This window comes from Malania oleifera, chromosome 10 (genome assembly GCF_029873635.1).
Source record: "Malania oleifera isolate guangnan ecotype guangnan chromosome 10, ASM2987363v1, whole genome shotgun sequence".
Lineage (NCBI taxonomy): Eukaryota > Viridiplantae > Streptophyta > Magnoliopsida > Santalales > Ximeniaceae > Malania > Malania oleifera.
This window is the reverse complement of record NC_080426.1, coordinates 23490402-23562490: the sequence shown is the minus strand read 5'-3', so window position 1 is coordinate 23562490 and position 72089 is coordinate 23490402.

Sequence of the window (72089 nt, the reverse complement as noted above, 5' to 3'; positions counted from 1 at the left end):
ATGATATATTTTTTCAGTTTTTATAAAAATAAATTAAAATATTAAGAGCTATTTTGTATGACTAGGTAGATCCACCATTAATTTTATTCTAGAAACAACTTTTTATTTTTGTTTGAAAATATTTTTCATCTAATCAAACATGTATTGAGCTTTAATTTATCAAAATGGTTAGTACCTCACAATTTTTATTTTTATTTTTAAAAAGGGCAGCCCAATGCACAAAACTCCCACGTATACAAGGTCCGAGAAATGGGTGAACCGTAATGGGTGTATAGTACGCTGTCTTACCTTACATTTTTGTAAGAGACTCTTAATACCTCACACACAATTAATAACTAAAAAAAGGAACATTATACCAAGAATCATTAATTGGCCAGTGTGAGTAATTTTTATTTTCTAATTAATCATCGATATCATTTTAAATTGTCAAGTAATTGATCGATTTGAATTTTATTTTATTTTTTCTTTTAGATGGTTTTGCCCTATTACATGCACTAGATGTTGTTTTTTTTTTTTTTGTCCCACATTGGTAGAATACTTCCACCTTAGTATAAAAGGTGGTTTTGAATTTTTTATATTATTTGTTCCACATTGGAGAGAAGTGTTTTTTAGACTTGAGGTTGAAGCTATATAAAGAGCTCAACTCTTCATTTGTAAAACACACCTCCAAGTTATACTTTGTCAAGAAGTAGTGGATTGATCATCGGCGCCCGAGGACGTAGGTAATTCTATACCGAACCTCGTAAATTTCTTGTCTTGTTCTTTTTATTGCTTTATTATTAGTTTCTGCATTACTTTAATTTCTTTTATATTCAATAGCAATAGTTGTAGTATTGGTGTTTGGCACAAGTGGGGTGCCCGGCACAACAATTGGTATCAGAGCTAGGTTAAATAGCGTTGATACGGAGGTGTTCCTCTGTTAGGATCCTTGATTCCACGTTTGATGCCTAAGAAAGATCTTGTCTAAGCGAGTGCTCAGAAACCATTGCGGCGCAGTCGCTCCCTGGAGGTCGGCTTGGTCAAAGTGGAATTTCATAGGTTAAAACAGAGTAGACACAGTTGGTACGTACTATTCATCCTAGGCCTTTTGCTTTGTTGGTTGCTATTGAATATATAGAAGATGGCAGAAACCAGTGCTGCAGTAGAAGAAACTCTGTCCACACGAACTCCAACCCCTTCGGCTTCAACATCATCATCGAAGACGATAGCTAATGCTCGGTTTGAGGTGGAGAAATTTGATGGTACTAATAATTTTGGTATGTGGTAATGTGAGGTGATGGACATCTTATATCAACAAGAACTAAATATTGCTTTGGATGATAAACCGGTAGATATGGGTAACAGAGATTGGGAAAAGATCAATCGTTAGGCATGTGGTACGATTCGTCTATGTCTCGCCAAAAATCAGAAATATTGTGTTATGAGGGAGACATCTGCAAAAAAATTGTGGAAGACATTGGAAGATACATTTATGACCAAGAGTCTGGAAAATCAGCTCTATTTGAAAAAGAAATTGTTTCGCTTCCAATATCAACCAGGTATTTCGATTAATGACCACATAAATGCTTTCAATAAAATTTTGGCCGATTTGTTAAATTTGGATGAAAAGGTGAAAGATGAGGATAAAGCCATATTGTTACTGAATTCTCTCCCTGATGAGTATGAACATCTAACCACCACTTTATTGTATGGGAAAGATAAAGTTACTTATGATGCTGTTTGTACTGCATTGATTAGTACTGAATGCAGAAAGAAGGATCAAAAGGTCCATAAGGAAACAACATAAGCACTAACAATAAGGGGACGTTCTCAGAGTCATATGCCTGGAAGGAAGAGTAAATCTCATGGGAGGAGTAAATCTCGTGGGAAACCTGCTAAAGATGAATGCGCCTTTTGTCGTGAGAGAGGGCATTGGAAGAAAGATTGCCCTAAATTACAGCAGAAGAATAAGGGCAAAGCACATTCTAATGTCAATATAGCCAATGAAGATGGAAGTGAGTCACATTTTTCTCTTGTTGGAACATCTTCGTCACATTATATTGGTGAGTGGATTTTGGATTCTGGTTGTTCCTATCACATGTGTCCCAATAGGGAATGGTTTTCAAATTTTGAAGAATTAGATGGTGGGGTTGTTTTTATGGGAAATGATAATACTTGTAAAACAACTGGAATAGGATCAATACAGTTGAAACGTCAAGATGAAACTATTAAGATCTTGACTGATGTTAGGTATGTTCCAAGCCTAAAGAAGAATCTGATTTCATTGGGTGCCTTAGAATTTAAAGGTCACTTTGAAAGATGGAACCTTAAAGATTAAATCAGGTGCGCTGGTGGTGATGAAAGGAATAAGGAAAAATAACTTGTATTATTTACAAGGTAGTACAGTTATTGGCTCAGCAGCTGTTGTTTTTGAGAAAGATGTAGGTTCAGATACAACCAAGTTATGGCATATTCGATTAGCACATGCAGGAGAAAAATCTTTGCAACAATTAGCTAAGCAAGGTTTGTTAAAAGGTGCAAAGGTGTGCAAACTTGAATTTTGTGAGCATTGCATTCTGGGAAAACAAACTAGAGTGAAATTTGGCACAGCAATCCACCAGACTGAAGGTATTTTAGACTACATCCATACAGATGTATGGGGGCCCACAAAAACAGCTTCGTTGGGTGGTATGCATTATTTTGTCACTTTTGTTGATGATTTTTCTAGAAGAGGTTGGGTGTATTCTATGAAACATAAAAATGAAGTGTGTGATATTTTCCTTAAGTGGAAAAAATTAGTTGAAACTCAAACTGGCAAAAAGATTAAACGGCTCAGATCAGATAATGGTGGTGAATACATGAGTGACCCATTTATAAAGATATGTTAGGATGAAGGTATTGCTCGATACTTTACAGTTTGAAATACACCACAGCAGAATGGGGTGGCAGAGCATATGAATCGGACTTTGCTGGAGAAAGTTCGATGTATGTTGTCTAATGTTGGGTTAGACAAAAGGTTTTGGGCTGAGGCTGTTAAATATGCGTGTCATCTCATTAATCGTCTACCATCATCTGCAATAGGGGGAAAAACACCCTATGAGGTATGGTCTGGAAAGCCTGCTAGTGATTATGATTCTTTACATGTATAAGAATCTAAGTTGGACCTAAGAGTCAAGAAAGCAATATTCTTGGGGATAAGTGCATGAGTCAAAGGATACCGTCTTTGGTGTCTAGAGATGAAAAAAATGATTTTAAGTAGAAATGTAACTTTTGATGAACTTGCGATGATGAAGAAAACAATACGCAAGGAGTCACGAGTTAAAGAGAAGACCAGTGGTACTCAACAACAGGTGGAGGTTGAGACAATTTTGGGAAACCCAGTGAGAAATGAGACTACACAAATTAACTCTCCAGTTACGGTGGGGAATAGTGTACAAGAAGAGGAGATTTCAATTCGAGAATCTTCACAGCAACAAGAATCAATTGTTTCTCAAAGGCCAAGACGAGAAATTCGAAAACCTGCTCGGTATACTGATATGGTGGCCTATGCACTTCCAGTTGTGGATGATAATGTTCCTTACACTTTCAAAGAAGCAATGAGGAACTCTGAATCAGACAAGTGGAAAAAAGCAATGAATGAAGAAATGCAGTCTCTTCATCAGAATCAGACTTGGGAGTTAGCCCAGCTACCTAAGGGTAAGAAAGCAATTTGTTGTAAATGGGTTTATGTAAAGAAAGAAGGATTTCCAGATGCAAATAATGTTCGCTTCAAAGCTAGATTGGTAGCTAAGGGTTACGCACAGAAGGAAGGCATTGATTATAATGAGGTATTTTCTCCAATTGTTAAACATTCTTCCATTCGAATTTTGTTGGTTTTGGTAGCACAATTTGATCTTGAACTAGTTCAACTCGATATAAAAACTGCATTTTTACATGGTGATTTGGAAGAGAAAATCTATATGACTCAGCCAGATGGATTTCAGGTTGTTCGAAAATAAAATTGGGTATGTAAACTGGGTAAATCGTTGTATGGTTTAAAACAGTCTCCAAGATAGTGGTACAAATGATTTCATCAATTTATGATGGGTCAGAAGTACATAAGAAATAAACATGATCATTGTGTTTATTTTCGCAGACTACAAAACGGATCTTTTATATATTTACTCTTGTATGTTGATGATATGTTGATAGCTTTAAAGAATAGGGAAGAAATCAACAAATTGAAAATTCAATTAAATCAAGAGTTTGAGATGAAAGATCTTGGTGAAGCAAAGAAGATACTTAGCATGGAGATTCGCAGAGACAGAATGAGAGGAAAAGTTAGTTTGTCTCAAAAACAGTATTTGAAGAAGGTAATACAGAGTTTTGGCATGTCTGAGCAGTCAAAACTAGTAAGCACTCCTCTTGCTCCTCATTTCAAACTTAGTGCTGCTTTATCTCCTAAATCAGATGAGGAACATAAGTATATGTCACAGGTTCCTTATGCAAGTGCTGTTGGTAGTCTGATGTATGCAATGGTTTGTACTAGACCTGATATTTCACAAGTTGTTAGTATGGTGAGCAAGTATATGCATGATCCGGGTAAAGGACATTGGTAAGCTGTGAAATGGATTTTGAGATATATTATGAATACGATTGATATTGGTATAGTATTTGAGAAAAATAATACTATTGAACAACATGTTGTTGGATATGTGGATTCGGATTTTGCAGGTGATTTGGATAAACGTCGATCAACTACTGGATATATTTTTACATTTGCTAATGGTCCAGTGAGTTGGAGGTCTACCTTACAGCCTACCATTGCCTTGTCTACAACAGAAGCAGAGTACATGACAGCTTCAGAGGCTGTTAAGGAAGTTATTTGGTTGCAGGGTTTACTTGAAAATTTGGGAGTTGTGCAGAAGCACATTATTGTGTTCTGTGATAGTCAAAGTGCTATTCATTTGGCAAAGAACCAAGTCTACCATGCACGAACGAAGCATATTGACGTTCGGTTTCATTTTATGCGGGATATTATTGATGGAGGCAAGATACTTCTTCAGAAGATTGCTATAACTGAAAATCCCGCAGATATGTTGATCAAGATTGTGACAACAATCAAGTTCAAACATTGTTTGGACTTGATCAATATCCTACAAATCTGAGTATTTTTGGAAGGCGCCGATGATGTGGAACTCCAGAAAATGTTGGTGACTGAAAATTTTGTTGAATTTATCGTCAAGGTGGATATTTGTTGTTTTTTTTTGTCCCACATTGGTGGAATACTTCCACCTTAGTATAAAAGGTGGTTTTGAATTTTTTATATTATTTGTCCCACATTGGAGAGAAGTGTTTTTTAGACTTGAGGTTGAAGTTATATAAAGAGCTCAACTCTTTATTTGTAAAACACACTTCGAAATTGTATTTTGTCAAGAAGTAGTGGATTGATCATCGGCCCCCGAGGACGTAGGTAATTCTATACCGAACCTCGTAAATTTTTGTCTTGTTCTTTTTATTGCTTTATTATTAGTTTCTGCATTGCTTTAATTTCTTTTATATTCAATAGTAATAGTTGTAGTATTGGTGTTTGGCACAAGTGGGGTGCCCGGCACAACACTAGACTACGAAAGCTTCCAATATAATGAACAAAAAAAAAAGAAAAAAAAAGAAGAGAAAAGGCCTTGAAGATACTTTTTTTTTTTGGGTGCAAAACCGTCAAAATCATTAAACTCACAATTTTTTTTAAAAAAAAAACAATAGATAAGGTACGCTAGACTATTAATTGATTGGTTATTTTATCAATTAGAATCAGACAGTTTTTCTTTATTTTATTGGAGACCCATTGTACATAGCACAATGGGAGATGTATTACTTTGTCATTCTTACACTCTCAACGTTCAAATTACAAAATTTTGAACATTATGCATCAAAATTCTTAAACCTAACCATTGATCAAATGTATTTTAACTTAAAAGATAAATTAAATATTGATTGCTACATCTAATTAAGTTAGATGTACGATCAACGAGAATAAACTCCCGTTAGTGATCATATCAAACCTCGCAAGTAATCAAACTAAGAATCTTAAGTTGAAGGCTCAACTCATCTAAAATATAAGTGCATGGGCACGTGAAGATGCAGGTTTCTCACACAATTTCTCTCTTATATCTTATCCTTAATTAATTCCTATTAGACTAATTTGCAAGTGGTGATGACAAGCTCAAAGTATACCGATTATACACCATAATTAATCAATTTTTTTTGAAAATGGTATCTCCGAGCATGTATGCACTCAAGCTGCTTTTCAGAAAGACAAGTAAATATTTTATTTTTAAGAGTAAACACAATAAGATGAATACAAGTTCAATTCATGAATATAAGAATTTTCCGAAAAAGAAGAAGAAGAAGCCAAGGTGGTCAACCAGCCTTGCATGGAAAACACGCAAGCTAGATAGCACATATCAACTGAAGCAATGCATGCTTATCCTGGAAACGGAAAATACATGGAGATCATTAAGTGAAAGTAATTCAAATTAAACCAGGTAGCTGACGATGATATATGGTAAAATGGGTCTCATCGTTCAGACATCGGGTCTTCGTGGTTGGTGAGTTAATTGGTGGGTGCGTGTGGCTGCGTCCACCCAGCCACTTAATTAATTAATTTAATTAAAGAACTTGCACAGTGATTGATGTATATGATAAGCCAGCAACAAGATCATATCCTCATCAATATATATATATATATATATATGGGGTTTTGGGGGAAGTGATAAGCCGTGGTCCAATTGAATATGTGCATTGGCCTCTCACTTTCTTCTTTCGTCTTTCTTCATTCGAAGACAAGTGGGACTTCCCCACTTTCCCCATATGTCAAACCTACCACTTTCTCCATTCTTTTAATTATATTATAAATTTTTAGCTACACTGGAAGAATGTGATCACCGCCGATGGTGATGACATGACAGCCCCCTCCATCAGCCAGCTTTTTTTGATTTTGATTTTCTTTTGGCCCAAAAAGTCATAGTAATCAATCCATATGAACACCCACATAGTCGCATACACTACATCCATGACCCATGCACGCACCCACATCCCTTCATTTGCTTTGCACGCCCTTGATTAATTTATCATGGCAGACCCCACGTGCATATATGCATACATGCAAATTCACATATCAAAAAAGGCCTATTGATGTAGGACAAGGTGCAAGATCTTGGGAAGATCTATACTGAAGATTACTTAAGAATTGGATTGATAGTGGTTTAATTAGTAGTTTATTATGTATTATTTATATAAAATAAGAGTATATTTGTAATGTAATATAGTTTTAGGGGTTTATATGTAATTTTATGTAAAGAGATTTTTTATAAATAGTATGTAAAAGTTATGTTGTAATTAGTGCTAGTAAATTAGTTGCTTTTACTTTAATTTAAAAAAAAATTAATTAATTGTATGATCGAGAAGTATTAATAATAATAAAAAAAGAAAATTAGCTCCTCCGAAAGGACCTGTGTGATCCTCCCATCAAATCCATCCTTCCACCTAATGAAATCATTCTAAACAATATAATCCATGAGAATACATGCAAGTCCTATTATGTGAGATCCAATATTTGAATAATTTTATCGGGCGATAGGACCTGATGGGAGGAACCTATAGACCTAATATTTTTCTCATATTAATTATTTGTGTTCCCTTTTATTTAATTGTTGGAGTTTAGGCATATTTTCTTTTTATACTACATTATTTTATTTAGATGCAAATAAGTGCAAGTAATGCTTGCCATTAGCTAGCTAGTTAGTTTTTAAAAAAATTTTTTTTTTTTTGGAGGGGATGGGGAATAGGAGGTATATTTCTAAGGCTATGCCAAAAAAAAGAAAAGGGAAAAGAAATCTATCTCCTACTTTATTTTTATTTTTTTTAACTTTTCAAAAAATTAAAATGTGAATTACCTTTAATATAAAGCAATCATACTTAAGGCTTTAGGGTGTTCATTCCCTAAAAAAAATAATAGTAGCAACTAACATATATAGCATGATTGAAAAAATGGTACACATAATTTGAAAAAAGAATTGATTGGAATAGATATTACCCCTCCAACATATTATAATTATATCTATTTATAGTTATATGAGGATAGCGATAGACTCGAAATCAAACTGCCAATTTACATATGTCACAATGGGATAATTAGCATGTGTCATATAGATAGGTAATGAGTAACATTTTAAGAAAATTTTACATTAATTTTAATTATTTTTAAGTAATATGAATAATATTAGGCAAACCATAAAGTGACACACAACTTTTTTAAAAATATAAATGACACAAAGATCAAAAAACCTCATATCACTTTATCAAAGTGAATCCCATTATCAATTCTTTTTGATAAATTTTTGTTTTATTTACTTTGTAGATAATTAAGTTTTGCATGTAAAATATTTTTTTTGTTTCCAAAAAAATTGTTTCCTTTTCTTTTTCAGGTCAACAACATATGTTTAGAAATATTTTTGAAAGTTGATAATATTTACATTATATATATATATATATATATAAAGTAAATTCAACCAAAATTATATAAAGCAATCAAATTTTGAATGCCTATATTTAAAGAATTATATAAGTTATTATTTCTACATTAAAGAAAAAATATTTGATTAAAAAAATAACTAATTAAGAGTATTTTACATTTCTATATCGTTGTCTATATTATCAATTAATAAAAATACAAATAGGGTAAATTATTTGTGAAAATACATCGTTATTATATTTTCAAATAAGATAATACATTCCTAACTAACACAATGCAAATTAAACCAAACTTTGACAAATTACATTTGTAAAATCTATTTCAAATAAGTTAAATGTTTAAGACTAAAAAAAATTTAAAGAAACTTTATTTCTATAGAATATAAAATAAAATAGCAGCGTATGCATATCTATACTAATATATTAAAATGGGTCATACTTGCCTCAAGAGTCTAAACCCCGAAAACTTAATTTCTTAAATTTTTGAATTTTTAAAATATAAATCTTCTTTCTAATTGGTGGACCATTGTGTAGGATCTCACCCATTCTGATTCTTTAGTATACTCTCATATTGTAAGGAAAGAATTATACTATTGATTTGCCATTTTGAGTTGAGTGAAGATATGAAATATTAATGCTTTCACAAGTAGTAGAAGGTACCATGAACTTCATATTTAGCTCTTGGATCTTTTCTCCCCCACATATTAGAGATTCAAAGTATTTGTTTAATTGAGATTATATCTTCAATGTTTGAAATTTATTTTTATCTCTTAAACACTAATAATTATGATTCTATCAATTAAACATTCTAAATTAAAGATTCTATGTTTTCATCATATTCAACAACAATGTTATTTATTAATCTATGTAGCGATGACAAGATCTTAATAAAGAGTAAGATAAGAAAGAAGCCTAATTTTAAATTAGTAATTATTTTAAATTTAATTCAAAACTTTATTTTTCAATTAGTTTTCAATTATAGACATTTTTCAATTGAATTTTCTAACGTCACCCTGCTGAAGAAAATTTAAATAATAATAAAAAATAAAAAATAATAATAATAAGCATTGTTACGTGTCGCCACTGATTGTTGACACGTGACCACTTTTCCACAACCAGGTCAAACTTGGTTTGACTCAGATCAACTTGAGTTGACCCGTTGACCCGGTTTAAACTAGTTGAAACGATGTGACTCTTCTGAACCGCCAGTTCATTTATATAGTTTTAAAATTAATTTTAAATTTTTTAAAAAATAGAAAAAATAGTAAAAAAAAAAAAACATTTATTTGAGTTGTTTTGACTCGGATAACAAAAAAAAAATGGAAAAATAAAAATATACAAAATGAAGGAAAAAAATCTTTAAAAATCCTAGAAACGATAGAAAAATGTTGAAAATTTTTTAAAAAATTCTAAACAATTTTGAAAAAATCTTGGAATGTTTTAAAGATTTAAATTTGATGAATTTATTATCTGTATATATTTTATTTGTGTGTGTGTGTGTCCCAATGATTCAACAAAAGGTAAAGAGGTATTTCAGACCTTATCTAAATTAGGTCTGAGTCAAGTTTATCTAATAAGATCTCCTCCTTTGGGGATCTTATTAGACATTCCTAAATTGCACCTTATTTTATATTTTATTTTAAATTTATAATATTTATTTATTTTTTAAGGAGCTAATTGAATTTCATTAGATTTAGTTTAGGGATAATATATAGTTAATTAGATACCATTCATAGAGCGCGGGTGTGTAGGGGGTGCTAGTACCTTCCCTTTGCAAAACTAAACTCCCGATCCCAACTCTCATAAAAGCAAACCGAGAATAATAATTCCTTGGCCTAAGATTAGTGTAGAAACCAATCAACAAGTAGTAATTAGGTGAGCTAACCACGCCTATGTAAATAACAGGTTAGAGGCGAGAACTTATATTATTATCTCTCACTATTCTGAACCCTTCTTAAGGAAATTATGCCCTTCTTAAGGACATTATGACATAAATAATTTTGTAAAATAAAATATTGCTATTGTCGCAACGTCTTGGAGGGTCTAGGATGGCAAGGGGTCAAAGAATATTGTCTTATTGAAGGTTTGATAGAGTTGCTACTAATATGTTATTTAACTAGGTGCATCTATTTCACTTAATTACTGTAACGACTTACTTAATTAAATGGGTTTTTTTTTTTTCATACTATAATATTCTACATGCATTGATACCATACTGAAGAAAACCCAATCATAAACCTAAGCAGCGAAAAGCATAAACTGAATAGACATGTCCATATCATACAATATCAATACCAGAGTGCTACCATGTTTTTCCCAAAATATACACCTATATCTGTTTTCCCAAAAATTCCCTCAACTGTACTGGGATGTACAAGAACACTCCCAAAAACATACCCACTCTCTGGTAGGGCACTACTAAAACCCCTCTATTTGCGAGCCTGGTCTGCTCGCCTACCTGGATCACCTGAAAAATATATCAACACTGGGATGAGCCAACGCTCAGTAAGGAGAAATATGCTATTGCTAGTGCGTGGCAAATGAGCTACTATATATATATATATATATATATATATATATATATATATATATATCATGAAATCTGTTTTCATATACACATGAATAACTAAGTACAAAAGTACAGTACAAATAATAGAATACACCACCCCTTTTTCCTATTGCTTAACATGACAGTATTATGGTTATAATTCAAATACTTCTAGTGTACATAAGTATAGTCCCTGTTACTGTAAATCCGTACGTATGTAATAGTAACTGAAACTGTTCCATGTGGCTATTTGTGTGTCATGACTTGCCACCCTCATGATAGGGTTGTGTGGCCTGTAGGCTGGATTTACCCTAATTGGCCAACCAAGAATAAATCACTGAACTCCGTCAGTCGACTTGCCCACCTCAACCCATATCTGGATGGGGAGCCTAAGCTCTTCAAGGGCCTAGGTTGTCGACATTACCACATATTATCTGAATAGGTGGTTGTACTAAATAAGTAACATAGTATTTGTAGCAACGGTACCGTGCTCTGTAGTTGCAAGTCCAACAGGGTCTGATATCATATAATATATATATATATATATATATATCTGATTTGTCATGATTTTGAAGTACTGAAATAATCATGATGCTGCATAAACTGTAACTGTAATTCATACGTAATACTGAGAACTGAATAATCATAATACTGAAACTGTATGATCATAATACTGAAATTCATAAAATCATGAAACTAAATTCGTAAAACATATCCCTGTACCATATACATATTCACAAGCCATACCATACTAAATACATAATTTTTGTAATTAAATAGACTGTATCATATTTTAAGAAATGCCTAGCATAACATATTTCTCTTACCTGACTACTAGAAAACCCCTACAGAATACAAGCCTAACGCCCGCAAGGCCTCCTACAAAACACCCTGAAACCAACATATGCCAGAACATAACATCAGTATTTTTCCATCTATATCATTTCCTATAACTGCCAGAAAGCCAAAAACTAGCTAAAAGGCCTTACCCTGAATTTGGGATAAAATCCAACTCTGTTTTCCCGACGATCCGCTCTGGCAGATGTGCAGAGAACTCCGCCAGGAGTGTCGTGGTAGCTTCGGATTGTCGATCTAGCGACTGGTGGGGCCGGAATTGAAGAGAGAAGGGAGAGGGAGACGTAGAGAGAGAGAGAGAGAGAGAGAGAGAGAGAGAGAGAGAGAGAGAGAGAGGAGAGCGAGAGGCACGGTGAAAATGAAAAAATATCCAGGTTTCCCTCCTTTTATATTGCCAGATTCGTCGACGAGACACGTCACCTCGTCGACGAGTCTTTCATAAAATTCGTCGACGAAGCCCTGTGTTCGTCAAAAAAATTCAGAGCAGCCGGAAACCTCTCTCGGTATTTTCTCGTCGACGAAGCCATGTGTTCGTCGACGAAATTCTGAAGACCTTCGTCGACGAGACCCTGTGTTCGTCGATGAAGTCCACGGCCTCCTTCTGTTTCTATTTCTATTTTCTCTCCCTCTTTATTTAAATTCTATTATTTTCCGGGTTACTACAATTACTACTCGCTGATTGGTCTCTAAACTATTCCTAAGGCCAAGTAACCAGTAGTCTTGATCTGATTTTACTAGAACTGGATTCGAGAGTATATATAGTTATGCAAGGGGAAGGTATTAGTATCCCTATACACTCTTTCTACGAACGGTACCTAATTAATTATGGATTATCTCAACTTAAGTTAGATGATTTTTAATTAACTCTTAAACAATCAAGTGAACATTAAACTTTTAAAAGATAATGCAAAACCAAGTGTGATTTAAGAATATCTAATAAGACCTTCAGAAGAGGGGGTCTTACTCGATAAACGCCCCCTTAGAATTGATATAAGTGAGGACTGAAAATGCCTCTTTACCTTTTATTTAATTATTGGGTCGCAAACATGCATATACATGCAAAATACAATGCATACAAATATTAAACATGAAAAATGATCATACAAACACATCAAAGTTATGCAGAAATGATCCCAAAGAAATCCCTAATTTTTAGAAAATTTTTTATAATTTTTTGAAATGTTTTAGGATTTTTTTATAATTTTTAAGGCTTTTGAGGATTTTTCTCAAAATTTATTTGTTCTTGATATTTTTGATTCATTTTTTAATTTTTTGGCCACCCTAATTCAATGATTTTTTATTGATTTTTTTGGTTATTTTTCTGCAATTTTTCTTAATTTGTTTAGATTTTTAATGATTTAAAAATAAATTTTAAATAAAGAAAAATGGGGAGCGGTTTAGGCAGTTGAATTGGGTCAAACCAATTTGATCGGTTTAACTAGGTCAATAGGACAAACCCAAGTTTACCTAGGTCAAATCGGGTTGACTTGATGAAAGGAGAGAGAGAGAGGCGGGAAACCACCCGGGCTTGCCACGTGTCACTCATCCGTGGTGACACATTGTGACGACCTCAAAATTTACAGCATATATATATATATATATATATATAAATATAAAATGTAACGACCCAAAGAATAATGGTATTTAAATAATAAAAATAAAGGGAAATGGAAATCGAAAACAGAAGGAGGCAGTCGACGAAGCGTTTGTCGACGACATTGCATTTTGGAAGGCATAATTTCGAGGAATTTTTCAGCTCGTCATCGACGAACACAGGGGACTCATCGACGAGGGTATAACAGGAGCTCGTCGACGAGGATGGGATTTGTCGATGAAAATATAATTGGGCTCGTCGATGAAGAAATATCGAGGGGATGATTTTGGGGTTTCTGAATTTCGTCAACGAAGGGGAGAGTTCATTGACGAATTTTGTATTGACCTCGTCGACGAGGTGATGTGGCTCGTCGATGAAGGCCACAGTTTAAATAGGCCTAAAGTTCATTTTCGGCTGAAATTTTTTGCGCAGATCTTTTCTCTCTCCTACCCTTCGGTCCCTCCTCCTTCTCTCTTTGATTTTGGGCCGGATTTCCATCGGTACGATGATTTGAAGCCACCACGATGCTCTTGGGAAAGTTCTCTGCAAGTCTGCCAGAGCGGATCATTGGTGGGACTAAAGTGGAAACCATCCCAAATCCAGGGTAAGGCTTTCTACTCAATATTTGGATTTCTGGCAGTTGTAGAAAATGTTATACGCTTAGAAATACTAAACTTTAGTTCTAGGGAATGTTGTTTTCAGGGTATTGAGTTGGGAACCCTACGGGTGCGGGACAGATTTTCTTAGGGGCTTTTCAGGAATTAGGTAAGGGGATAAACTAAGCTAGTTCTTTTTAGGAAAATGTATGTATACATATCATTTGATTTCAGGAAAAGTAAATATGTCCATATATATGATTTATATTTGAGAAAACGCTGTTGAAAATGATGGTATGTTGAATATATGAAAAACCTGTTCAGTGTGACATGATTAGAAATTATTATGAAATACTGCTTTCTGGAAATGTGATTATGATACGGATTTTTATAATGGAAAACTGGCGTACAAGCCGAGATTTTTATATATGTTTGCTGGCGTACGGGCCAAACTATATGTATGATTTGCCAACATACGGGCTGAGCCATGGATATGATTTGCCAGCGTACGAGCTGTGCTATGTGTATGATTTGCCGGCGTACGGGCCGAGCTATGGAAATGATTTTCCAGCGTACGGGCTATGCTATGATATGATTTGCCAGTGTATAGGCCGGCTATGATAAAATGTGAAATACCAGCGTACGAGCCGATGATTTTCATGATATACATATATATGCAAAAGGATATAATTGATTTGATAATTAATGATATGAAATATCCATGTATCACAGTTTCAATATATGTTATATGATATCAGAACCTAGTTGGCTTGGTCTAGGCTAGCACTTGCATGATACCGTTGCTATGTGTCCATGCTCTTCGTGATCATGATATTTGTATTAATGTCACTGTACGGAGTGGTGTGAGTTTGGATGGTCGATGTGGTTTTTAAGAAGTGCGTGAGCACCCCTGGTGTACGGACCAGGTCAGGCAGACCCATCAAACTTACAGACTGTACTTTTGACTTGGCAGTGGTCGGTCAACCATTGTCAGGTCCCACTTGCGGGCCACATAACCTAGTCATGTGGGGGTAATACATGACAACAGTCAGATAACCTACTAGAAATGTTTTTGTATTATTATTATTATATGAGATGAAATATGTTATGGAAATGCAGTATATTCTGCCATGTTTTGATGATATATATGTTTTCCCAGATTTGACAAAACAATTACTGAATATGTGCTGTATGGTATATGTATAATACAGAATACTTATGTTGTCACACATTGGTATTAGTTTATTTCCCTTACTAAGAGGTGTCTTACCCCAAAATTTTATAAACTTTTTAGGAGCCCTTGATAGGAGAGCTGGTAAAGCCCCGCTGATCTAGTACGGTAGATCTGTCCTTCCGAAAGGGTAAGTATTTTGATAGGGTCGGATGTATTTTGTGGAAATGACCCTAAGACATCTTTTTGGGATGAGTGTTGTATATATATATACAGTGACTGTTGTAACTCTGGTATTGCGATGTATGGTATAATGAGATGTATATGATTGTATGTTTCCTGCTGCTTAGGCTTCCATTATTTGTTCTGATGTATCCCCGGTACCCATGGGTCCAGGTGGATTATGATCTACTGAGCTGGGATTTGTGATATTGACTTTATTATATATATAAAAAAATATGAAAATTAAACAAGTCGTCACAATATATATATATATATATATATATATATAAACTGTTCTGATATCCCCTATTATGGAACTCGAGCCTCGAAAGGCACCTGGGGTAAATATGAATATAAAATCATACCTATGCAGCATAAACGTAATTCATACATCCATACACATCATACAATACTAGGAATCTATATTATTAAACCATAACTATATAATACATCTTTCTCCAAAATATCTGTCCCAAAATACAAAACCCTACACAAACTTACCCTGTAAACCAGGGTAATCAATATACTCTCTATCTGTGAGCCTGATTTGTTCGCCCAACTGGCTCACCTAAAAAATGTTAAAGTCATGGGGTGAGTCGACGCTCAGTAAGTGGAAATATGCTATTACTAGTGTGTGACAACTAAGTTAGGAATACTGTTTAAATAATAACTTAACTATAGTACAATAGTAAATCTATAAAGCATATATTTCTTTCACAATTTAAAATATAACTGTATCATCTGTATTTTCTACTTTTCATACTACTAAAATCATACTATACTCATCATATACTGTAAAACTGTATACATATACATAACTGTGCTTTATCCCTAGAACTCTGTATGTCATGATTTGACCCCTCATGATAGGGTTGTGCAGCCCGTAGGTGGGACTTAATATGGTTGTAAATAAGTCAATATACTCTACACTACCTCAGCCTAGCCAAACTGCATCCACTCTTAAGCTCGGTACTGGCTGCTACCTCATCAAATTGGCCCCCTTAACCCAACCAACTAGGGAGCTGCATACTCTCCAAGCACGGTCGACGGTACCCACACACTATCTAACATATGTGGTTGCACTCTATCTGTATCTAGCAACGGTACTGTGCTCTGTATTCTTTATCTGTTTCTGTTTATAATCTTTCCTCAGGGATTTGATACTATATATATATATATATATATATATATATATATACTCTTTTACTGTTTTCATCATGTTTCCAAAATTACTATAACGTTATCTTTCTATACTATAAATACTGTAATCTCTGTATACTGTATCTGTAGCATCTTGATGCTATCTCTGTATATCTATCTGTATACTCTGTCTATATACTCTGTCTGTATACTCTGTATGTTATGGTAATAGGAAACATGACATACTCTAAATACTATATATTCTGTTCTGAATAAAATTGTAATATACTGATCTGAGTAAAACTGTAATATACTATTCTGGATAAATATTTGTGATATACTGATCTGTATAAAACTATAATATACTATTCTGAGTAAAACTATAATATACTGCTCTGGATAAATATTTGTAATATACTGTCTATATTTGTGTAATTAGTGTAGTATGATATACCGTAAAAACTATATACGTTCTTCATCACATAAAGATCTACTTAGGTCACACAAGTATTTAATACTCATATTCTGTAAAACTGGGTAATAAGCTGGTATATACATATGTATAAAATCTTTGATAACATTATAAAAATTCCTAGCATAGCATATTTCTCTTACCTTATCTCTGAAAAGGCCCTACTGTACTCTAACCCTATACTCGCAGGGCTCTCCACTCAACACCTTGAAAACCACATCCCCCAGAACAAAATATCTTATAACTGAGGGAAAGACAATTATAAATGAAATGCCTTACCCTGAGATTGGGACGAAATTCAAACCAACTTTTCCAACGATCAGCTCTGGTAGACTTACAGAGAACTTTGCCAGGAGCGTCGTGGTAGCCTTAGATCTTTGATTCGGCGAGAAATGGACCCGAAATCAAAGAGAGAAGGAGAGAGGGACATAGAGAGAGAGAGAGAGAGAGAGAGAGAGAGAGAGAGAGAGAGAGAGAGAGAGAGAGAGAGAGAGAGAGAGAGAAGAGGAGAGGATTTCCTGCACTGAAATTTCATAAAAAATCTGGGTTTTCACTATTTATAGAGCCAAATTCGTCAACGAGACACGTCACCTCGTTGACGAGTCCTTTAATAATTTCATCGACGAACTTCCTCCCTTGTCGACGAATTTCAAACTGTCCCAAAAACCCTTCTCGGTTTCTTCTCGTCGACGACGCGTGGCTTCATTGACGAGGTCCCCTTATGCGCTCGTTGACGAACTTCTTGTGTTCGTCAACGAGGTCCTGTGGAAAAATCTTTTGGTTTATTATCTTCAAAGTGCAATATCATCGACGAAGCCTACTGCCTCCTTTTATTCCTGTTTCCATTTCCCTCTCTTTTTATTATTTAAATACCATTATTTTTTTCGGGTCGTTACACTCATGGTAGCACAGGGATGGCTGGATTCTTTCCTTTTTTTATAAACAAGAGGATGACACGTGGCAGAATATATTACGTCATTATGACACCACCTTGCCACGTGGTGCCGTATTACAAGCATGTGCATTGACACAAGGATTGTTGACATGACAGCAATCCAGTTGTCCATAGAAAACACGTAATGGATGACTTGGATTGCGTCATCTCACTGGGTGACACGTGGACGTCACCCAACAACCATGGCCAGAAGGCACCACGTGTCACCCTCCGATGGGTGACAAGTGGCCCACTATGACAATTTTTTTAAAATTAAAAACTTGAATTTTTTCTCTCCTCTTTTTTTTTTTCTTGCTTATCTTTCTCTCTTGAATCTTCCTTTTTCTTTCGTTGCTCTCTCATCTCTCACCCTCTTGATTTCTCAGTCTCTCCTCTCTCACCCTCACCTTCAATCTCCCTTCTTTCTCCTCTCTATCTCTCATCTCTCACCCCCTAAATTTCTCACTCTCCTCTCTTACCCTCAATTTCTCTATCTTTTTCTACCCTCTTTGTCTCTCATCCCTCTCCCCCATGATCTCTCAGTCTCTCCAATCTCACCCTCAATTTCTCTCTCTGTTTCTGCCCTCTCTATCTCTCATCCCTCTCCCCGTGATCTCTCAGTCTCTCCTCTCTCTCTCTCTCTCTCTCTTTCTCTCTCTCTCTCTCTCTCTCTACTTTTTTGTCTGTCATCTTTTACCCCCACTTTGCCTCTCTACTTTGTTGCACTGCTGCAAGCCCTCAGCCACCAGTCGTTGCCACCTCTGACAAGCCCCAGGTAAGAACCTTCCTCTCTCCCCTTTCTCCTTCTTAATCCCACTTCTTTCTCCTCTCTGATCCCCTCGATCTTACTTTACCTCCTATTCTCTCTCTCTACACAAGTCAAACATGAACTCAAAAAGGCAGAGAGCGTACTCTCTACCTCTTTCCACATTACCATATCTAAGCTCAGATTTGAGCCCCCCCTCTGGTATACCTCGCTACTATTTTCTTTTCATTTTTTTTGTTTTATTGGGATTTTTTGGGTGTTTCTCACATTTCCTTGGGAGCCAAATAGGGGAATTGAGGTTGGTTGACCTAGGTGCTAACCTAGGTTAGGTTAAGGCTAGGTCTAGCTAGGGTTTTATTTAGGTTAGGTTTGGCTCGAGTTACGTCAGCTGGGTCAGGGCTAAGATGGGCTTTAATTAAGTTGGGTATAGGAGACTTAGGCTTTAGGTCACGTTTGGCCACGGGTTGGGTTGAGGTATTGTGCACGGGTGGTTTAATTCAGGATGGGACTTTGGTTTGGGGGTTTGGGCTTGAATTAGTTGGGTCTTGGATTACTTGGGCTAAAGGTTTAGTTTAGGTTAGGTTGGGTTTAAAGGTAGGGCCAAAGTGTTAGGGTTTAGTTGGTTTGGGCCAAGCCTAGTTGAGCCTAGGTTTAGGGATTTAGGTTTAAATTTAGGCTTTGGGCTAAGGGGGTTTGGGCTTAAGTTGGGGTCCAGGGTTCTAGGCTAGGTCTAGGATGAGATTAATGTTTTGGGCTAGCCTGAGGTTTGGGTTATGGGCTAGCTTTAGGTCTTAGATGGGTTGGGACTTTAGTTAGGTTTAGGGCTAAGGGGTCGGGGTTCTAAAGTTCATTAACCAGGGTCAATGGTAGTTGGGTCAATTGACTCGGGTCAAGTGGACTCGGGTTAGGGTCATTGGACCCAGGTCATAGTAGTTTCACTTGAGTATTCAGGTCAAGTTGACTTGAGTATCTAGGTCTTTCTTGGTTATTCAATTGACTCAAGCCTTTTGGGGGCTTTTCAAGTCTGTTTAGGAATTTTTGCAGTGTTTTTGGGGGATTTTAGTGTTAGTTGTGGCTCTTATACTTCTATTGTGGTAAGCAAAGAAGGAAGGAGAAAAAACATGAAAGGGGCAACACAATAAGACTCGTCAACGAGAACCCTGTATTTGTCGACGAGGGAACAGCAGAGGTTCGTTGATGAATAATTACCGAGAGTAGGAAATTTTAGACTTCTGGCATCGTCGAAGAGGGCCCTGTATTCATCAATGAGGGTTCTTCTTGGGCTCGTTGACGAAGCCCTGTGTTCATCGACGAGAGGCGCTTGGGCTGCGACAATTTTTATGAATTTTGAATTTTTGAATGTTGAGTGGTTAGGCAAATGGGGGGAAACCTCCGAGGAACCTCTATATATGTCATCTGAGCATATTTTGAGAGTAAGAGTGATCATTATTGAACTGCATTGTGTACATTTTGATTTCCTTAGTGAAATTTTTGTATCATTGCTTCCATGGATGTAGGCTTTGCCGAACCACGTAAATCTTTGTGTTGATCTTGTTCTGGTTATGTGTGTTATTTACATTCACTTGTTGTTATTTATTCCGCTGTGCATCTTCATTTTATGATCCATTTCACAACAAATTGGTATCAGAGCATTTGTTGTTATGGCATCGGTCTTCTGCAAGATTTGATGTTGTCAAATTCAATGGAACTGGAAACTTCAGTTTATGGTAGAGGAGAGTAAAGTATATTCTTGTGCAACAAGGAAGGACTAAGGCTCTGCTTGATACTCAACCGGAAGGAATGGATGAGGCAACATGGTTAGATTTGAAAGCAAAGACAGCATCGACAATACACTTGTGTTTGACTGACGAAGTTCTCTATCGAGTGATGGAGGAGGATTCTCCAACGGCTATCTGGCGAAAGTTAGAAAGTCAGTACGTGTCTAAATCCCTCAATAACAAACTTTTTCTTAAACAACGTTTATATTGGCTTAAGATGACATAAGGATCTAGTCTAGATCAACACATCAATGTGTTTAATCAAATCATAAGTGATCTTATGAGAGTTGATGTTAAGTTTGATAAGGATGATAAGGCTTTGATGCTGTTAAATTCTTTGCCCTTAACTCATACCTACGAAAATCTTGTGACCACTTTTACATTGGGAAAAGAAACACTGGATTTGGAAGAGGTAACAAGTGTTTTGTTAAATTTTCATCAAAGGTTGAAAATATGTGATGAAGGGGAAGGACTTGTTGTAAAGGGTTGTAATGAGTGAGGCAAAGTAAAGTTTAAAAATGGGTCTAATCAAAAATCCCAGAATCAATCAAAGAAGAAGAAGGAAATCCAGTGTTATAAATGCGGTAAAAAGGGGCATATGAAACTTAAGTGTCCAAATTGGAAGAAGGGAAATACTAATAAGCATGAGAGGATTTCTAAATCTATGAATGTTGTTCAAGAAGAGGATTTAGTGGATGGTGATGTTCTATCAATTTCAGCGGAGTCGGATAATCTAACGGACTCTTGGATACTTGACTCGGCATGTTCTTATCATATGACTTCAAACAAGGAGTGGTTCAGCACTACAGGTTAGTAAATTTTGGATAAGTTCTTATGGATAATGATGCTTCTTGCAAGATCATTGGCATAAGAAGTGTAAAGATTCATATGTTTGATGGTGCTGTAAGAACTTTGTGTAATGTAATACATGTGACAACCCGAATAATAATGAGATTTAAATAATAAAGAGGAAGGGAAATGGAAATAGTAATAGAAGAAGGAAGTTGACTTCGTCGACAACATTGCACTTTGGAAGTTATAACTGAGGGAAATTGTCAGAGCCTCGTCGACGAACATAGGGGATTCGTCGACGAGAAGATACCAAGAGAGGGTTTTGGGGAAGCTTGAAATTTGTCGACGAAGGTGCAAGTTCATCGACGAACTTTCTACAGGACTCGTCGACGAGGTGACGTGTCTCGTCGACAAATCCAATCCTATAAATATCAAAAATTCGGATTTAAACTTCATAATTAAGAAATCTCTCACACTCTCTCTCTTCATTTGGCTCCCTCCTCTTCTCCCTTCGATTTAGGGCCGGATTTCCGCCGGTTCGAGGATCTGAAATCACCACGACGCTCTTAGGGAAGTTCTCACCAAATCTGCCGGAGCGGATCGTCGGTGGAACTCCGTTGGAAATCATCACTGAGTTGAGGTAAGGCTTTTTATGCCGAATTTGATCCTATTATAGTTATAGGAAATGATATTTGCATGAAAATATTGAAGTTTAGTATTGAGAGTTTTCATTTTCAGGGTATTGATCAAGAAATCCTACGGGTGTGAGTACAGAATTTATAGGGGCTTTTCTCAGTAGCCAGGTAAGGCAATAAACTAAAGCAGTTATTTTTCACGCAAATTACTATTATTTATGAGCAAATTGATTTTCTGAAAAATATGTACGATATTTGAATATTATGGAATAAATGCATATTTGGGAAAATACTACTATTGTACGAGAATTATAATTTTAGAATGAAATGTATAATTTACCCAGCTTTGTGTGGCATGAATGTTATTTTTCATGAAAAGTATTATGATATGAAAGATTTTACGAGTAAAGCATGTTTTTAGGTATTATGAAAAGATACAGTATGTTATGATGATTTTGACAAATACATGATAATTGATTTATTTTCAGAATGTATATACCTGAAATGATTCCGGCGCGAGGCTGTGTATATATGAAATGATTTTGGCGCGAGGCCGTATATACCTGAAATGATTCCGGTGCGAGGCCATGTATATATGAAATGATTTCGGCGCGATGCCATATCTATGAAATGTTCGGCACGAGGTCGTATTTATGAAATGATTTCAGGGTGAGGCCATATTTATGAAATTATGAAATATGTTATATTATCATGTATTATATGTTATCAGAACCCGGATATTAGTTTAGTTCAGTTTAGGAGTTCGGTACCGTAACTTATAGATAAGATATATATGATCAGATTGGTGCTAACCACCCCACGAGGGGGTGGGAGATGGATAGTCGATGTGGCTTTCAATAGAGTGTGGATGTCCACTTGGCAGTCTGGACCAGGGTGTGGCGGGCCCATCGTACTTACAGACATTTTTGACTCGGTAGTGGTCAGCCAGCCATTGTCAAGTCCCGCCTTCGGGCTGCACAACCCATCATGGGGGGTAATACATGACATCAGGTAGCTATACATCTTGGGTATGTTTTCAATATTATTAGCTATAATAGATATTTCATGATCAGTATGAATTATTAGAAAATATGAAAGTATATGATTATTCCACCATGTTATGATGTATGTTTTTGGATATATGAAATGTACTGAGTATGTATAACTACAATAAATATTCATGTTCCCACACAGCTGTATTTAGTTTATTTTCCCTTACTGAGAAGTGTCTCACCCCCGAACATTAAATGATTTTCAGGAAACCCAGAAAGACCGGCGGAGCGTGACCGTCGTTGAGTTTATCGAGTTACCCCATTAGGAGGGTAAGTCTTGTACTAGGATCAGGAGATTTTTGTTGTATGATCCTATGTTTATTTTGGCATTTTTGGAGATTGTATATAAACACAGTATTATGGAATTATAGTAGACTCTAGTATTATGTATTCTATGACTTTGAGAATGTGATTTATATTTACTACTACTTAGGTTCCGCTGTGATTGATAGATGTCCCCGTTACCCATGGGTTCGGGTTGACTATTCTATTTAGTACATTTCATCTTATAGTTAGATAAGCAGGTCATTACAAGACATATACTTGAGTTGAGAAAGAGTTTGATATCTCTTGGCAGTTTAGATTGTAATGACTTTAATTACAAGTCCAATGGTGGAGTCTTGACAATATGGAAAGGTAATCTGACTGTAATGAAAGGGCAGAAACTGGATGGGAATATTTACATGTTGCAGGGAACTACCGTTGTAGGTGGAGTTGCAGTCGTGGATGTTGAATCAGATGAGAATGTATTATGGCATAAGCGTCTTGGGCATATGGGAGAACATGGCATGAAAGAACTACATAAGAGAAAATTGTTGAAAGGTTTAAAATTATGTCAGTTGGAATTCTGCAGATTTTGTGTTCTTGGAAAATAGAACAGGGCAAAATTCAGTTCAGCTACTCACAAGACGAAAGGATTTCTTGAATATGTACATTCAGATGTTTGGGATCCAGTTAGAGTTGCATCAAAGGGTGGACATGTGTACTATGTGAGTTTCATTGATGATTACTCATAAAAGGTTTGGGTTTACTTTATGCGCCACAAATCTAGTACGTTTGCCAAGTTTAAGATTTGGAAGGTTGAAGTGGAAAACTTGATAGGGAGGAGAATTAAATATCTAAGGTCGGATAATGGGATCGAGTATGCTGATTCTCGATTTATGGAGTTTTGTGCAGTGCAGGGCATTAAGAGACATTTTACAGTTCGTTGGACACCTCAGCAAAATGGTGTGGCAGAACAGATGAACTAGAATCTTGCTGATAGGGCTCGGTGTCTCAGATTGAATGCTGCGCTACGGAAGAACTTTTGGGCTGAGGTAGTTAATATGACTTGTTTTCTGGTTAACCGATCACCAAGGGCATCACTAGTGGGTAAAGTGGCGAAAGAGGTTTGGACAGGAAATGCAGTAGACTACTCCAAATTGAAGGTATTCGAGTGTCCAACCTATGTCCACGTGCCTAGTGAGGAGAGGTCTAAGCTTGACCCAAAGTCTCATCGTTGCATCTTCTTGAAATATCTAGAGGGTGTAAAGGGGTATAAGCTATAAGACCCAGTGGCAAATAAGGTGGTGATCAGTAGAGATGTAGTCTTTGATGAGAAGGCCATGGTGAAGCGTACTCAAGAGTTTGATGAATATAAACAGGAGCTAGAAAGTTGGGGCAGTGATGAACATGTTGTGCAGGATGAGTTGGAAGCTCAGGGCAACGAAAATGATCATGGTCCTGTGGTTGCAGGGAGCTCTAGCTCGGGAAACCAGCAAGTTGACAATATTCCTATACAGAGATCCGGACGCACTATCAGGCCTCCATCAAGGTATGGTTTTGAAGAGTTAGTATCTTATGCTTTTCTTGCTAGTTGCAAAGATCCAACTACATTTTAAAAGGTAGTGCACGACTAGGAGAGAGATAGATGGATGAGAGCAATGATTGATGAAATGGAGTCACTACATAAAAATCAAACTTGAGAGTTGGTGGAGCTTCTAGATGGGAAGAGACTGATTGGGTGCAAATGGGTGTACAGGAAGAATAAGGCAATATCAGAAAAGGAAGGTGAGAAGTTCAAGGCACGGTTGGTGGCAAAAGGATACTCACAGAAGAAGGGGATAGATTATGATGAGATCTTTTCTCCAGTGGTCCGACATACTTCTATCAGAGTTGTGTTGGGGTTGGTAGCTCATTTCAATCTTCATTTGGAACAAATGGACGTGAAGACTGCGTTTCTTCACTGTGACTTGGAGGAACAAATCTACATGGCACAATTGGAGGGATTCATTGAACCAGGAAAAGAAAATTTTGTTTGTAGTTTGAAGAAATCTCTTTATAGGCTAAAACAGTCTCCAAGGCAATGGTATAAACGGTTTGATTCCTATATGATGAAAATTGGCTACAAACGGTGTGAGTATGACTGTTGCGTATAGGTGAATAAACTTGATGATGGCTCACTTATTTTCTTGTTATTGTATGTCGATGATATGTTGACAGCTGCAAGAGATTTAACTGAGGTGAATCAGTTAAAGGACCTGTTGCATAAAGAATTTGACATGAAGGATCTTGGTTCAATCAAGAAAATACTTGGGATGGAGATTCGCCGTAACAGGACTACAGGGAGATTATGTTTATCTCAGGGCGGTTATGTTCTGAAGATGTTGGAGATGTTTAGCATGGCTGACGCAAGACCAGCGTGTACACCTCTAGCGAATCATTTCAAGTTGTCTACGGCAGATTGCCCAAGTTCGGATGAGGAAATTTGAGACATGTCAAAGGTCCTTTATGCTAGTGCTGTGGGGAGTTTAATGTATGTCATGATTTGTACGAGACTAGATTTGGCTCATGCAGTAAGCGTGGTGAGCAAGTTCCTGTCTTATCCAGGAAGGTAGCATTGCGAAGCCGTCAAATGGATACTTAGATACTTACTGGGTACATCGGGATATGACATCATGTTCGGCAAGCAACAGGATTGTCCTTCGGTTATGAGGTTTGTTGATGCAGATTATGCTGGAGATATAGATGACAGAAGGTCTACAATGAGATACGTGTTTACCCTTGTAAGAAGACCGGTATGTTGGAGATCCATGGTATAGTCTCTGGTTGCATTGTCCACGACTGAGGTGGAATATATGGCAGTTGCCAAAGCTACAAAGGAAGCCTTATGACTTACTGGTTTAGTCAGGGAGTTGCGGTTACAGTAAGATGATGTGGTGCTGCATTGTGATAGTCAGAGTGTCATTTACTCGGCGAAGAATCAGGTATACCATGCTAGGAGCAAGCACATTGATGTGAGGTTCCACAAGGTTCGGGGATTGATTGCTTCAGGTGAACTTGTGTTGGAGAAAGTTCACATATCTGATAATGCAGCAGATATTCTGATCAAATCAGTTACTTTAGAAAAGTTCAAGCATTACTTGGACTTACTCCATGTCTCCAAGTGATAAAAGGGAGACATACCCAACCAAGCGTTTTTAAGTTCAAAGAGAAACATTTCATGCTTTTGAGATTCTCCTAAGGGGCGTATAATCGTCAAGGTGGAGATTGTTAGTTGTGGCTCTTATACTTCTATTTTGGTAAGTAAAGAAAGAAGGAGGAAAAACATGAAAGGGGCAGCACAGCATGACTCATCGACAAGAGCCCTGTATTCATCGACGAAGGCTTTGAAGCTCGTCGACGAATAATTACGGAGAGTAGGAAATTTCAGACTTTTCGCATCGTTGACGAGAGCCCTGTATTCATCGACGAAGGTTCTTCTTGGGCTCGTCGATGAAGCCCTGCTTTCGTCGGCGAGAGGCTCCTAGGCTACGACATTTTTTCTAAATTTTGAATTTTTGAACGTTGAGTGGTTGGGCAAACAGGGGGAAACCTCTGAGGAACCTCTATATATGTCATCTAGGCATATTTTGAGAGTAAGAGTGATCATTATTGAAATGTATTGTGTACATTTTGATTTTCTTAGTGAAATTTTTGTACCATTGCTTTTGTGAATGTAGGCTTTGCCGAACTACGTAAATCTTTGTGTTGATCTTGTTCTGATTGTGTGTGTTATTTACATTCACTTGTTATTGTTTATTCCACTATGCATCTTCATTATACGATCCATTTCACAACATTTAGGTTCTATTTAAGGGATTTGAGAGCTCTACTTGTGGGTTCTAGATTCTAAATTTGAGTTATGTTGAGGGATTTGAATACCTATTGCATGCCAGGCAGTACCAAAAATACAATTTTAAATTACGTACAAAATCAATTTCAAATTTTCAAAGTGCAATATTCAATTGATTCAATCATAATTTCTCCCAATCATGTATACAATCCTAACATGCTGCAACATTCATCCCAATAACATAATAATAAGAATAATAAAGGTATGCAAGTTGAAAGAGAGAGAGAGCATTGGGGTACTTACCCCTTAGGATTCTTTAGCTCCTCCTTCTCCACTGCCTCTGCTTGGTGGGCTTCTCTCTACAATCCTGTGAATCAGCTCCCTTCTTCTTACTTCTTCTTCCAGCTTGCTTCAACAACTTCTAAGATTGTGGATATGTGTCTAAAATCATTTTTAAATAAATAATTATATAAATTCTAAAAAATAATTGAAAAAATTTATAGACATAGAAGTACCCTCAAATAATAAAATTCTAAATTTATTTGAAATTTTAAAAAAATTCATTAATTGATTTAAGTAAACAAAAAATAATAAGTATAAAGATTGTACGTAGTGAATTGAAAACAATAAGTACAAAATTTTTATCTCGTGAATCACATGCAATTTCAAAATTGAAATAAACGTATTAGCATTAATTTTTCCTTTTAAATATTTAATTGTTAGAGTTTATGCATGCTTTTTTTTTTTCCGCTACATTGGTTTATTTAGATCCATGTTAATGCAACTATGACATGGGTCATTAGTTAGCTAAATAGCTATTTTTTTTATCTCCTTTTCCGTTTAATAGGAGGTATATTTCTTAAGGCTATGCAAAAAAATAATGTAATTTTATATCCTACTTCATTTTTATTTTTTTAGCTAGATTAAAATGTGATCCTTATATTGTTTTTCCCTATTTGAACTAATATATTATCTTACCTTCTTTTCAATAAAATAAAATGTGAGACTTCTAATATAAAGCTATCATACTTGAGTCATTAGGGGTCTCAATTCCCTTAACAAAAAAAAAGCTTAATTACATAGCATGATTGAAAAGTCAGAATATATAAGTGACAAAAACAAAAGCATCATTAGTGTAGCATATTATAATTATATCTATACAATCATGATGATCGATTTCGAACCAATTAAGAATCCTACTCACAATATTTGCATTCGAGCTATGAGTATGTGCCAAGGTTCGATCATCCTTGACCGTGTCGTTAGATAATGGGTAAGATTTTAGGAAAAATTTTAAATCATTTTGTTTTTTTAGTAGTAAAGATTGTATGTAACAACCCCAACCCGCCACGTGGGCCCGAGGTGCTACTTTAGTGTCGTCTGTGTACCTAATACTTTGTTCATCATATATAAAACACATATATACAACGGAAATAAAATACTAAATCCTCAAATTACATTACCAGAGTTCTAACTATTTTTATACACAAATATATCTATTTTCACATAATTACATCCCATAAAACTAAACAAAAATAAAATCTCTATCTATACACTACCTACATAAAGTTTACACCACTAGTTCGACTCTTTTAGCCTGTTAGATCCGATTCCTAGGATTTCTTGAAAAGACATTTTGTAAAGTAGGGGTGAGACACAACTCAGTAAGGGAAAGATTAAATTAATGTAAGTGTGTGTCCAGCATACATTTAGTGTACAGAAAATAACCAGTTCACTAAATAGATAAACACATTTATAAAAACATTTTTATTTTACACTCACACACAATTAGCCGAGGATAGGGAAGATTACCCACTCATACAAGTAGTTTCCCTCTGCTCTAATACCATTACTGCTACTAAGGCACGTGCCTTTCTCAGCAAGTCCTTGAAATTATTTTATTAATTATTTGCATTCACATAAATTAACAGATATGCATATAAAACACTTCCAATAACAAACACGTCATTTACTTCCCCCATGGCACGAGTTGTGCGGCCTGAAGGCTGGACTAATGTCCTGGGAGATCCACCCAGACAATAGTCATCTGTACTCTCTACTAACATACTTTATGGGTATACGCAGCTCCAACTGCTGGTTCGATTGCCCTCACCTAGGGGGGTGCATTCACCTCACGTAGGCAATTAGACAAGGCCACCCTACACCTCTTAGCACAGGTGTGGGCACACACGGCCATATAACAAATCCCTAGCAATGGTGCTGTGCTCACAATACATTGGTCTTCAGGATTCCTAAAACATATCATGCAATTTAGATAATATAAAATACCATTTAAAACATCATTTCACATATTTTTCTTGTTATTCCAAAAACCTGACCCCCAGCCACAAAATACAACCTTGCGTATAGCCGTCAATTAAAACTCGGCCCTCCGCTGTCATACCAAATTCCTGCATTATCACAAGCAATTCTAGTATTTTCGCAACAACGCCAGTATTTCACAAACAGTTCTAGTATTTCGCAAACAATCTCAAATCCAGTTAAACAATAAATCCTACCAAATAATCATCGGTCACACAATTTTAACATTTAAACATAACCATACAAATAACTTTTTATTCAAAATACCATACCATATATCCTAGGTTTGTAAAACCCATTTCGAACGGTTGGTTTTCGAAATAACCTTCAAATTCTTAAATAAATAAATAAATAAATATATTAATTTAATCGATTCAAATTAAATAAAATTCCTGACTTAACTTAATATCCTTACCTGATTCCTGAAAAAGCCCGCTAACACCCCGACCTACGCCCCAAGATGTTCCAAATCCTTGATAACCTAAAATTCAAATTTCACTACATTACTCATCACAATCCCTAAAGTAACTTTCCCTGAAATTCCCCTCGACTCTAAATACCTTAAATAGCCTAATAAAGCCTAAATTATAAAACTTACTCTCGATTTAGGATTGGTACCCCGAAGCTCCAATTTGAAAACCCGCTCTGACTAGATTGTAGAGAATCTCCCCACGAATCTCCTAACAATTTTCGTTCGTTAATTGGGCTTATAGTTTAAGAAAAATTGAGGTAAGAGTGAAAATTGGCCTTACCTCAGGAGGTATGCCTACACCGCTCTTACAACAAATCCGCTCCAGTAGGATTGTCGGTGGCGGTGATAGGAACCCAACGATATCTTTGGATTTCCAAGCAGCCAAATATTGGAGACGAGATTAAGGAGAGTGGAAAAGAGGGGACAGAGGAGAACGTAGCGTTGTTGCCTCTGTGTTTTTTTTTTTTTCAGTAGGTTACCTTCCTTCAGGAAGGTTTATATATATATAATTTTTTTATAATATTATATTATTATTATATTAGATTATTTAATTAATAATAATTAATTAATTAATAAATTAATTTTTTAAAATTTTAATTTTAATTTAATTTTTTTAATAATAATTTAATTTTTTTATTTTTTTTTAGGATCACTACATTCTCCTCTTCTCACAAAAATTTCGTCCTCGAAATTTGTTAACTATTACCAATCACATTCTTAACTCACCACCCCTGTCTATAGAAGAGTCGATAGCCACCCACATAGTGGCTCCGTCCTACATTTATTAACTACTCTCACTTATGGCGGAGGAATACCGTGGTTACAATACTACCTTTGGGAAATTACAATAATCATAACAAATTTTTTGAAAGACTATCCATAATTAAAACTACACACCACTAACTACACAACCTACTATAATCCCTCCATATATAACCATACCCTTACCCGTCTAGCACTAGCCCTCATTGAACAGCTGCAGTACTTCTAGCATATTTTCGTTTCTAACTCTCAGGAAACTTCCTCAATTGCATGATTCCGCCAAAAAACCTTTACTAGTGGTATGTTCTTGGTACACAGTTCTTATATTTTCCGATCCATAATCTGAACCGGTACCTCCTCGTATGTTAGAGTATCCCCGATCTCCAATGACTCATAACTGATCACATGTGAGGGGTATAGAACGTACCTCCTCAACATGGACATGTGGAACACGTCGTGTATCCTGGACAGCGCTGGGGGTAGTGTTATCCTGTACGCGGCCGAACCAATCCTCTCCAAAATTTCGAACGACCCAATGTATCTAGGGTTCAGCTTGTCCTTTTTTTGTCGTTTGTGGATCACTCGGATAAATGCAATAATTCGCGAGAATGGAGTATCCTATAGTTATAGTAGATTAATACATGATCCGTACAAGAAGCAATTACTTCCTAATAGTAAAATACTTGCACAAATAGCTATATCAAATAGGAATTGTCTTTATATGATTTCCAATGAGATCCTAAAATAAGGAAATTGGAAAGGAATCCGCCGGAATGATTTAACGGAATTCCCCGGAGTTCTTTCCATACCTCATCACCTCCTTCATCGGAGCAATCCTCAAAATATCATATTACCTACTTCGAATTCTAAATCCCATTGGCGAGTATCCGCATAACTCTTCTGCCGACTTTGGGCTGCCTTGATCCTTTCCCTGATAAGTTCGACCTTTGTAGAGGCCTGTTGAACAAGTTCTGGTCCCAAAATCTGCCGCTCGCCTACTTCATCCCAGTACAATGGAAATCGGCACCAGCGACCATACAAAGCCTTATATGGTTCCATTCCAATGCTGACCTGGTGACTGTTATTGTATGTAAACTCAACTAATGATAGATATCGGATCCAATTGCCCCCAAAATCTAACACACATGCCTGCAGCATATCCTTGAGAACCTGAATGGTTTGTTCAGACTGTCCATCCATCTGAGAGTGAAATGCAATATTGAAAGTGAGTTGAGAACCCAACGCTCTCTGCAAACTCTTTTAGAAACGGGAAGTGAACCGCGGATCCGATCTGAAACGATGGACACAGTCACGCCATGTATTCTGACTATCTCCTGAACATAGAGTTTTGCCAGCTTATCCATGGAATAATTAGTTCTAATCGGAATGAAATGGGTAGTCTTTGTCAATATGTTAACCACTACTCATATGGCATTCTGCCCATGCAACTCTGAAGGCAATCCCGATACAAAGTCCATCGAGATATGCTCCCACTTCCACATAGGGATGTCCAGTGGTTGAAGTGGTCCTGCTAGCCTCTGGTGTTCTGCCTTCACCTGCTAACATGTCAAGCACTGACCCACAAATTTAGCAATTTCCCTCTTCATGTTACTCCACCAGGATGATTCACGCAAGTATCTATACATCTTCGTGCTACCTGGGTGAACAGTATAGAGAGAGCGGCGAGCTTTCCCCCAAAATCATTCTTTTTATCTCTGCATCATCTGGAACACGCCATCGAGTGTGAAATCTGAGAACTCCATCCTCAGAAACATTAACGTCTGTGTACTGCTCATCCTTATCTTCTCTACAATCTCCATCAACTCTGTATCTTTCAACTTAGCTGTTCTGATTCTCTCCCGTAAAGTCGGTTGAACCACCAGACCAGAAATGAACACTCGATGATTTCATTTTACCAATTCTACACCCAACCTCTCCAGGTTCATCATGATCTGGTGCGAAGCCATAACTACCGAGGCTAACGTACCCCCAGATTTTCGGCTCAATGCATCGGCTACAATGTTCGCCTTTCCTAGGTGATAGCTAGTGGTGCAGTCATAATCCTTTATCAACTTGAGCCATCTGCGCTGCCTCATATTCAACTCCTTTTGGGTGAAGAAGTACTTGAGACTCTTATGGTCAATAAAATCTTGAACCTTACACCATAGAGGTAGTGTCGCAAGATCTACAACACAAACATAACTATTGCCAGTTCCAAGTCATGCGTAGGATAATTCTTTTCGTACTCTTTGAACTGGCGAGACGCATACGCAATGACTTTCCCCTACTGCATTAGAACACAACTGAGTCCCTTCTACAATGTGTCGCTATAGATTACAAATCCACCCTCACCGGATGGAAGGGTCAACACTGGGGCAGTGACTAGACGCTGCTTTAACCCTTGGAAGCTCTGCTCGCACTTCTCAGTCCAGTAAAACTTCACATTCTTCCTTGTGAGTCGTGTCAAAGACCTTGATAATTTGGAGAACCCCTCTACAAATCAGTCGTAGTATCCATAAATACCTACAAAACTTCTGACTTCCTGCACGTTCTTCGGTCTTGCCCAAACAACTACAACCTCTACTTTGCTTAGATCCACTGGAATCGCTTCCTTGGATACCACATGACCCAGAAATGCAACTTGCTATAACTAGAATTCACATTTCTTAAGTTTAGCAAATAACTACTTTTCCCTGAGTACCTGAAGTACTAGTCTCAAATGAGCTTCATGCTCCTCAGGGCTCCTCGAATATACCAAAATATCATCTATGAACACAATAACAAACTGGTCTAAGTACTCATGGAATACCCTGTTCATCAGATCCATAAATACTGTTAGAGCATTTGTCAACCCGAACGACATAGCCAAGAACTTGTAATGGTCGTACCGAGTCCAAAAAGTAGTCTTCGATACATCATCTAATCTAATCTTCACCTGATGATATCCAGATCGCAAATCGATTTTATAGAAAATCTGCATACCATGAAGCTGATCGAACAAGTCGTCAATTCGGGGTAATGGATACTTGTTCTTCACTGTTACTTTATTAATCTCCTGGTAATCGATGCACATCCTCATCGACCCATCCTTTTTCTTCACAAACAACACCGGTGCAACCCAGGGCGATACACTCGGTTTGATAAATTCCCTGTCTAGAAGCTCCTGTAGTTGCTCCTTTAACTCCTTTAATTCAGTTGGAACCATTCTGTATGAGGCTTTAGAGATTGGTACTATCCTTGGGATAAGATCAATTGAAAACTCCACCTCACAATCAGGAGGCAACCTTGGTAAATCCTCTAGAAAACATCAGAGAACTCCCTTATCACTGGGATGTCTTCCAACTTAAGCTCCTTCTTCGACGCTTCCTTCACCACTGCAAGGTAGCCCTGGCATCCCCCCAAAAGTAACCTCTTTGCCTAGATAGCAGAAATGATTCGTGTTGCCGAACGAACACACGACCCAACAAATACACCTGCTCCCCAGGAGGTCTGAATACCACCTCCATCCTGCGACAGTCAATGCTCACATAGCTGGATGCTAGCTAGTCCATGCCCAGCGTAATGTCAAAACCATGCATATCAAGGACTATCAACCTAGCAGGTAGCACTCTCCCATGAATTTCTACTGGTAATCCCTGATCACCTTGCTACATACTAACACTAACCCTGTCGGTGTGCCCTCTACTAACTTCGTCTCTAACAGTTGAGCCCCTAACCCATATAGTTTAACAAATCCCCGAGACACAGACGAGTGGGTTGCTCCTGAATCAAATAATATAATGACACTATCTAATAGTATGGAAATAATACCTGTCACCACATCGCCGGCGTTCTCCACACCACTCGGCGTAAGGGAGTATACTTGCGCCTGAGTCGTACTGTAATGACCCGAAATTTTTTTATATATATATATTTTAATTAATTAAAATTATTAATAAATTAATTAGTTAAATATTATTAAATTAATGTATTAAATAAACAAATAAAAAGAAATAGTATGAAAAAAGAGTAATTATTAATTAATTAATGAATTAATTAAATATTATTACATTAATTAAATAAATAAATAATAGTAAAAAAATTGGAATAAAGGTATATATATATAAGTTAAAGTATAATATATATATATATATATATATATATATATATATATATGTTAATATATAGTATTATGTTAATGTAAGTAAAAGAAAAAAAAAAAAAGATAAAGAAAATTAAAAAGCTTACCTGATTCCATCACCTTCTTCTTCTTCTTCTTCTTCTTCTTCAGTGTCTATCTCTCTCTGTAATTCTTTCACATCCCCATGCCTCTCGTCTTCGCCTCTCTCTCTCCACTCATTTTTCGACGAATATTTGACCGATCGAGAAACGAAAGGTGCCGTTGGGTTCCTAGTTCCGCCACCGACATTTCTACTGGAGCATATTTGTCGTGAGAACGGTTTAGGCACTGCTCCTAGGAAAAGGTAACTTTTCCTCATTTTCTCAATTTTGCTTTAAATCTGCTGTTAAATCGACGATCAGGTACCACCATGTGGTCCTAGTCGCGATTGCCGTCATTTTGATGTGGATAATTGTCAATTGGGGTTTTCTAGGCCCCACTCCAAAGCGAAAGTGGGATTTAGGAAATTTGGTAATTTGTTTATATTTAAGGGTATATTTATTTATTTAGAATTTATGGGTTTAAGAAATATTAAAATAATATTTTATTCAGGATTAATTACATGGAATTAGGATTTTTGATTCAGGATCCGGGTGAGCGTTGCAGGTATTTTTCGGAGTCCTTGTTGGCGTAGTTCAAGAAACCAGGTAAGGGAAAAAAATATATATTAAACCAGAATTTTTATAAATTTAATGAAGAATGAATTGGGTTATATATATGTGTATATGTTTTGGTATGGATTTAAAATGCCAACCATTTAAATTATGTTTTTCCAAGTTTAGGGCTATTTATTAGATACATATATACGAAAAATGAACTGAAGAAAGTGGAAAAATATTTTCAGGGTAATTATGTAAAGAATGAAAGATAATTTCAGTATATAAATATTAAATGTTGGTTGACTTATTTTACAGGCAGTGTATGAATTTTATTGCTAAATTGTATGACATGAGTAAATAGGAATGTTGTGTGGATATATATGTTAAATGTAGGAGATGCAGACTAAGTAAGTAATGCATTGTAAATAAAATATGATATGGACTATGTTGCTTATGTGTGTTAATGCAACCATGTAAACAGTTGAAAAATGTCAGGTAAACAGCTGAAAGATGTTGGGTAAAACAGCTGAAAAATGTTGGGTAAATGTAAAACAGCTGAAAAATGCTGGGTAAAACAGCTGAAAGATGCTGGGTAAAACTACTGAAAGATGCTGGGTAAATGTATGAGAACTGAAAAATGTTGGGTAAAACAGCTGAAAGATGCTAGGTAAAACAGCTGAAAGATGCTGGGTATGAAATGAAATGAAATGAAAAGGGAAATGAATGGAATGGAAATGAAATGTGAAATGTGAAATGTAAACAATGTAAAATAGGAAAGAGTCACTTAAAGTGAAATGAAATGCAATGTTTAAGCTATGAACATGAACGGATGTGTATGATTGAATAATGATAGAAAAGAATAATGTATTATGATATTAGAAGTATTTATATATGTTGAACATGTTACGTTTGGGTGGGCCGCACTCTTCGCCTGAGGGCTTGCTGAGTAAGGCGAGTGCACTAATAACTTCAGATGTGGCAGTAGCTGCATAACGTACTAGGGCAGAGGAAACCTACTTGTATGGGCGGGTAGATTTCCCTATTCTTGGGAGCCTCCGTCGGTAAACTTTTGTATGAATTGTGCGAATACGAGATCAATTTATCACTTGAGGGCTTACTGAGTAAGTTGAGTGCCCTGGTATGCTTAAGCTATGACCTTTGGGTTGCCTAGGTATCAGAGCAGAGGGGTGTACTCATATGGGCGGGTAATCACCCCTATCCTTGAGTAATTTCGTGGGTTAAATCTTTTGCATGTGTTTGATTAAGATCAAAGAATGATTTCAGAAATTGTGTTAACGATTTTGCAAATGTTAATATAATATTATTATATATCTCATGTTAGTCACATACTATTTTTAATATATGTTTCTTCCCTTACTGAGATGTGTCTCACCCGAATATGAATTTTTCTTTTTCAGAATTTTCTTGAGATCGAGCTTTGAGAGCTCGAAGTTTTTATAGCATTATTAGGAAATAGAAAAAGAAAATGGTATATTTCTATGTTAATTTTGGGGAATGTAAATATTTATATTTTATGCCTTTATATTTTAAGGCTGTTGAGTAAGGAATGATTGTGAAAATGCTGAAATATTTCGAAAGTTATGTAGATTTATGGAAATGCAGGTGATGGATGATTTATTATGGATTATAGTTAGAATTAGTAAACTCTAGTATTATATTATTTGGAGATTATATTTATGTTTTTCGCTGTGTATATATTGATTTATGGGATTTTATCAGGTATAACATGTCGGACCCGGGTTTAGGGGTCTGGGGCGTCATACGTACCCCGCTGGTGACCACCTCGGGGTGCCTAGTTACCTCCTCGATACTGTGGCTGCGGTGATGCGTAGTTCAACACCGAATAATATCACATCCGATGTCTCGCCTCTTCACATCAGTAGCAGACAACTGATCCTCCCCTGCACTTGCCCAAATAACTCTTATGGCATCTGGAACAGATAGGACACTGGGGACCCCCTGATGGCCTTGGTACCCCATCTCCTGTCGCTGGCCTGAGAAACTACAAAGCCACTTCCATGAGCTCTGACTAGTGCTGGTCTGAAACCCCTTAGGCAAGGGCCTTTTCTTCTAGTTCACCACTCTCTCCCCTTCTTGAATCTTGGCCTCAACCGCCATAGCCCGGTCCACCAGCTCAGAAAAGCTCTGAGTCAACAATGCCACTACCTCTGCGCGTATTCCCTATCTCAGTTCTCTCTCAAACATCCGGGCTTTCGGTGGCTCGTTCGGAAGCATGTGTGGAGCAAAGCGGGATAACTCCATAAACTTGGCTGCATACTGCTGCACAGTATTGACCCCTGACTCAGCTGCAGGAATTCCTCTACCTTAGCTTGGGTAGCAACAAGGAAATACCTGTAGAAGAAAAACTCCCTAAACAAGGAAATACCACCGGCCCTGGGCACTGCTCCTCCACCATTTTCGCTAATCGCCGCCATCTCTTTGCTTCCTCCACTAATTTGTAAGTGGCGTACTTCACCTTTTGCTGCTCAGCACACTCCAACACCTCCAGCAGCTCCTCTATTTCTTGAATCCAATCTTTGGCTGCAATCGGGTTCGGTCCACCTACAAACGCTGGTGGGTTCGCCTTGGTGAACTGCTGAAATGTGCAAACCCTATCAGCAACTGGATGATCCTACTTTCTATAGTCCTTCCTATTTTCTTTTCTAGCCTGCCGCGCTATATTTCGCAGCACTGCTGAAGCATCAGCATCATCTTTGCTAAAGGTATCTCCTCCAATCACAACATCTTTTCCCTTGGAATCCATCTTGTAAATAGGATATAACCTGACTTAGAAATTTCACATTTAACATAATTAATGCAAATATGGAATAATGGAATTGATATAATATATAGGTTCTGATTTAATAATTCATATTCCAATTCTATCACAAAACCATTGAGGTAAAAATCTCCATCCTAACATTAACTTCACACACATACCCACTCATCCTAACATTCCAACCTAAATTTTCTGAGTTCCAGTCCCTCAACCTAGAAACAAAACCATTGATGGATTTACCATGGTTTTTTGAAACTCGCGATTGATTTAGAAAATCACAGAAGTCCGTCAATAGATTTCTGCCTCCAAGCTTGCAGACCAAAACCCATCTTAACCTACCCACTCCTATCCCTATCTTATCTCAACCTATACTTTGGTAATTATCAATCCTCAAAGTCTACAGAACCTAACAAACCTAGGCTCTGATACTACATGTAAAGACCCCGACCTGCCACGTGGGCACAAGGTGCTACTTTAGTGTCGTCTATGTACCTAATACCTTGTTCATCATATATAAAACACATATATGCCGCATAAATAAAATACAAAATTCTCAAATTACATTACCAGAGTTCTAACTATCTTTATACAAAAATATATCCATTTTCACATAATTACATCCTATAAAACTAAACAAAAATAAAATCTCTATCTATACACTACCTACATAAAACTTAAACCACTCGTCCGGCTCCTCTAGCCTACTAGACCCAATCTCTAGGATTTCCTGAAAAGACAGTTTGTAAAGTAGGGGTGAGGCACATCTCAGTAAGGGTAAGACTAAGTTAATATCTGCGTGTAGCCAACATGCATTTAGTGTACAGAAAATAACTAGTTTTCTAAGTAGATAAATACATTTATGAAAACATTCTTATTTTACACTCACACACACAATTAGCCGAGAATAAGAAAGATTACTCGCTCATACAAGTAGCTTTCCTCTGCTTCAATACCATTACTGCTACTAGTGCACTCGCCTTTCTCAGCAAGCCCTCAAAATTATCTTATTAATTATTTTTATTCATTTAAATTAACAGATATGCATATAAGACACTCCCAGTGACAAACACGCCATTTACTTCCCCCATGGCACAGGTTGTGTGGCCCAAAGGCTAGACTAATGTCCTGGAGGATCCACCCAGACAATAGTCATCTATACTCTCCGCTAACATACTCCGCGGGTATACACAATTCCAACTACTAGTCCGATTGCCCTCACCCAATGGGTGCATTCACCTCACGTAAGCAATCGGACAAGGCCACCCTACACCTCTCAGCACAGGTGTGGGCGCACACGGCCACATAACAAATCCCTAGAACGGTACCGTGCTCACAATACAATGGTCCCCAGGGTTCTTAAAGCATATCATGCAATTTAGATAATAGAAAATACCATTTTAAACATCATATCACATATTTTTATTGTCATTCCAAAAACCTGACCCCTGACCACAAAATACAACCCGGCGTATAGTCGTCAATTAAAACTCAACCCTCGGCCGTTATACCAAATTCCCGCATTATTCACAAGCAATTTCAGTATTTTCGCAACAATGCCAGTATTTTGCAAACAATCTCAAATCTAGTTAAATAGTAAATCTTACCAAATAATCGCCGACCACACGATTTTAAAATTTAAACATAACCATACAAACAACCAAACTTTCCACTATTCATTTCTATTCAAAATACCATACCATATATCCTATGTTTGTAAAATCCATTTCGAACGATTGGTTTTCGAAATAACCTTCAAATTCTTAAATAAATATATATATATATATATATATTAATTTAATCTGTTCAAATTAAATAAAATTCCTGACTTAACTTAATCCCCTTACTTTATTCATGAAAAAACCCGCTAACAACCCGGCCTACGCCCCACGACGTTCCAAATCCCTAAAACCCTAAAATTCAAATTTCACTACATTACTCATCACAATCCTTAGAGTAACTTTCCCTAAAATTCCTCTAAGCTCTGAATACCCTAAATAGCCTAATAAAGCCTAAATTATTAAACTTACCCCTGATTTAGGATTGGTACCCCAGAGCTCTAATTCGAAAACCCGCTCCGGTTAGATTATAGAGAATCTCCCCATGAATCTCCTAAAAATTTTCGTTCATTAATTGGGCTTATAGTTTAGGAAAAACTGCGGTAAGATTGAAAATTGGCCTTACCCCAGGAGATATGCCTACGCCGCTCCTACGACAAATTCGCTCCACTAGGATTATCGGTGGCGGTGATAGGAACCCAACGGTATCTTCGGATTTTCGATCGGCCAAATTCTGGAGACGAGATTGAGGAGAATGAGAGAGGGGACGGAGGAGAATGCAGAGCTGCTGCCTCTGTTTTGTTTTTTTCTTTTTTTTTTTTCAATAGGTTACCTTCCTTCCTGAATTCAGAGGCTTTAGGAAGGTTTATATATATATATAAAATATATTTTATTATAATATTATATTATTTAATTAATAATAATAAATTAATTAATTACTTTTTTAATAAATTTTTAAATTTTTAAAATTTTTTAATTTTTTTTTTTAGGATCACTACATTGTACAAATGAAAAAGTTACACAACTTTTTTTTCTTAACTATAAACAACACAAGAATTGAGAATACACAATCAACTGACTATTTTTTATAAAATTTTGTTATATTCACTTTGTAGAAAAGCTTTGCATGTAAATTATTTTTTGTTTCTGAAAGATGTGTTTTCTTTTCTTTTTCAGGTCAATATATTTATACTTTTTTAAATTTAATAATATATATTTATATTTTACACATATATTGACATTTATTTCATCATCAAATTAAATATAATGAAAACATGAGAAAATATCACACATTTTACCATCATATCACTACTTTTTTTTCCTTCGTGATAATTATAAAACAAGACCTACAATAGCGTCATAGACAAAAAATTCCTAGTTATAGTGGAGACGATAGAATGATACAGAGTCTTCTAGAGCAAAAGGATCTTCTTAATCTCCATCTTTGTTCTTGTCTCTAGTGGCAAAAGATGGAATACTACTGGGATTAAGTGTCCTTAGATTCAAAAGTTTATCGTCAATCATTATAATGCCCTAGACATGTGATTTCATTTGGTTTTGATCAACCAATTAGTTTTTATAAGACCCTAAGGGTGTTGTTAATTAACAATCCCACTGAAACCTTTACGCTTGTAAGTCACTTCTCAACCCCTATGAAGTGAATATGGGAAAGTTTTTGGAGGCTACTTCATACATACTACAATGATGCAACTTCCTACCTCACCTTTTATTTATTAGCTTTGGTTGGATGGATTGGTCATCTACCTCAACTAGTCAATCACCTGCAAATCAATAGTCCATTTTTGTAGTTGCTACTGTGGTAAGGTCAATCGCAACTATATGTGTTTTAAGTTTTCTAATGAGAATGTAAACACATTGCATACTCATTCACAAGATTGAATGGGAAATTCTCTTCTAAACCCTTGATTCGATTTGTTTTCGAAGAATGTTGAGCCAGGTGTAAGTTTAAGAATTCCATATATAAGACAACTTTAAAGCATTAACTAGGTCTGGGGATATCTACCACAATTGTAATTGAGAATTTCTATTAATAAGCAATAGAACTCCATTGATTAAGATATACCTAATATGGTCATGCTTACTCTTGTTCTTTAATAAATATCACTATCTCTGTTTTGGTGTTTCTGCAATACTCAAATAACTTGAAACTAATCACTTTCATACTACATACGTAACATTAAGCCAATCTCCATACTTGCATTTAAAGTCCTCTTTGAAGCATAACTCATCACACAAGCCTTCGAATTGATTAAGGGTGCTTACTTTAAATAAAAGTTCTGAATCATTCAACCCTGAATAATAATATAGCTCATTTAGTAGGCAAAAACAATATTGTGTAAAATATTGTGTGCAAACACCTATACCAAATCCTACTAATCTTTTAATTTGACAATATTCTAATTTGATGGGTAATATGTTAGGACTGAAAGAGCCCATGGGTGGGCTTGATACACATGAGTGAACACCAATTTGACCCAAAAGCTCAAGCTAATTGGGTCTTGGGTCCATCCATGTATATAAGCACCCATTATTCACTTTAATTTTTCAATATGGGACAAACTCACAAGTGGAATTCTCAACAATCTCCCCCTCACTTGTGAGTTCCTGCTCCCCCTTGAACGAAAACTGTCTCCCTTTTAGGACAATTCTCCAACAGTTGCTCAAGTGGGCCTTACCACTGGCGTCTTACGTGTCTCTGATTGCATTCCACGTGCCTCCAAACCAATCATACCTCCCACGTATTGACCCTATTCGGATCCATCAGCAGCCTAGATGATCCTTATTAGCCTCAGTCATACACTTGGTCCTCCAACTATTAGCACGTCAGGAGAATTAGCTTCCCGTCTCAACTTTTACGATGTCGCTCACCTAGAGTTATGAATCGTCGACTCTGATACCACTTGTTAGGAACCTGTGAGCACCCAGATGAAAGTGACACCAAAGATTTAATGTGGTTCGGTCAATAACGACCCACATCCACGGAGCACACACCAAATATTCACCATCGCCGGAAAAATTACAATTCTCTCTCTCTCTCTCTCTCTCTCGCTCTCTCTCTCTCTCTCTCTCTTCCTCCCTTCTTCCTCTCTGCTCTCTCTGAGCTTCTCACTTTATTATGTAGTGTCATTCCTCAGCCCTCTATTTATAAGGTTGATCTTCCAATCACAATTTAATTACAATTTAAACATAATGAATCAAAAATATAGGAAGTTACAATCATGAGGCAAATATATATAAATTGCACCGCGTGAGATTAATTGCAACACGTTTTCCAACTTAGCTCCTCCTGGCTGTCTCCTGGCTCCAACTATAACAATCTCCCACTTGGAGACAAAGACGCCTCCTCAATTAGTATCATGAATAAATGATGTGCTCAAAACATATGTCTTCAGGCATGAAGACCAACTGAAGTTGAACACAACTTCAACTTCTCTGTAGTTACCATCTTCCTATCTGCTCGATTCCTACGAACTAATCTGATGGCTGTCATCTTCACAACTAGTGTAAAGATGCCAGTGTAATCAATCCCTTCCTTCTCCTTGAAGTTTTTGACTACCAACTGAGGCTTGTACCTTTTGGAGCCGTCATGCTCCTCTTCGATGCTGCACACTCACTTGTTGTGAAGGACTTTGGACAACTTCCACATTCTGTTGGAGGTGAGGGACTTCATCTCATCCTTCATCGCAAGCTCCCACTTACTCGTATCTGCCACTTGACATGCTTCATCATAGCATTCGGGCTCTCCTCCATCTGTAGGAAGTAAGTAATCAATATACCTTCTGTTTGGTATATGAGACCGAGTAGATCTCCTAAGCTCTGGAGCTAGAGTAGGAGATGGTGGTGCAACGATATGCTCCACTAGTTCCTCCACCTGAGGATTCTCGGTATTCTGCTGTTGTGTCCCGACACATTCCGAGTGGACCAGTTCTAGTCCCTTCTTCTTTGGGGCACGAGTGTTTATCTGGAAACTAACCTCTTCTGTTTCCCGACTATACAATCCTCACACATCTCAATCTGTACTGAAATAGATATGGAAGCATTTTAGGTTAGAAAAAGTTTTTCGATTTTATTACCTCGCGCAATCGTTAGTACACCCTTTGAAACTTTCCATTTATCGCCAATGAATTTCGTCGTGTATCCCTCATCTGCCAGCTGACCAACTGAGATCAAATTCTTTCTCAAGTCTAGAATATACCTAACATCCTTCAGCTTCCATACTGACCCGTTTATATTGATCTTCACAATTTCATTGCCTGTTACGTCGCAAGGTTGATCGTTGCCAAGGTACACCTTACCAAAATTACCTGGTGTGTACTCCTATAGGCAATCTCTACAGCATGTGGCTCGAAATGAGGCTCCGGAGTCTAATACTAGAGACTCTTGCTTGCTCTCCAAAGAGCAGATCAACATCTCATCATTTTCGGAAGCAATATTTGTTTCTGTCTTTACCCTCGTCTCATATTCTTTCTTCTGACTCCTGCATTGGTTATTGTAATGACCAACTTTTCCACAGTTCTAGCACTCAATAACTTTTGTGCTCTAGGAACCTGTGTCCTGAGTACCTCTGGGATTTTTGGATTTAGACCGCCTGGGCCAAGATCTTCCGCGGTTGTTTGATGGTCCATGTCTGTTTCCTCTACCTCAACTCTCCATGTTCAAGGCTGAACTTGAAGTGGAGCCATGGTTCGACTGCATTCTTATTTCCTCCATCAAAATCATGCTGACAACTTCATCGTATACAAGCTTCGATTTTCCTACGAAGCTACTGATGGCAGTAACGACACCATTCCAACTTTTAGACAACTAACTAAGAATCAGTAGGGCCCAAATCTCATTATCAAACGTTATCCCGACTTAGGCGAGTTGATCAGCAAACTCATTGAAGTTATTCAAATGTCTGCTAAAACTTTCACCTGCAGACATGTTTATCATAAATAGTCTTTTCATGAGATGTACCTTGTTTGTGGCTGACGGCTGCTCGTACATATTAAAGAGCGCATCCATCAGAGACTTGGTCGATATTATATGCTTGATATTGAACGCCACAGATTTCAACAACGTCATTCTAATGGCTCCAAGGGCTTTTCGATCAAGCAACTCCCACTCATCCTCGTTCATAGACGTTGGCTTACCCTTCAACAGTAAGTGCAATTCCTTCCCAAACAAATAATCTTCTATCTGCATCTTCTAGAAATCGAAATTGTTTCCATTGAACATTTCGATTTTTGAACTCTTTTCATTCGATATCTCTATTCGCTGATCTAGATATGGAATTAGCTCAAATGGATAGCGTGGTTGGATCCGAAACAATCAAAAATCCTAGAAATGGTTCAAGTCGCTCGAAAAACGGACCCAAAACGACTCCAAAAAGCTCAGTCAAAGTTTGGTCAAACCTGGTAAACTCTGTTGACGTGGCACCTGCTGATGTGGCACCCCGTTGACATGTTAGTCCTGACGTGGTAGGTGTGGAGCCCACTTGCTGATGTGGCAGTGGGATCTACCTACAAACGTGGGAATGACCTGTTGACGTGGTGCCTTTACTGACGTGGCACCTCCAACTGACATGGCATCTACCGCTGACGTGGCCCGGCTAGTGTGGTAGCTGACTCAGTGGAGCTGACATGGCCGGTTCTGAGACAACGGGTCGGATCCAGGTCGGGAACCGGATCTTGGGTTGATCTGGTCTGAGTCAGCATCCGGGTCGGGTCGAGTTCCTTACGGGTCGGGTCGAGGCTAACCGGGCAAGGCCGACGCGTGCAACGCTGCGATGCATGAGGGACCTTGTTACCGGCGTGTGGCGAGACGTCTTGCTCAGGCAAGGCGCGTGAGGACGCTTGAGCCTTCGTATGAACTCCGTTCGAACTCCGGCTTGCACGATTCTCTTCGTCTCAACAAGCTGAATGCGATAGTGGCCTCAAAACTTTGTTTCAATCCACTAAACAGAGCTCTGATTTCAGGATCACTTCCAATCTAGCTTTCCTGCTCTAACCAGGTTCTGATACCACTTGTTAGGACCGGAAGAGCCCATGGGTGAGCTTGATTCACATGGGTGAACTCCAATTTGACCCAAAAGTTCAAGCTAAATGGGTCTTGGGTCCATCCATGTATATAAGCACCCATTATCCGCTTTAATTTTTCAATGTGGGACAAGCTCAAAAGTAAAATTCTCAACATAATATGTTCTCGATTGACATCTCAATGTCACCATTAAGTAGAACCAAAACGTATTTTTGGTCATTTTTTTGTTATAATTGAAGTAAAATCTAATAATATGGCCACCATAATAACATAAATTAATTAACCAAACTAGAAAATTTAAAAAGCATTGTAACGAACAAACATCTCAGAGTTTAGGTGATTTTTAAGTAAAGAAAGACTAGCAATGAAACAATTTCTTCACATAAAATCTGGAATACATTAATTATAAAATGTCGAGTTAGAACTTAAACTTATACAGGTGACCAAAAGGTACGTTATGAGTCCTTCACTAATAATTTGGCAGATTCAAATATTAATATAATATTTTATAAATTTCAAAATTTATACAAAAATAAGTAAATAAATAAACAAATAAATAAATAATTGTTGCTTTTAATGTATCTAGAAAATAATTTTTTTAATTTCTATATATGCATACCACTAATATCAAAAGAATAGCCATCGTGGCCTTGCTAATTTTAAATTTGTGCTATATCTGTTGCCTCTTTATAATGTTTTTGCATTTTTTTTTTTTTTCTAATTTTTTATCTATCAGCAAACTGCTTTTTCTAAAAAGAATGAATAAAGCAAGTCTTCATGGACGAAAAAAGGGATGCCCACATCTTACTTTCCTAAGTAATATATATAGCTGTAATGATATCATGCGAAAATAAACATCAGAATGCCATCATTTTAATTTAAAGCCTTGGCAATTATCAAAAGGTGTAAATAGAATTTTTTTTTTTTTATTCATTTATAACTTGAATTCCAACTAGGAAAAGCACTTTGAATCCATTCTGGCGAAACCAAATCAAGGGATGAAAACATTGTTGCCCACCCATTCACACATCCCTAATAATTCATTAGACAAACAATTAGTAAAGAATCGAACCTGGGACCTTAGGCCGATCGAAGTCCAACTTTGTCCTTACCATTTGTGCAAACCCAACTGACTTACGTGACGTATTATGACTCTTCACAACAATACCATATGATATGATACTTTGCCATATCTCTCATACAGTTAAAGAATATGACTCAATTTAGACATCCAATATTAAAGTCTTCTACAAAATATGCATTGAAATTTAGCTTAGAAAAATATTTCCTTTCCATTAAACTGCCCTTTAAATCTTTAAATGTGAGCCATAACTCCACACTCAGTATAAACAAATATGTAATGGTATGATTGTAGTTTGAAGGGGAGAAAGAGTGATGTGGAGTTGACAGGTTAGTGCCTTAAAAACATCGCATACACCAGTAGTGGATTCTGATTTGGCTGCCAGAGACTTTGGATTTTGACACAATACCAACTGGTCAATGCATTGTGTGCTGCAAAAACAAATGCTGGCTTGCTACTCACAAGTTGGCTTGAACGTACCATAGAAAATTTCACTATAATTCGGCTGAAATTTGGACTTCCAGATGGAATGGTGGAATATGTATAAGTGCGGGCTCAGCTCAGCACAGCACAGCACAGCACAGATGTAATGGTGTGGTCAACATTTTGTAAAGAAAGTCTGCACAACTTTGGAGACAAAGAGTTAAATAAGTAAAAAGATAAAACCTAAAAAGTAAAAATATGTATATCCATTAATTTTGGAATTGGCTAGGCTTGGGTATGGTTCTCAATGTGTACCTAGCGGTAGGCATGCTAGCTAGCTCTAAGTCATTATATATCTACAAAGAAATCTACACTACAATGAACTTTGGGTAAAGTCAATATAATTTGTTTAGTGTATACTTTAAATTTATTATAAATAAATATAAATTTTTGCATCTATTTTATCAATTAAAGTTTCATAATTGTTATGTTAGGTGTTGTTGAGAAGAAACGACACTAACTGAAGAACTGCGGAAGCACAACCGAAAGTTCTTTATCTCCCAATTAACAAAATCAGATTTTATGATATGACAATAGCACAAAAATATATATTTTCAGTGGTACACAATTATATATAAAATAATTACAAATATCAATCACACGAGACATACAATCTTACGTGAAAAACCCCTTCAAATCAAAGGGTAAAAGTCACGGGACTTAGAGTCCACCCAAAAACTTCACTATGAAAAAAGTGTGGATACAAGACCTCAATTTTCAACTATCACAGTTGTAGTGATTCCAAAAAAATAAAAAATAAAAAATAAAATAAAATAAATTAAATTAATTATTAATTTTATATATATATATATATATAAAAGTTTATAACCTGAAGCTTCGAAGCTTCAGGAAATCAATTTGCCGAATCCAGAGCCCTTCCCCCTTCTCGCCAACTCTCTCTCTCTCTCTCTCTCTCTCTCTCTCCTCACCATCTCACTTCTCTCTCTTCAATTTCTCGGCAAAATAGGTGCTGATTGAAGAATGAAAAATATCCCTAGATTTCAAATTCAACCACCAACATTTTTAATCAGAGTGGATACATTATTTGAGAGTCATAGGTACCACTCCTGAGATAAGGTAAAGAAAATATATTATGTCAAACATATTTTAAAATATTCCCGATTAAATCTAAATATATGAATTTAATTTTTATGTGATTTAAATATATGCCTGGGCTTGGGGATATTTTGGAATTAGATTAAACTGCGGGATTTTGATCATATTAGTGTTTTTTAAATATGTTAGAAATTAAATTTAAATATGGAAAGTGGATCATTCTCACGTTTTTTTTTTAGAATTTAACTAGTTAACGGAAGCGTGTGAACTTAGGGATTTTACGATAATGATTATCCCGGGGTTGAACTGATTAAATTAGGGTATGTGAATACAAGGGCTTATGCGAACGCCGTAGACACTGCTTTAGAATCCCTACAGGCATTTCTCTTGGAATCAGGTAAGGGGATAGATTATGTCAGGTGTTTTTAGAAAATGTAACGATTAAAATGCAGTATTTGTTTATAAAAATTATATCTATGATTTTTCTGAGGATTCAGGCATTTAGAAATGACATTCATGAATTAATGTATATTTTTGGGAAACAGACATTTTGAGTTGAGTAAACTCTTGAAGAAGATTTAATGCTATTTTTCAGCAAAACATATTTTTCCCAGGCAGATAGTATATTTTAGAATAATCCTCAAACTGTGTGGCATGAGTATGAATATTTTATGGAATAGATAAGTATGTCAGATTATTTTTATGATTATACAGAACATGTGTGGTTTGACAATGATTTTTCAAAAATTGTTAAAAATATTATAGAAATTATGATATGATAGTTTAGCAGACCCAGCACCGTGATCAGTTTAGTTGGCCCAGCGCTGTGACAAATTAGCCGACTTAATGTCGTGATAGATTAGTTGGCTTTATGCCGTGATAGATTAGCCAGCCTAGTGCAGTGATAGCTCAGTTTCAACAGGCTTTATGTCTTGATCAGATATTTATGACAGTATTTAGAAATTATGATATGACAAGATTTTACGCAGAAATATGAAAATAAGATATGTTACAGTTATAATATATGAAATATACTATATGATATTAGAACCCTGATGGACTAGGTATGTTTTGAGTACGGTAACGTAGCTAACTAGCAAGATTAGTAAAGTGTTGCGGAGAGCAGGATACCCCCCTGTGTCTGGCCCAAGAAGTGTTGTGGAGAGCAAGATGGGTTCGGACCAGGTTGGGTGTATAGATCAGTCAGTGCAACCACACTTCTTAGATAGAGTGTTGGTATTGGATAGTCGATTGGCCCGTGAAGTGTTGCAGAGAGCAAGATACCCCTTGGGTCCAGCCGGCTAAGTGTTGCGGAGAGCAAGATGGGTCCGAATTAGGCTGGATGGGCAATCGTACTTATAGACTTTATGTTTGACTTAGCATGGTAGGCCAACCACTGTTAAGTCTAGCTTACGGGCCGCATAACCCGATCATATGGGTTATTACATGACGAGATTTATGAAGGTCCTAGGAAAAATTTTATGTATGTATAAATATATTAAACGATTTACTTACACAGGGGAATCTATTATGATAAAGTATGCTTATGAAGAAAAACATATATGTTGCTGAATATATAAGTATATATATGAATACAAATTTACATGATTTACTAGTTAGTTCTTTAAAGGTTATAAGTTATGCTACACCAGAACTCATGTTGCCACACACTAACAATAATCTATCCTGTTTTATTGAGAGGTGTCTCACTCCTATAATCTTTTAATATTTTAGGAGATCCAGGGAGCCGATCTTAGAAAACTCTAGGCAGGATTAGTTAGTGGGGTTTGAAGATAGTGCTGGTGAGACACTAGTATGTATATATATATATATATGGACACATTTGGTATTACTTTTGGCTGTAGTATTATCCTGGTTTTGGGGAGACATGTGTATATATGATATGGTGGTTCTAGAACTCTGGTATTGTATTCGAAATTTATGTATAAGTTTTTGTTGCATGTTTTATTTGAAATATGGACAGGTCTGCCCAGTACTCACTTGGGGTTTGGGATATTATAACATGGTATCAGAGTTTAATATGTGGAAAAAAAAAATAATACAGTAGAATTTTTCGGGTCGTTACAACAATGAGTACATGGCTCTATTTTTAGCTACCAACAAGAGACCTTAAAAAGTAAAGAGGAAAAGTTGAGAATTTCACCAAAAATATTATTACTGTTCAAACCCAATATATAATGCTAAAGTTCTTAGACAACCAATCCGACCCTTCAAAATCAGCATCTGTGAGTCCTCTATTTAATGACAAACAATCAGCTCGATCGAACCATGAATGACCCTCCAATCGTCGGTTGATCAAAACTGCACACTATAACAAAAATCCAGATCTCCTCTTCTGCTTCTCCCTTTTTCTGATGCACACTTTCTCTCACTTTTCTGATGGAATTCTACACTACCAATCCTAATTTTCTTTACTTAATGATGAAAAGTTAGGTGCACTCCTAAGAGGAGGGGTGAATTGGGTTTTTAAAATTTATTTATAAATATTTTGTTAAGTCTTACCCCTTTTTCAATTTGAGTTAATTTGCAATCACACTCTTCAAACACAACAACTTCACAAGTACAATTGATATTCAATCCAATCAATGACGTTTGCTTGATATCACAAAAATAGAAAATTCAACCAAGCTTCCAAAATTCAAATATCGATATCAAATAAGAATCTTGAATTTAAGTATGTGACGAACAAATATATTAATGAGCTTTGGTATTAATCAATCAACGTACTCCTTTGTGATTTCCGCAATAATATTGATTAATCAACGTACTCCTTTACGATTTCTGCAATTCCCAAAAGCAAATTAATATCCAGCAAATTAAGTACACAACCACACAGTTTATAAGTGTTGAAATTTAAAGAGAGTGGGGAATATAGAATGACACCGAGTTTTTATGAGGTTCGGCTATACCCGCCTACGTCCTCGCCTTAGGTACACCAACCAAGGAATCACTATACCGCTCCCTTAACAGGGCGGAGCAAATCTTTTACACACTCCTTCAAATAAAATACAGTCTTCTTGTCCAAGCGATTGGTTGTTGGTGTTGTTTTTGGGAGGCCTTTAATCTTTTTTATTTGTAATCTCCCAATGCTTGTCTTGTAATCACGGTAATCTTCCGCCAAAAGTGAGGCTATATCAATAAATAATTGGAGGTGCCGCCCTCCTTTAATAAATAAAAAAAAACGATACCCCACACTCGGTAAACCAACGATTCAATAACTTGAACCGTCAAAACAACAAGAAACAAGAACAATTTTTTGTGTACAAAGACACTCTCACAATAGAGCTGATTAGTTCAAGTTAGAGTACTAATATACTTCAAATTTAAATATCAATGAAGAATGAATTTGAAGTTCAAGAAATTAATCATAGGGTTCTTCTTTAGATTGAAAGAAGCTTGATAAGAACACAAGACTCGAGTGGTTATATCAACAAGAATTCAATATAACTTCAGTAAAAGTGAGTGAGCAAGAAAGCTTTGAGAATTAGAGACTTTGATTGTTTGATTACTTGTAGTTGTTGTTGTAAAAATCCTTTGGTTTTCCATATATTTATAGAGTTTTAAAAGTAATTCCTTGTTGCCAAAGTTTACTTGGAGTATTTCTTAAGTATTTACAAAGTTTGGAGCCCAAACAAATATTTTTGAAGACTTTTCAACGCTGCTTTATTTCAAAAAATACGAACGTCAGTCGCTTGACCGAAAGGTGTCAGTTGCCCGTCATATTAAAAACTCAATGTATTTCAAAAGTCAGTGCTCTGTTAGTCGCCTAACTACTATCAGTCGCCTGAGAATGTTTTGTGAGGCGTCTGTTACAATTATGTTTGCCTTTCTTAAAAACCATATAATTTGTTAGTGGTCTGATAAAACCTAGTTAGTCGCCTGAGCATGTATTTTAACTGTTTTTAAGATGTTGTTTTCGAAAACTCTTTTAGCTTTTAATCTTGGAATCTTTGATTTGAAATTTGAAAAAATATGCTTCCCAAGGTTTTAAAAATAGGTCTCTAAGTCCGTAATAATTTCTAAAGAGCTTCAAAACATCCATATTGATTTTAAATTGAAGTACTTACATAAGACTTTTCCTAAGACTTAAACATTCGAAATGTAAAGTCTTCATGCATGTCTTCCTTTTTTGAGCTTCAACATTCTTTAAGCTTTCATAAGATTTGTCAAACTTTAATCTATTGAGCTTTCTTTTGATCACTTGTTTGGAATGTAGGCTATCAATGCACTTTTGATTTTGAACTCTAATGCTTAATTTCTGAAACATCATCACTTTAACCAAAACATGTTAAATTCCCTTGATTTATTATCATCAAAATAAGATTCGTAACTCTTATTAGGCCAACAAAGGAGGTGTAAAAAGGCCCTTTAAGAAGCCCAATAAAGAGCCCAAAGATATCCACCGGATCTTGGGTTTGTGAACTTTAAGCTAACGATAGGAGATAAAATGAACTTTTTTATTAATAAAATTGTAACCTTGGGAAAATTAATTTTAGACGGTCCTAGACAATTGGACTATCAACAAGACTTATAAAAAGTACACGTGTTAACGTTTGAATGGAACAGAACTATCACCTGACATGTTAAGTTAGTAGTTTAGAATTATTCAAAATTTCTTTAGAATGAAAAACACGAATAAAAAAATAATTTTAAATTTTATAGCAATAATTAAGATGTGTTAATCTAGAGAAGTTTATGAGCTAATGAGGTATGGACGATAAGGACTCATGGAATCTCCCGTAGCCTATTCATCTCTTGAGTTGGAAACTAGAGAAAGGAATATGGGATGGAAGATAGACATAAATGAAAATGAAGAGATGGTGTAATGAAATATTTGGGCAAGCCAAACGAAGCATAAATCCTCAAGACACGCAGAAGTGTGGTCAAAGAAGCCAAGCATACGTGACTTGATTTTGGGCTGTTTCTGCGGCGTATGTCTTTTGGTTAGTCGAGAGAATTGAGAGATTGAGGGAAAAACGGCTGGCAGCTATCCCTCTGTTGGACGCCTTCTAGCCGTTCAAGTTTCAACTACTATTTTTTTTTTGTTAATTAATTTGCCCATCAAATAAACAAATCAATTAATAATAAGAAGCCAAGTCAATGTACATTGCCACTAAACCCATTTTAATTTGTTTGACCGGAAATAGTTTTGTTTTTTCACTTCTAATTTTTTAAATAATTGCAAAAGTATTTTTTTCCCAACCATCTAAATGTATATAGAAAAGTTAGAGAATGTCTTCTCATTATTTTCTAGATTTTAATTTTGAGTTTGTATATGGGAGGATAATATTCGGATCATACAATTTAAGTTTGAGTGGTTTCTATATTGAGTTTCTTCTAAACGCACACAAATCCAAATCCAAATTTAAAATTTCATGAATTCAAATACTATCTTATGTGATTTTAAAAAAAAATGAAAAATAAGTCTTTTTTAGTAATTATTTTGAGATCTAAAAATAAAAGATGAAAAAATTATTTTGCACATTTAAACAAACTCTTTATTTTCTACCTTTTGCACAACTAAACGGACCCTCTATATCTATGCGGAACTTAAATATGAGAATACACACACACACACAAAGTTACAAGCTTTTGAGGGCTTAGAGTATACTCTTGGGGATGCGTTGATGCTTACGTTAGGAAAGAAAAAAAAAATTATAAGTAGGTGATAATAATAATCGTTGAGAGTCAATCTCTTACCTTTTTCTTGACCTTCTCTTTACAGATGAGTCTCTCCTCGCTTTGATGCCCCTATTGTTTAATGTCACTCAATGATTTGGGGGTTTATAACCTTTATTTAGGTGTTACAACCATCTACAACTTCACTTTGAGGTTATACATATGCCTTATTAATTTTAGTGTAACTGATGGTCATGCTATGTGCAAATGTATGCTTGCCCTAGTCTACCAAAATTTTTATATATATGTGTGTGTGTGTGTGTGTGTGTGTGTGTATATGTGTGTGTGTGTGTGTGTATATATATATATATGTGTGTGTGTGTGTGTGTGTGTAGAGATCCAAGAAATAATAATAAAAAAAATAAAGGAAAAAGGGAGAAACGGTTTGGTGAAGGACCAAACTGTCGATGGTTATGGGGGAGCTCAGAAAACCGTCGACGGTTTCAAGTAACCGCGAGCCAGTAATGGTAAAACAATGGAAAAATGGAGGGGTTAAAATCCAAACCATCGACGATTTCAGGAAACCGTCGACAATTTCATCTGGCAGTGCTTAATAAAATAGATCCTGCAAGCCCATTTCATGTAATAAAAAAAAAAAAATTAAAATCCTTCTCTCTCTCTCTCTCTCTCTCTAAAACCTACAGAAACCCTCTCCCATATCTTTCCGATTTCTCTTTGATTTCAGCCCGATTCAACGATCAGACACCACCACGGGGTCCTAGAAGCGACCCTTAGCAAGTTAATCGGAGCAGATTTTTGGTCTAGGCATTCCAAGCACTACTCCAAGGCTGAGGTAAGGGAGATGAATTATCAGTTGTTTTACAGTTTAACTCGTTATTGGGAGTGTGTGCGCCTAAGAATGTTAAATAATTATAATTTTAGGGTTGAACTGATTAAACTTAGACATGTGAATACAGAGATTTGTGCGAACTCTACGGGCGTCGGCCTAGGATACTTCCAGGCACGTTCTCAGTAAATAGGTAATGGGATAGGTTATGTTAAGAATTTTCAGAAATATTATATAAATGTTTTCTGATTATATATGCACGTGGGAAATGATGTTTCAGCAAAATTTATATTTTTTCTGGGAAGATAAATGTTTTAATTTATTTGATAAAAAATTGTGTGGCATGAGGATAATTTTTGTGGCTTGGTTGTATATGATGATTTTACTAGAAATGATATGATGGCTATAATACCGAGTATGAAATATTGATTTATACTGGAGTTGAAAATGATGGTTTATACTGGGATGTGTTTTAACTAGTTGTTGATTTATACTGAAATTGAGAATAATGATTTTATACCGAGGTGTGTTTTAACTGACTGTTTACAGATTTATGAAAATGAGATTTTGATAACTGTTGTTATGAAAACCACAATATAACGTTGGCAAGAGATGAAGAGTTCGTTATATTGTTGGATGTGAAAATGACAATATAACATTTGCAAGATATGAGAAGTTTGTTATATTGTCCTATTTTATGAATACTATGAAAATTACAATATAACGCTGGCAGGATATGATGAGTTTGTTATACTGTATGTTTATGAATTTTATGAAAACCACGATATAACATTGGCAGGATATGAGGAGTTCGTTATATTATTGGTTAGGAATTTGCAATATGACATTGGCAGGTAATAAGGAGTTTGTTATATTGATGTTATATAACACTATGTAAATGACAATATATGTGACAACTCGAATAAAAATGGATTTTGAATAATTAAGAGGGAGAGGGAGAGAAATAGAAATAGAAATAGAAGGAAGTCGTAGACTTCGTCGACGAGTTTAGTAAAAAATTCGTCGACGAATACAGGGATTCGTCGACGAGAAAATACCAAGGGGGGTTTTTGCTGCTCTGAATTTCGTCGACGAATATAGGGTCTCATCGACGAATTTAATGAAGGACTCGTCGACAAGGTGACGTGTTTCGTCGACGAATCTGGCCCTATATATATATATATATATATATCAAAAATTTGATTTTTATCTTCATTCTTAAGCCATCTTCGCCCTCTCTCTCTCTCTCTCTCTCTCTCTCTCTCTCTCTCTCATCATTTTTGGGCCAGATATACGCCGGATCGACAATCCAAAGTCACCACGACGCTCCTGGCGAAGTTCTCTACGAGTTTGCCGGAGTGGATCGTTGGGAAAACGAAGTTAGAAATCATCCATGAGTTGAGGTAAAACTTTTTAAGTCAAATTTGGTCTTGTGATAGTTATAGGAAATGATATACGCATGAAAATACTGAGGTTTAATATTGGGAATTTTTAGTTTTAGGGTATTGATCAGGAAATCCTATGGGGATTAGGCTATTCAGGGGCTTTCTCAGTAACCAGGTAAGGAAATAAACTAAAACAGTTATTTTCCATGCAAATTATTATTAATTATGAGTAAATCTATTTTCAGAAAAGCATATGTTATATCTGTTTATTACGAATGAAATGTACGATATAGGAAAATACTACTATGATGATTAAAATGTTTATGTATGTATGAGATGCCAGAAAATCACGATTTTAGAATATGAAATATGACTTTTAACAGTACATGTGTGACATGAATATTATTTTATGTGAACGTATTATGATATGAAAGATTTTACGAGCAAAGCATGTTTTTCAGGTATTATGAAAAGATGAGTGATGTTGTGATGATTTTGATGAATATATGATAAATGATTTATTTTTAGAATATATATATACCTGAAACGATCCTGGCACAAGGCCATGTATTTATATTCTCTGCACAAGGCCGTAATTTATGTTGTGTCAGCACGAGGTTGTAATTTATGTTATGTTCGACACGAGGTTGTAATTTATGTTATGTTTGGCACGAGGCCGTAATTATGTTATATTCGGCACGAGGCCGTAATTACTATATGTTCGGCATGAGGCCGTAATGATGTTATATATGGTCATATATTATATGTTATCACAACCAGGATGTTAGTTTAGTTCAGTTCAGGGGCTCGGTACTGTAGCTATATTGTAGATCAGATATCTACGTCATATTAGTGCTAATCATCCCACGAGGGGATGGGAGATGGATAGTCGATGTGGCTTTCAGTAGAGTGTGGACGTCCACCTGGTAGTCCGGACCAGGGTGTGGCGGGCCCATCGTACTTACATATATATTTGATTCAGCAGTGGTCGGCCAGCCATTGTTGGGTCCCGCCTTCGGGCTACACAACCCGTCATAGGGGCTAATACATGACACCATCTAGTTATTCATCCTAGGTATATTTTCAGTATTACAGTTATAACGGATGTTTTATGTACGTTATGAGTTATTAGCAAATATGAAAATGTTTGATTATTTAGTATGATATGATGAATGTTTTCCCGATTTATGAAATGTACTATATATGTATAATTGTATTAAATATTCATGTTGCCACACAGCTGTATTTAGTTTATTTTCCCTTACTGAGAAGTGTCTCACCCCCAAACATTAAATGATTTTCAGGAAATCTAGAGAGACCGGCGGGCCAGGACCGCCGTTGAGTTTACTAAGCTACCCCGTTAGGAGGGTAAGCAACGTGCTAGGATCAGAAATGTTTTTGTTTATGGGATCCTAGATATATTTTGAAATATTTTGGAAGAATGTAAATAGATATAGTATTTTGGGAATGTAGATAACTCTAGTATTATGCTTCTAGTATTATGTTTCATGGTTGAATGATTGAGATTTTATTTTACTACTCCTTAGGTTTCCGCTGTGATTGACAGGTATCTTCGTTACCCACAGGTTCAGGTCGACTTATCCATTTATTATGTTACATTTCATGTTAAGTTAATTAGGGTCGCTATATATGTATATATGTGAATTAAGAACCCTGGTGAATGATTGATGTGAAGAGTACGGTACCGTAGCTACAGTATTAAAAGAGTGAGTGCAACCATACTGACCTGGGATGGTAGTGTAGGTGATTGACAGTCGATTGGGCCTACGTGGAGATGTTGATCGCCCTGAGTCCGGACCAATTGCGGTAGGCTAATCGTACTACAAACATATATTGAAACTGACTTAACCTGGTAGTAGTCAGCCTCAGTTAAGTCCAACCTTTGGGCCACACAACCCTGTCATGGGGGGAAACATGACATTAGTTAGTAAAACCCAACGGGAAAGGTTCTTGATGGATTATATGTTGTTTTATTTATATGGAAACATTTTTACTGAACTTAATCATGTTTTGAGAAAAGAATGTTTTACTAATATATGTATGTTTATTATGACTTGTGAGCTATCAATTATAAATATCATGCTAATGCAAAATATTTCATGCTCATGATAAACGCTCACTAATGATAGACATGCCTTGTTCATATATCCATAGGGGACAGTAGTACTCTAACATCACCGACATCACCTATTGAAACAAAAATCTGAATCAAAATGATGTGGCCCTTAGCTGATGACTTCTCTCTTTAGGTCCAAAATACAAACAAGGAGCTTGGGAAACCCAAAACGACATGGTCCTACTATTTCATACTAATAGTAATAGGGTATTGCTGCACATAGATCACAAATTTGTCTTGTCATCACCCCAAGAAAAATCATTGAATCACTTTACAAGTACATATGTCATTGTATAAATGCCACATGTTGCTTGTTCGCTGAAACCAAATATCTATACGTGCTGCGTGCACATTTGGTGTTGTCCACACTTACCCTCACCTACCCTCAAATCCGTCCAAAAGCAAAAGCAAAAACAAAAAGGCGACATTCATCCTAGGCCTTCAGTAAACAATTCCTTTTAAAGGCTCACACTTTTACACTTTTTTTTTAGGGCATCTATAGGGGTCATTGAAAATGTTACTTGATTGATTTGTAATACTTTTGCTTTTTCAAAATAATACTCGTAATGGAGGGGGAGGAAATTTACTTAGAAAAGGGTGGGTTGGTGAAATGCGACAATTGTCAAAGTATGAAATTATATATATATTTTTAATATTTAGTATCTATATATGTGTTTATGACGATAATTGTCTAAGTATGGAATGACATATATTTGATATTGTATATTCTATGTATCTTATAATTATACTTAGTATTAGTTCACAATCGATGAGAGTTTAATTATACTTAGACTATGGTACTGATTTTTTTTTTATTGGTTTTGATGTTTGGTATTCCTCTGCCATTAGAAATGACTATCAATAAATTTGGGGTTTCATTAAAAAAAAAAATTTAAGTTAAACTCGCATTTTTGAAAATTTATAGTTGAGGTGACAGATTAAATAGAGAGTATAATAATTAGTTATCATAACCAATTGAGTCCAATTTAATTCTCTTCATTCGTATGAAACTCGATTTTGTAGAACAAAAGATAACATTATGATGTATGCACAACTGAGTTGAGCATCTCATGACTTATGAGATGAGAAAAAGATGAAGGAATAATGACGGAATGGAAGTCACTCGAATGAGTTAAAGCAGCATGATGTATGCATAACTACGTTATACAACTCAGGATGTGTGAGGTAGGAAAAGATAAAGTAACCATGATCAAATGGGGAGATGCAAGAGATAAAATGTGCAAAAAGTAGGGAAGAAAAAATTGGGAGAAGAAAGAAGGGAAGGAGGAGATGGGGGAAAAAGAATTTGGACCACCAAGAAACATGGAGAAGAAAGAGGGGAAAGAATGAAAAAAGAGAAAGTTAAAACTTTTAAGACAAGTCAAATAATCGAAGATTGTGTTTTTGTAACATTGATTTTATGTGAATTTGAAAAAAAATTGTATAATATTTTATTATTTAAATTCGCCTAAATCTATATTCGAGATACGATTTTCAAGGTTCTGAACATGAAAAAATAAATTAAAAAAATTAATTCATAAATTCAACTTTACTAAGCCTCTATTTGGAACTCGGAAAACACTAAAGAAAGAAAAAGAAAACATCAAGGAATTCACATCTTCATGTTTGATTATCAAAGAAAATAAAAAGTACATCAAATTTATGAACAAAATTTTGATTCTACTTATCATTAATATTTAATTTTTCATATTTAAATCATATCAAGGCAAACTTTTATTTTTAATAGTATTTCATATAAAAGAAAAGTGTAATGGAAAATGAGTTTCCTCCCCCTTTCTCTTTCCTTTTCTTTTCTGATGTAAAATTCTTGATTCAAACGCACCTAACTTAAGGATCTGTTTGGATCGAGGAAATTATGAGAGGAAAGGAAAAGAAAGGAAAGGAAAATAAAGAAGATACTCATTTTCCTTTTTATTTTCCTTCTTTATTAGATATTATCAAAAATGAAAGTTTTTTTTTTTTCATATGACTAAAAATTAAGAAAAACTAAATATTAATGATGTGTAAAATCAAAATTTTGTTTATAAATTTGGTATATATATATATATATATATATATATAATTTTCTTTCTCATTTTCCTTAATAATCAAACATGAAAATGACTATTTCTTGATATTTTTCCTTTCTTTTCGTAATATTTTCTAAATTTCAAACGAGACGAAACAATAAAACCTTTTATATCTATGCTTGAAAAAGGTGCAGACAGCTACTTCAATCCTAATAATGCCCCAAATTTTATTTTCCTAGCTAAGCACAATACCTTGAAAATATTTCACTTAATATATGGCCCTCAAATCATTATGAATTTATCTTAGACAAAACTACAAATATCGTTTTGAAAAATTGGATAGATCTCAATATTTGTTAAACGCGTCCAGTGTTTAGAAATTTAGAGTACAAATTTTTAAATTTAAATTTATATAAATTTAAATAAAACACAATATAAAATCATACTAAATTTTATTAAAATTAAAATTCAAAATTCATACTTCTAAGATAATCTCACAACTCGTCACTACGACAACGAGCCTTAAATTTAGATTTATGCTTGTAGGTTGGTTTTTTGAAAAATAGTATTTTGCTTGTGTCTTAAGAATACCAAAAAGCAGGCATCATAATTCATAGGAGAGTCGGCCCTTTTTTAGGAGGTTGAAGGCTTGAAGCAAAAGTCCTTAAGAACCGGAAATTTTAATTCAATTTGTATTGTACCATAACTTGCGTGATACTACGGGTGCTGCCATTTTTCAAACAAAAAATAAAAGTCAAAAATAAAATATCCTTCAAGCCTTAACACTGCTCATTTATTAGGATGCCCAATGCACGATTGAAATTATTCTAATCTATATATAATGAAAAATGTGCAATTTAGCAAAATTTGGGAGTCTAATTATGTAAATAATTGTAAATTAAGTAGTTCGATGTGCGTTTAAAGTCATGATATTTGATTTTTAAAATTTTCAAAAAATAAGTTATAATTTCATACTTGAGTGTATGGTTGGATCCACTTGCTATAGTAACGTGATTTTTGGGGATTGTATCCAGTCAGCATGGAGTCTAAGTTTAAATAAACAATATTTAAGAGTTGTCGCAATGTTCTTGAGAAGGGTTTGGAGTGGTGAGAGATGATAATAATATCGACGGCTCAATGGAATCACCACTAACTTGTTATTTTCCTAAGTGCGGTTGATTCATTTAACTATTGCACATTGATTGGTCTTTAAACTAATCTTTAGGTTAAGGAATTAGTAGTTTCGGTATGCTTTTACCAAAGATGGAATCAGGTGTACAATTATGTGAGGAGAATGTATTAGCACTCCATATGTATCCAATATATAAACAACACCTAATTAACTATGAATTATCCCACCTAATTTTCCCTATTTAGATTGTACTTGGGTTTAGGAAGGTTAAGCCCAATTGGGCTTTGTGGGCCTAGGTAACTCGACCAAGTGAATTGGGTTAATTTTAAATTGGGCTGGGTAGGAAATAATTGAATTTGGACTTACGCTATAGGTTAAAGGGAAGCTTGACCTAGGTTTATGTTGACCTGGGTCTTAGGTTCTTGAGACTATTGATTTTAAACCGAGTCAAATAATTGAATTAGGACTTGGGCTATGGATTAAAGGGTAGGTTAACCAAGGTCACTATGTTTTTTTATTTGGACCCGAGTTGTTTGATTTGAATACCTCTAGCTCTTGGCTTTTACAAGTGTCGAAACTTGACATTACATCTATCCCAAGTCAGTTGGAACCAAATTACTCAAGTACACAACTTGATCTATCAATCTCAAGAATTCTGATTAGTTGATACTTGCTTGAACATTTCTAGATGACGACACCCGTTTAGGAATTGTACTCTTAATATTTGAACTATTTTGAAATTAAATGAATAAGCATGCAATCAGATAATTCAATCTCATTAAGGATATAAATGAAATGTTCAAACTTGTCTATTTGCATGGTTCCCATGCCTGCTTAATAGGAGATGACTTTACTAATACTCTAACGCCGTACAACATTGATGTCAACTTAGAGAATTAAATCAATGGGCAAACGCCTATGATTTTTCCCTACTCTAGATTCATTGATAATCTTCTTTTTCTTCTTGCAGGAAAAAGCATAAACGACATTGCCCATTTGCTGCAGCAGCTTCTTCACCTTTCCACTGTAAATATGATGTCAACTTCCGATAGTACCTTTTTGGTCTATGTCATAGAGCTTATTTCAACATTTCCGTCCTGAATTGTGGTTAGTGTCTTATAAGATGTTTTAATCAATATTTCAATTTCAAGGCGGGCTTTAGTTGTAACGACCTCAAAATTCATGCCATCTTTTTTTTCTATATAAATATATCTGTGCATTCACATCCATACCTAAGCAGCGGAGCATAAAGCATGCAAACATTTATATATTTACTATGCAATACCAGAATTCTTTAAATACAGACCAAGGTTATACAAAAATACCACTCCAGTATCATCTACTCAAAAATGTACAGCTCTGTCAAAAACTCACCCTATAACCAGGGTGATCAAACTACTTTCTATCTGCGAGCCTGATCTGCTCGCCTAACTGGCTCACCTAAAAAATGGTAAAATAATGGGGGAGTCGACGCTCAGTAAGTGGAAATATGCCATTACTAGTGTGTGGCAACTAAGTTAAAAGTACTTTAAAATATAGCAATTGAACTGTAATGCAACAATCTGTAAAACATATCTTTCAAGCATATCTATCTTTCTTAATTTAAAATATACTGTATCGTCTGTATTTTCTACTTTTCATACTAATAATATCATACTATACTCATCATATACTGTAAGAATGTATACATATACATATCTATTCTTTATCCCTAGGACTTTGTGCGTCATGATTTGACCCCTCATGATAGGGTTGTGCGACCCGTAGGCGGGATTCTATCTGGTCGGCCCTTCAGATAAGTCAATATACTCTACACTACCTCAGCCCGGCCAAACTGCATACTCTCCTAGGTGCGGGACTGACTGCTACCTCGTCTAACCGGCCCCCTCTACCCAGCGTACTGGGGAGCTGCATCCTCTCCGAGCACGGTTAGATGGTACCCACACACTATCTGAGATATGTGGTTGCACTCTATCTGTATATAGCAACGGTACCGTGCTCTGTAATCTATATCTGTACTGTATCTGTCTGAAATCTTTCCACAGGGATCTGATACTATATACATATATACTCTTTCCCTATTTCCGTCATGTTTCCAAAATTACCATAACTCTATCTTTCTGTATTGTATATTCTGTAATTTCTGCATACTGTATCCGTAGCATCTTGATGCTACCTCTATATATATATATATATATATCTGTATCTCTGTCTATACACTCTGTCTGTATATTTTGTACATTATGGTAATAGGAAATATAACATGCTAAAACTCTGTGTGTACTGTTCTATATAAAGCTGTAATATAAATATTGATCTGAATAAAACTGTATGCGTGTATACATATATATGTATCTATCTGTTTCATGAAATTGTTCATAAGAATACTGTATATGCATGTAAATCTCTCTATATAGTCTCTGTGAATATATATCTATATCTACACCTGTATATTCTGTATAATTTCATATACTGAGAAGAACCAAATAAACTGTACATACTGTCAACTTCCATGCTTTCCGTATAGTATGATAAATATTATGAAAGCTATATAGATTACTTCATCTCATGAAAATCACTTAGGCCACACAATCATTTAAACTCATATTTGATAAAAATTGTATAATAAATTGGCATAAATATACATCTATAAAATTGTTGTTAACTTTGTTAAAACTCCTAACATAGCATATTTCCCTTACCTTAACTTTGAAAAGCCCCTAAATAATTTTGGCTCTATACCCGTAGGATTCCTAAATCAACATCCTGAAAACACAATCCCCCAAAACAAAATATCAGTATTTCATCGCTTACATCATTTCTTATAACTACCATAAAGCCAAAAATTGGATAAAAGACCTTACCCTGAATTTGGGATGAAATTCAACTTTATTTTCCCAACGATCCGCTCTAGCAAACTTGTAAAGAACTCTGCCATGAGCGTCGTGGTAACTTCGGATCGTCGATCCAGCGACTGGTGGGGCCGGAATCGAAGAGAGAAGGGAAAGGATTCGTAGAGAGAGAGAGGGGCGCTGGTAAATGGATAAAAATCCCGGTTTTCAAATATTTATACTGCCAGATTCGTCGACGAGACACGTCACCTCATCGACGAGTCTTTCATTAAATTCGTCGACGAGTCCCTATATTCGTCGACGAAATTCAGGCTACTCCATACCCCGTCTCGGTATTTTCTCGTCGACGAGACCCTGTTTTTGTCGACGGATTTTCTTATATGCTTGTCGACGAAGCCTTGTATTCATTGACGAAATTCCTTATATATTCGTCAACGAAGCCCTGACAATTCCTTGAAATTTATTATTATTATTATCCCCAAAATCCGATGTCGTCGATGAAGTCTACTGCCTCTTTCTGTTCCCGTTTCCATTTTCCTCTCTCTTCAATATTTAAATATAGTATTTTCCGGGTCGTTACATTAGGACATGAGATGAAACATAGGCTAAAGTATGTGTTGACTTTTTTAGTCCAATCTCTAATTTTGATTATGACAAACTGCATGTTACCAATGTGTGCGTCTAAATACTTGAACAGGTTAATCATTCAGATCACACACACGAAAGTGAAGTAGAAGTTAAAACGGACTTAAAGCACATTATCCTGACTAATTCCATGAAAAGTCAAGACCAAAAGGGTGAAGACTAATAAACTGCTGCTTAAAATGCATAAGACTAATAAGAAGGGGGAAGACTCGCTTAACTCAATAGGGTGAGACTGGTTTCGACAATGTGTCGATGCCAGCGTTCACTTGTACCATTTGGCTCAGGTGTATAAGGAGTAGCTGTAATGACCCCGAATAATAATGGTATTTAAATAATAAAGATGGAGGGAAATGGAAACAGAAACAGAAACAGAAGGAGGCATCAGAAGCGTTCGTCGACAACATTGCACTTTGGGAGTAATAACCGAGGAATTTAGATCAAGGACTCGTCGACGAATACAGGGGATTCGTCGACAAGGATAACATAGGGTCTCATCAACGAGGGTGAGTTTCGTCGACAAAAAGATACCGAGAGAGGTTTTTAGGAAACTTTGAATTTCGTCGATGAAGAGGAGAGTTCGTCGACGAGGAGCCTTCTTGACCTTGTCGACGAGGTGATGTGGCTCGTCGACAAAGACTAGTGCATAAATAGCCTGAACTTCATTTTTAAGCATAATTTTCGACACAGAACCCTCTCTCTCTCTCTCCTCCCTTCGGTTCTCCACCCTTCTCTCTTCGATTTCGGGCCGAATTTCTATCGATTCAAGGATCTGAAGCCACCATAACACTCCTGGAGAAGTTCTCTGCATATCTACCTGAGCAGATCGTCGGTGGAACTCCGTTGAAATTCATCCCTTAGTTGAGGTAAGACTTTTTATTCAAAATTTGGTCTTTCCACAGTTGAAGGAAATGATGTACTCGAATAAATACTGAAGTTTAGTTCTGAGAATTATCATTTTCAGGGTACTGCTTAGGGTTTTCTACGGGTGTAAGACCAATATTATAGAGGGGCTTTTCAGTTACCAGGTAAGGGGATAAATTAAAATAGTTATTTTCCATTGAAATTACTATTATTTAATAGTAGAATAATTTTCAGAAAGCATGTGATTATATATGAGTATAATTGAGAAAATGTAAGTTTGGGAAAATACTACAATTGTATAGGAAATGTGATTTCAGAACGGAATATATGGTTTCATTCAATTCGTGTAGCATGAATATTATTTTATATATATATTATACCATGTTAAGTTAGATTTACAAGATAAAACATGTTCACAAATATTTTCAAGAATAACATGATAACCACAGTAAATTATGATTTCAGAATATATGATATGTTCGGCGCAAGGCCGTAATTGATGATTGGCGCAAGGCCGCATTTATTCATGTTTTCTGCACGAGGCCGTAATTATTATGTTAATATAAGATTCAGAACATGTTATTATTTGATTTACGATAAACAGTATATGTTTATTTACTATATGTTATCAGAACCCGGATGTTAGTTTAGTTCAGTTTCAGGAGCACGGTACTATAACTTATAGATCATATATCTATGATCAGATTAGTGCTAACCACTCCACGAGGGGGTGGGAGATGGATAGTCGATGTGACTTTCAGTATAGAGTGTAGACGTCCACCTGGCAGTCTGGACCAGGGTGTGGCGGGTCCATCGTACTTACAGACATTTTTTATTCCGCAGTGGTTGGCAATGTAACGTCCTCAAAATTTTCACCTTTTTATTATTTTTTTATATTAATAAATTACTCCAATACTTGCATGTAATAGGCATCCCCAAGCAGCGGAAAAACATAAATCACATAACCACATGTACATGAATATACAATACCAGAATTCAGTATTTTCAACCATAGCTACATAATATATCTCTCTCTCCAGTGTCAACTACCCAAAAAATACAAAACCCTACACAAAACTTACCCTTTAAACCAGGGTAATCAATATATTCTTTACCCGCGAGCCTGATCTGCTCGCCCAGCTGTCACACTTGAAAAATGGTAATGTAATGGACTGAGTCAACGCTTAGTAAGTGGAAATATGCTATTACTAGTGTGTGGCGACCAAGTCAAAAAATTATAATAATAATATTTAAAAACTTTATAATCTGGCAATTATGTACAACACATGTATAATAACTTAAAACATTTGTATCATCTGAACTTTCTGTCATTCATAATGCTACATCATACTATATACAATAAAAGTTGTAAAGTTGTATACATATACATAACTGTGTTCTTTCCCTGGGACTCTATATGTCATGATTTGACCCCTCATGACAGGGTTTTGCGGCCCATAGGTGGGACTTAATCTGGTCGGCCCTCCAGATAAGTCAATATATTCTACACTACTCCAGCCCAGCCAAACTACATACACTCCTAAGCTTGGGACTGGCTGCTACCTCGTCAAATCAGCCCCCTCTACCTAGTGAACTGGGGAGCTATATACTCTCCGAGCACGGCTGACGGTACCCACACACTATCTGAGATATGTGGTTGCACTTTATCTATATCTAGCAATGGTATCGTGCTCTATATTCTGTGTCTGTACTGTATCTGTCTGTAATCTTCCACAAGGATCTGATACTATATATATACATACTATACTCTTTATACTATTTTCATTATATTTCCAAAATAACCATAACACTACTGTACTGTAAATACTGTGATATCCATAGCATCTTAATGTTATAACTGTGTAATCTATCTATACTTTCTTTCTATATAATCTATCTATACTTTCTTTATATATAATCTAAGTGTCATGGCATTTTAGGTTCTCACTATATCTGTATAATTTGAAATACTGAAAAACTACCTAAAACTCCATGTCAATATCATATACACAGGCCACACATGCTTTAAAATTCATATCCTATATAATATCTGGTATACATGCATACATATATAATATTTCTGATAACATAAGTAAATTTCCTAACATAACATATTTCTCTTACCTTATCTCTGAAAAGCCCCTACTGTACTCTAACCTGATACCCGTAGGGGTCTCCACTCAATACCCTAAAAACCATATCCCCCAAAACAAAACATTAGTATTTCTTCGTGTATTGCATTTATTATAACTGAGGGGAAGACAAATACTGAATAAAATGTCTTACCCTGAGATTGGAACGAAATCCAAATCAACTTTTCTAACGATCAGCTCCGGCAGACTTACAGAAAACTTCGCCAGGAGCATCGTGGTAGCCTCAGATCTTCGATCCGGTGAGAAACGGGCCCGGAATCGAAGAGAGAAAGGGAGGGAGTCGTAGGAGAGAGAGAGAGAAAAGAATTCTGCGCTGAAAATTTGTCCAAAATCTGGGTTTTTCACTATTTATAGGGCCAGATTCATCGACGAGACACGCCACCTCGTCGACAAGTCCTTCAATAATTTCATCGACGAACTTCCTCCCTCGCCGACGAATTTCAGACTGTCCCAAAAATCCTTTCGTCGATGAGGACCTGTGGAAAATCTTTCGAGTTATTCTTTCCAAAATGCAATGTCATCAACGAAGCCTGCTGCCTCCTTCTGTTTCTGTTTCCATTTCCCTCTCTTTTAATATTTAAATATCATTATTTTTTGGGTCGTTACAGGCCAGCCGTTGTCGGGTCCCGCCTTCGGCCTACACAACCCATCATGGGGGGTAATACATTTCATCAGCTAGCTATTCATCCTAGGTTGTTTTTAGTATTATAGGTTATATCAGATAATACATGATTAGTATGATTACTTGGAAGTATGATATTATATGTTTATCTAACCATATTACGATTTATGTTTTATGTTATGTGAAATGTACGGTATATATATTACAGCATAAATATTCATGTTGCCATACAACTGATTTTAATTTATCTACCCTTACTGAGAGGTGTCTCATCCTAAGTTTAAACTATTTTAGGAAACCCAGAAAGGCCGGCGAGTTAGGGCCGCCGCTGAGTGAGTTGAGCTTCCTTGCTAGAAGGGTAAGTTCTGATCTAGGATCAGGAAATTTATGTTATAAGATCTTAGGTTTATTTTGATATTTTGGAGATTGTATATATAAACACAGTATCTTTGAGGAATATAGTAGACTCTGGTATTATGTAATTATTGGTTTATGAATGTGATTTATATTTACTGCTGCCTAGGTTTCGCTGTGTATAACAAGTGTCCCCGCTACCCACGGGTTTGGGCTGACTATTTTGTTTATTATGTTTTATTGTATGTTAAATTAAGCAGGACGTTACAGCAATGGTAAGCCATCTAATAGAATTAGAGTAGAGAAAATGACAAAGAGCTTGAAATTCACCCCTATTATCGGAGTATAAGTGTTTGATGTGAAAACCAAACTGTTTTTCAAGGTAGCCCTTTCAATTGAAAAAAAAAATGTTGCAAACATCACTTTTTCGTCGGATGGGAAACAACCAATAATATTTAGTAAATTGATCAACAAACAAGACATAAAATCGAAACCATCAAGCAAAGTGGAATTTGTAGGCCCCCCAAACATCAGTATAAATGTATTCAAGTGGATGAGTGCTAACAAGAGAAGTGGAAGAAAAAGGCAACTTGTGACTTTTATTACATTGACAAGCATTACAAATGGAAGATAAAGAGACACTAGACACTACAACTGATATAGAACAAGTACAAATAACAAAATCAACTACTCTATTTGACGGATGCCCAAATCATCTATGTCAAATGTCAGCTGTTGTTCGTTCACCAACAAGTGCTAAAACAGAAGATGTTTTAGCGAAAGATACCATCGACATTGGATAGACACCATCTTGACATTTACCGCGAAGAAGAATCACCCCCATTCTCTGATCCTTCACAAGAAAATAAAATGGGTGAAACTCAAGATAGACATTATTGTTACAATTGAAATTGTGAACAAAGATTAGGTTTTTGTGAATATAAGGAACACAAAGAGTATTGGTCAATTTAAAAGGCTTCGAGGAAGAGGGAAGAGACATAAAGCCAATATGTGTGGCTCGCAGACCTAATTCATCACCAATAATGACCTCATTTGTGCCATCATACTCTAAGTGAACAAAGATATTGGAAAGGTCGAAGGTGGTATTGTGAGAAGCAGCATAATCCACAAACCACTTTTTTTTCGGTGGACACATTGATAACGGCACAATTTATAGACTTCACTCCTGAAGCCAAGTTACAAGTCTTGGCTGAGTGTCCGACTTTGTCACACAGCTGACAAATGATCTAAGGCTTACCAGACTGCTCCCTGCGAGTATTGCGACCAGAGTTGGGGCGATAGTAACCAGAGGAACTAGGGCTAGAACATTAGTTGTGATTGGAAGTGGAAGCGGAAGTGCGACACTAAGTGGAGTTCGTAGTGGCAATCAAGACAGCATTGGATGCATCAACACATCGTAAGTACCTTTTGTGGCCAACCAGCATATCATGAAGCTCCTCAAACGTAAAAGAAGCCTCACGTTCCCGAATAGGCACCGCAACCTCACGGAACTCAAGGCCAAGATCATTAAGGACATATAAAGTAATGTCATCTGTTGAGACGGGAGAGTCAATCACAGCAAATTCATCAACTAATACCTTGATGGCATGGAGATACTTTGAGATCGAGTGGGACTCTCCTTGAATGAGACTCAACTCCTCCTTAAGTTCCATAACACGAGTGCATGAACAATGGCATACAATCATTGCAACTTGGACCAAGCATCATGAGTAGTGGTTGAAACGGCAATGAGCAGCATGACCGGCTTGGAGACAGATGCAAAGATGGTGTGAAGAATCAACTTATCTTACCAAAGCCAATGTCCAAAAGTCATATTTGAGACACCTGCAGAAGATGAACTGACAGAGGAGGTGCTAGGATAAAGGGTTTGTGACGGATAAACGGTTGTACCATTAAGATAGCCTTGAAGGTGCCCCCACAGACATGACGCAGTGGAAAGGTATCAGCACGTAAGAAGGAGCATCAGGGGTTCAATTCCAGGTAGATAGACTCGCGAAGCCAGTGGTACCTGTGGATGGTGAGAATTCGCTCTGTGAGCCAATGGGGACCGTGGATGGTGAGAGTTCGCTCTGTGATCCACCGGGGATAGTGGATGGTGAGAGTTTTCTTTGAGCCAGCGGGGACCGTGGATGGTAATGGAGATGTGTCCCAGGGGTTGGGTTGGCCGAACGTCCAACTGATGCACGGAAGCCGTGTCCGCATTCCAAACTTTACCTGATCAGCGAGACCTAAAGGGAGGACGTTGATCCGTAGGTTTGGTGCCGCACCAGGGGGTCCGAAGGACTTGTTGGTGGTTGGAGTTCCTATGTAATCAAAACAATAAAGGATAGCCCTGAAGGTCATAGCCAATGAGCAATGACGTCAATTGGGCATGGCAAGAAGGGAATTGGAAAGGGTAAGCTTCAAGGGAAATTGGGAGCCGACAGTGATGGCAATAAGAGGAGAGTTGCCACTGTCGAGAGTGTCGAGGGTAGTGACAAGAACGGATTTGGAGAAAACGACCATTAGGAAAGGGGAAAAAAAAAGGTCGTTGGAGAAAGAGCTCTAATACCATATGGAAAAGGCAAAACACTTTCATTGATGTAAAGATGTCCTATATATATATAGGACTTGTACAAGGTATAGATTTGTTACACATTCAAAAATATTTAAACGCCAAATCAAAGAGATCCTAAGTTGTCAAATACAAACAACTATTCAAGTAATATAATTGAAGAATCCCATATCGCCACATACAATAGGATAGTAGCAAATTTTCAACTGCTAAGATTCTTGGCAATTCAGCAATAGGCGTAAATGTCGACGGTTTGATATGTGAAACCGTCAATGGTTTGCTCACAACAAACATTCTGTTTGAATCCGTCGAAGCAAACCGTCGAATGATATATTGAAATCGTTAACAGTTTGCTGGAAAATTATATAATTTCTTTAATAAAATGCTTC